The following is a 72,089-nucleotide window of genomic DNA, read 5'->3' as shown; positions in this document are numbered from 1 at the left end:
CATCGGATCCGGCCAATATTTCTATTCGATGGTAATCCATCGGCTCGTCTTCGAACTGCCCGTCGGAGGATGACGGATCTGATAGTATTTCTTCCGGATGCATTAGTTTGTGAAAATACTGCATAAGCTCGACTTTCTCGGGTGTATCTATTATTTCTTCGTGCTCATTCTTAGACTCTTCCGCTGACTCCATGTCTATTGCAGCCCGTAGTTCTTTGTTTAATCTTTTTTAACACAGAGAAAAAAAGTCACAAAACCGTTGCTCTTTTAAACATGTATTACAATAATAATGATAAAAGCTTACCTTTCAGCGAAGTCTACCAAATGCTTTTGACATTCTTCATCCCAAGTTTCTGGTAATTCTGAAAGCTCATCTTTGGAACACTTGTTGACTCGTTTATGTTTTGATATAGAGCCCAGGCTAGGACTGTTTCGAACTGGTGTTCCTTTATTTGGATGTTCTTGTAGACTCCACCGATTAGTGCGTTTTGGTTGTTCTTCTTTAAATTCCTTAGTTTTACTATCTTTTTTAGTGTTAGGATACTCTCTTGTGATAATATCTTCGTTGATTTTAAGATCTTCTTTAGCATTAGGATCTTCTTTTTGGTTAGAGTCTTCTATAGGGTTATGATCTTTATGAATCAGAATTCTTTTACGATCATGGTGTTCATTAGAGTCCGATTCTTCTTTAATTGCACCAGTTTCTGAAGGAAAAGATTGTTCTGAATCAGAACATTCCACAGATATGCCTTCCGTGGGATCTGCTGATGTTTCCATGTCAGTTGGTTCATCAAATTCAGCATCTACAATGATATAAATAATTTATATTATATTATATAAATATTATTATTTAATTTATATTATAGTATTTATATTATATTTATATTATAATTATATCAATGATTTTCAAGATATAATGTAAGAAAAGAAAAAAGTAATGCATTTTAATTGGATCAGTCATATAAAATTAATAAACCTGTCATTTTGCGTTCATCTTCCACGACTACACTAATAACACTACTAACAGAATCGGAAGATGATGATTCAAAATCACTATCTATATCGTCGATTTCTGGATGAAATGTTTCTTCTACTGTTTTAATAAAGTGTCTTCCTCGTAGACCAGAAAAAGTTCGATCTGCTTTTGGTAGTCGATTTCGGCCGGTAACTAGAAACACAACAATTTTAAACTTAAGTCTAATCGCTAAAAATGTATTTCGCTTGTATACCTGGTTTGGTGTTTAATAGAAGGTCTTGAATTTGTTTAAGTTTTTCTGCACTTATTCTTTCTTTAGGTCGTGCATTTTGATCACCTCCTTCGCAAACATGATCTCTTCGTTCTAATTCTTGATCTTTTTCTTGTTCCCTTTTGAGCTTCATTTCTATCGCTGTTTTTACTGGTGATAATTTTATGGGTTTCAAAATATCGTCAACTGGTTGTTCCGTTGATAAATTTAATTGATATGGTTCGTTTCCATTTTGAGAATTAAATCGAGAGGGTAATCTAAAATGCGACGGATGAATAGGTGCCGTTTTCGGTGTATTAGGATGTGAAGACGATCTATATTGACTTTGAGATTTAGCTGTAGGTGTACACGGAGCTGTCCTTGCTTGCTGTTCGACTAAAGGCGGCGAACACGTCTTATCCGATCCTCCGGTTGCGTTTACAAATATAACGGATGCTAAACTACTTAAACTGTCCTCAGAATCAACACTAGCATCACTCTGTAGACTATCTTTTGAGGAATCTTCTGAAGAACCGTCTTCACGGGAACTTCTGCGTCCATCACAACACGTTGTTGTCAGTAATGCGGGAACAGGCATTTCTATTTTTTTCTCATCACTAACCTTTTCTTCGCTATCTTCTTTATACCCTAGCATTCTACTAAGCCCGTTTTTAATGTTATCAGACACCTGACTGGATGGATTCTTAAAGGTTTTTGTGAACCCAGTTTTGAGCAATTGTAATGTATCTTTAATCGATTCCAACGTACGTGTTTTATACATGAGCTCTTCGTTTAATGATGCTTGTCTTTGAATGTTTTTCTGTACTATCTCTTTTTCTTTGAGCCTTTCTACTGACATAAGTTCTTCGTTCATTGATCTTTGTTTTATTTCATTGCTCTTATATCTATGTCTTCTTGAGCCGCTACCATCATCAAATTGTGGTAGTTTATTTACCAAGTCTTTCATATCAGTAGCTTTATCTCTATCTTCTTCCGCATCCTCATCGCATAATGATTGTTTTTGTTTTACTAGTTTAGGTTTAGAAAGAGTTAACGGCATGGACTTTTCTAATTCAGGTATACTTGATCTTGACCGAACCATTGGTTTCTCCGCAGCACTCTTGATATCACTCAAACTTTTAGATTTGAGTGTAGGAGTTCGGTTAAATAATGGTATTAAGTCCGGTGAATCTTCCATTCGTCTAAGTTCTATAGGAACATTTTGTACGTCTTCATTGCAAGTTTCACATCCTTCGGGATCTGAACGTAATGCTGATGGCAATTCGTTACCGTAGAGCGATGTCCATGAACTCACGAACCAGGGTTTTGATGCAACTTTACCACGCTTGGTTGAACCGGCAAGCTTCTGTAACAAAGCCAATAAATGTTAAACGCATACACGGTATTTGAACATAATCATAATAAAAATTAACCTGAATTGCTTTTCGAACAAAACTGTAACAGGTTTCGTTCGCGGGACTCGATAAACTAGAACTACTGGGAGAGCTGGCAATTCCTTTTTTCGAGTTCGATTGTTCCTTACGCCTATTTTTTCTTTCGCAACACACTTTGCTACTCCTACTTATTAGTCATAATTTGATTAAAAAAAACATTTTTTTTTTCTTTTTAAAAATATTATCTTAATATATTGTATTTCTAATCACTACTAACGTCATTGAATCAGAATTTGACTTTTTCCTTGTGCTAATATACTCTTCGTCCGAAGTGGTTGTTGTTGTTGAAAATTCTGTCGATTCACTTTCTATATTCTTACAAGGTTTTTGCGAGGGCATTAAAACGTCTTGAGATTCAAACTTGGAAAAATAAACATTATTTAGAATCAATTTATCAAATTTCTACCTATATATAAATATATAATATAAATTATAATCTATCGCAATACTTTTCTATGGCGTCGTTCCATAGCCCATACTGTGATAATCATACGACCGCCGATTCTAAGTACCCTGGCTAGTTCTTGTAAGGCACTCACTCGTCTCTCTGTCGTTGAAAAATGATGAATAACAGCTACAGATAATATAGCATCTAAACTACAGTCCTTGAATGGTAACGTTAGATTGTCACACACTAGTACCTATTTCAATCATCAGAGTACAGTTATTTATTAATAACAACTAAACACATTACTGATTTATTACACCGGTAAAGCGTATATATTATCAGACTAAAATATTTACTTCACTGTCTTGACTTCTTGCTATTTCAGTTAATCTCAGACAACGATCGACACCTAATTTGAACACATGTGGGTTGGTCGATAAATATTTTCCCGTTCCACAACCTAATTTGATAAAAAAAAAAAATTCAAAATAACAATGCGTACGTTTTAGTATGCTGAATACTTCTTGTAATACAGTTTTTAATCAAAATCATTTTCATAAATCGTTTTAGTTTGATTGTTAAATAATATCAACAGGTACGGTATTAATAACTACGAAGAAAATTTTAATCGGAATAAGAGCAGTGGTTTACTTTATAGGTTTTAATCAAATACAATTATTTGGGTTTGTACTAAAGTGTTCTTGAAAATGCTTCATTCGTTTTGTAAGTCATATCATTCAATTGGAAATGGTTTTATAAAAAATCACACTATAGATTGAATTTTTAGTTTCAACAAAAGCGAAAATTCCGTTGGTTTTAAAGTGATGATTTAGAAAAAAAATTTTTGTTTGGTATGTAATCACTTTTTTTTAACAAAAAAAGAAAAAAACATTTTTTATATAAATATCATAAATGTACATACTAGAAATTCAACGCAGAGAAGATAATCAAGAAAAAGTAAAAAGTAATTGTATAAATATTTTAATTGTTTCCGTTTCCTTGAAAATCAATTATCCTAACTTTTAAGATGGGGTTCCTTCTTTTAAAATGGGTATTTTCCGCCCGGAGATCGACACTACTGGAGGCCAGGTTCGAACCACCAACTGTGCATTTAGTTACAGTCGTTTTATCCTGCTTGGCCATGATACTACCAAATTACTTGATATTTGGATTACAAAAACTATTATATTTTGAGATAAATTATTTTGTGCTTACCAGAATATTAAATAAATATTAAGATCTTTGTTTATAAATTATTTTTATGAACACGAAACTATTTATTTATTTTATAAATATCATGTATTAAATTAAATTCTTAAATAAATTATCAAATATAAGCTTATATTATGTAAAAACTTAATTACAGTTTTTTGATGAAAGGACAGAGTCATATAAACTTTTAATGTTTACATAAAAACTTTACCATTCCTTAGTAGTAATTTTTAAATATTAAAAAAAATATACAATGATTTTACATGTGTCTTCTAACATGTGTAACAACATAAAGTTACAAATACTATGGTGGATAGCGATATTTATGGTTAGAAAAACCATAAGCTGACGAAAAATGAATGACTTAATTTGCAAATAATGTAGGTAAACATCAATTGTATTGTTTATTAAACAGATATATTGGTTACCTAATGACAATGCTAGTATCTATATATATATATATCTTAGATGTAACATATTAACTATCTAATATCAAATATTTAAATATTCATGATCAGTCCTGCACAACATGTGTGTATTTTTCTAATGATTTTTGTTACCAAAACGAATGACTTAAACGGTCAAACATAAATCATGAATTTACCGTAAAACGTAAATTCATTTTTTCATTCTTTAACTTTGAAAGGGATTGGAAATAATAATTAATATAATTATTTTTTACATTATATAAAACCAGAACAAAATTTTCGTACATGATGAGTCACTTTTCAATTTCAAAACTTACAAGTATACGTTTCAGAGTTAATTAAACCTTAGAAGTTAATTAAATTTAACGTTTTAATATACACCGGTCATATATAAACCAATATAAACCCTATACTCGTATAATCTTTACAGTGTTTAGGTTCAATAAAGCGTGGGTACAATATTATGTACTTTTCGGCCGCTATCTCGCATCATAACACTCGCGTACAACAACAACAACAACAACAACAACAATAATAATAATAATAATAATAATAATAATAATTATAAATATATTATTATAATCATATTTATAATATAAATATACGTTAACGAGGAAGGGTTGTTCGAGCCGGTCGTCGATCGAATTCGATAGCGATAGCGTAGTGATTATTTGTTAATCGGTATGGCTCGGAAAGCAGACGGATCGTGACGGACAACTGGAAGAACAGTGTAGGTGTTGTACTCACCGATGTCGCACACAAGGGATCCGGGTTCCAAGTCGTGCAGGAACTGTGTCACTTTCGGCCACGGTTTGGTCTTGTGCGCGGGATGATACATCTCCTGGTAGGTGTCGTGCACGTACGCCTTCTCCAGTTCCAAGCTACGGGCTAGACGGTCGGCCCTGTCCATGGCCCCGGCCCGGCACGCCACCGAACCACGTCTGCAACCGTGGCGAGAATAATATGTTACTACTAGCGTCGGTGCTAAGGCCGGACGACAAACACCTAGCGCGTCCGTACAAGCGCGTGCGTTTGCGCAAACACACACACACACAGGCATACACACACGCAGCTACAGACACACATCATACACACACCCTCACCCACGCACGTACACGTACGCACGCGCGCACTCTCACGTACACATACGCAGGTACACACGGTAAACGACCGATGCCGGCGACGTCTGCGCCGATCATTATTCATCCCTGTGACCCGGTCACGAAGGCGGCGATGTAATGACGTCACTGTAAGCGCGTGACTTGACGTCACCGCCGTTACCGCCGTTACCCCTGGACCATTCGTCGCGCGTATTGATCCCTTTTTCTTCCTTATAAAACACGTACAGACCACGGAAATCCCGTCGCACGCGAATCCTCCGGGTCCTCCTTCCGCCACCGCCGTCCGTTCGTCCCTTCGCCCTTACCGTCTTGCACCGACCGTGACAACCCCGCTTAGTGCGTCCTAATACACTACCGTATAACGCTTACGTAATAACTTGTTACACCGGTGGCGAACATAAAATGTAAATGGTTTTTTAATTCGTAAAACGTCACGTCAAGTGGCCGTCGTGTACGCGCCCGGACACGTCCCCTTCATACGAAATTGCTACGACGGGGTTTCATGACCAAACAGAAAAAAAAATAAACCCTGGCGTTTTCGTACACGTAATACTAGTCGCATTTCCTTGTCGTCACAACTACATCGGTGTGCAATAATTATTATTCGTAAAATCGCGTGTTATTCCGTGTTGAAACATTTGCTTATTTTTTCAGTAAATTGTTTACCACGAGTTGCCGAGATAACTACGATAACAAATATGATATTTTATATTTTATAGTATAATATATAATAATAAACATTATAAATTCGATGTCGACAAGAATTCGTTCGTTCGAAACGAATTCGTACTCGAATCAAGACTTGGCTAATTAGTAGTTAGCAATAACTGTGCAGAAATATCGTTTGTATTCGTGGGGCACGTAGATAATTTTCTCGTTCATGTGATTTCATTATTGTCAGCGGTGTTAGAGAAAAATTGTAGCAAAAAAAATAAAATAAAAAAATCATGTCTTAGTATATCAAAATCCCCTTCCCCGTAATCACGTTGCACGTTCGAATCAAACCCTAACGATAATCGTGTTGTTATTAACAGTGTTGTACTTACTTAAAGTTATATTGGCGTTTTTTGGTTCACTATCACGATACGAACACTGCGGCGACGGTTGCTCACGAATAAGTGTCGGTCATCAACTCTTACTGTTTGAATCGACTAGTTTTTTTTCAGCACGCACGTTTTATCACATATCGTTATTTTCCTGTAGTGACTGTAAACCGAACGATTTTGGTACGAAAACGAAAAACAAATAATTACAGTGATCGAAAAAAAAAAATAGACAAATAAAAAAAAAATAAAAAATAATAAAAAAAAAAATAAAGCTCGGAGGCGACGAACGTCGGACGCCTCGTTGCAGACGGGTTACGGAAGCAAACGCGCAGCCGAGACCTCGCGTCAAACACGAGCATGCGCCGTGTATTCGCGGCGGTGTACGTACGCGCGATCGGGCGCAACCGTAGGGATGTCGATCGAACGCGCGCACGAACGGCAGGCACGACGACGAGGACCAGAGGAACGTCCCGTGCACCCCTGTATTATTATTGCACCGCGAACGATATTATTATTTTTGCAAAAACCGTTATGTAACATATAACGGACACGCGCGAGCCGAGGCACGTCGATAAACGTTTGCGAGTTGCCGGTGAAATTGATAACCCGAAAAGCTCCGGGGCGTTTTTGCCGGCGAACCCTATGATTACGGGGGACACCCTATATTACTTGCGCACAGGACCATCAGAATAATCGTCTAACGCGCCATGATTTATGTTGCGTTCTAACGATCACGTGTTTCGCACCGGTCGTATTATTTCAATAACATTTACGATTTCGATCGACGTCGTTTGACCATCGCGTTAACAGTACAATATTACGTTTCAAATGGCCTACCTACATTGGGGATCGTTGATTTTATTATTAATCAAATATTATAACACATCTTTCTTGCCTGCTTGTAGCTCTTAAAAACGGTATCTTTTAAAAGGTATACAATAAAACTAACCAGAGTGAGGAAACTTATTATTTACATTAATACTGGTGTTCGTGTTTAATAACGACGGGCGTGCAATGAATAGAACGATTTGCCAACAATTACAAATTACAATCTTATTTATCTCATAATCGTAAATTACCATGTTTTTACAATATTTGTTGCATTTTTTGATTTTTCTATTATCGTTAATTTCAATCGGCGTTTTGGAATCGCAAAAATTGTGGATCATGATAGTCCACAACATTTTATCCAAACAAGGTATTAGTGTATTAGTATAATTTTGTATAGCATCATATTTTTTACTCTTCCTTATATTAATAGAATTATGAATCAATTATCACCCAGGCGCATATACAAAAAAATGTTTGAGGTGGGTTATAAGTTGTAGATTTTCATACATAAATAATCTATAAACCACTATAACTCTTTAATAATATATTTAATGATTTTCCAGAATTTCGGAGGTGGGGAGGTTGAACTCCTAAAATCCCCCTTTGTGTTCGTACTTGATCATACCACACCAGTTTTCCTTTTGCCTTATTTTTCATATAATTTTTTATTACCTATTATGACTGTTATTTATTTTTATAGACTTTATTAATTCGATAATTATTACTCGTAACAATTGTAATTACTACTGTTCGCAGTCATAGTACCTGGTTACTATTAATAGATACATTTCTCATAGTAATATTATAAGAGTGATATTCGTGTTGTTTGTGTTAGACATTGTTATTCATTTATGTGAATCATGGTTCCCATGATTCATCGTACAGCAATGGGTTTAGCAATTTCTTCAAGGGTTGAATTAAAGGATAACGACAATTAAGTTTTCAATGAAAATGCTCATTAATACGTGAACTTTTTAAATATCACAGCACCAGTAACATTTTAAAAAATATAAATTTTATATTTACAATTGTAAATAATTGCTATTATTTTCAAAACAGTATGCCATCAAATGCTGGAGTTTTCTACGTAAATTTTGGTAATATTTGCAATTGGATAAATATTTTTCTTTTATTATTTTCCACTTCTTAGGAAACTGCAATACACGCGTTGAATAATAATTATTCATATTATACGTATGGGTACAAGCTTTTGAAATAATTTTCTAGTCGATTATTGATTTTTGTCTCTGCGGTATTTAATGTTGTGCGAGTATGACCAATGACGTCAAACGCACTACAGGATGTTACTAATAAATGTGCTAGTCTTGTGTTTTAATTTTTATACTAGGGTAATAAAAAATATTCACGTAGACAGAGAATATAATGTTATGTTTAATTTTCTATAGTAATAATATATTTGTTTATTATTACATAGATTATTATGGTAAAAATTTCATTGGATGCAACTTAGTTGAAATGGGAAAATTTTATTTAACACATAATTTAAAGTCAAAATATCATTTGACTGATTATTGTAGCGTGCATAATTTCAAGAAGGAAATATAAAAATAAAACAAATCAAGTTAATAGAATGATGGAACTATAAAAAGCGGATCTATATTTATAATTGGTGTACGGGATATTAATTATAAAACAGATCCAATTACCCCCCCCCCCCCCAAAAAAAAAAAAAAAAAAAACATGACAATTTCCTAAAAAGTTTTCTGCACCGAGTTATTAAATTGAACAGAGGGACGAGTTTCTTTTTATTTTAATTAGTGAGGATTATTTTAAATTTTAATGTTTGAAATTAATGCTAAAATTAAGAGATAGATTATATTCAAAGTAATACTATTACATTTTTTGCATCTATGTAATTGTGCTATAATAAAAGATTTCTCGACAAAACAAACGCTTTTTGTCCAATGAAACCCCAGTCTGTCGAGTTTTTGGAAATAAATCGGAATATAATATTACTGCGTAGCTCAAAGAAAAAACGTGAATTAATAACAATATCAATGTATTATCAATGTAAATCGATTTTTATCTATTTTTTATTTGTTATCTAAATTCAGTCATAATTTCATTATTGAATTATAATATAGGTAATATTTATTAATGTAAATTATAATATATACCAAGTTCCGAATACATTTTGAGTTCGTATGTGGGTCCTATACGATGACATCGACAATTGTAGGAATGATAAAAATATTCTGTACAATAAAGGGATAATATATATAATATTCTGTACGATAACTATAAGCCGACTTTGAACTTATACTATGAAATATAATATACATATCTTACATTATACCCACAGTGCAAGTATATTACTTTATGATTGTACCGCAGACTATGGTTATACTGGCAAAGAATAATAAAACCATGTCCATGTCTATTTTATGCTGATACACTATGATTATCAATTGTACGCCACCAATAATTAAATAAATAAAAAATGTATGACTTACTTGTAGATATTAATCATATTTTGACCATACAATATTTGGTATTTGTCCAATGCATTAGAGCAGGTTGGTAACCCGTGGCCAGTGTGCCAGTGTGAAGCAATTTTTTACGGCCCGCACAAAGGCGGTTAATTTTTGTGTTTTGTTTTTTTCATTCAATTTTTCATACAATTTTCAATACTATTTATTTCTTTTTTTTTTATTAATAAAATCTTATCTAATCGTTAATAGTTAATGTTTATTCTATATAGTTAAATAGTCAGTTTAATTTATAAAATTGTTATTATTATCTAATCGGAGTCGAAGATAATGATGGCTGCACTGCTCAGTCATAGGATAAATTAAATATACTTATATATATTTAAAAATTAAAATTTTAAATATATTTAATCTATGTATTTAATATATTTAATCTATGGTCATAGTTACTTTGCGTTTATAGAAATTAGTATTACATCGTGATTACGCCCGTACGTATGACTATTTGCGTTTGTAATAGTTTAATTTTACAAGTAAATCCAAACATTACGGCGACTAAAAAAAGAAAAATTTGTTATGAACATCGTTTTTTTTAATAATTTTTGGGTTGATTTATACTTTTTCATCGAAAACAAAGGTAAGCCATTATTTTTAAATTGTCAAAAAATTAAATTTTTTCTTAAAAGCAATTTTTTCCAGTAAAATTCATATTTTTTACACTCATATTTCTATTAACATAATCAAAAATATAATAGCAATACAATAATTAGTATATATCATAATATTATGTGTAAAATTTTTTTTTTTAATGTGGCTCATGATAAACATTTGAAAAAAAAATATGGCCCGCGTGGTTCAAAAGGTTTCCGACCCCTGCATTAGAGAATAACAATATGAAATGCATATTTATTTAGTAAAAACTAATACCTATAATTCTCAAAATAAATTAAATTCTTTTATTTGTTTTATTTTATTTAAACGTCCTTTTTAAGTCTAATAATGTAACGCTTTGGAGAAATCGATTTTTTTAGTATTTGTAAAATAATTTATGAAAATTATTACCATTAATTACTTTAAAATTAAATCATGGACAAAATTATAATTTTTAAAGCAAAAAGATAATTAGAGTAAAAATGTTTTATGTATAAATAAAATTGGTTCACAAACCAAGGAATATTTAATCCTATTCAAATTAAAAAATAATAAAAATTAAAAAAATATCTATATTATGATATAGATATACTTATTGTATTACAAGGTACATTAATTTAACATACAATATTAGAGCCTTGCAAGTTAAAATTATAACTTATAAATATTTTTTCCTATATTAATTTATATGAAATATAATACAGTCAATTTAAAAGCAAATAATTGTGTATACAATAGTTGTCAATGCCAACAACAAATAATTTAATTATTCTGATTTTAATCATTCATAAAACAAGATATTACATTTCATAAAATTATTCAATTAATTTATAATAATTTATAAAAAATCAAAATTAAAAGAATGTTTAGAAATGCATTTATTATTGAAAAAAAAACTTTACTTCATCTGGTATCAACAAGACGAATAACTGTAAAATTTTTACCTACACCAGAAATGGATAGTCAAACAAGAATTAAGGCTGAAAGGGAAACACAAGAAATGATTAGCGTCAAAATAAAAGAATATGAAGAATTAATATCAATTTAGTCACCTAAAAAGGTAAAAATATGCAATGAAGTATGTTAGAATCTAAATTTAGAAAATCTTTTGGATTTAGCGAGGATGAAGATTTAACTATTTTTCAAAAGTTTAAATTTAATGAACCGGAAATAGAAAATCAGCTTGATTAACATATTAGCATATTTTTATCCTTTCAGGTGATTGAATTGATGTTAATTCTTTATATTCTTTTATTTTAATGCTAATAATTTTTTGTATTTCCCGTTCAAATTTAATTTTTGTTTGATTATCAATTTTTGGTGTAATAACTTTACAGTTATTCGTCTTGTTGATACCAGATGAAATAATGTTTTAGATGAAAAAAATTAGTCATTTTATTACCAACATTAAAAAAGTGTATATTAAACAACTATAATCATTTCTTTTTACATTGTGTTGTTTTTTTCTTTTTCTATTTTTTTACTTTTGCCTTCCTCTTTTCTGCTTTTTCTTCTTTTACTTGTTTCTTTTGTAACTAAAATATATTACGTAATAATTATATTTATATAAATAAAATATGTAACTACAATTGAAGATATAAATATTTTAAAATCTTACTCGTTTCCTTTGGGTATCTTAATTTTTTGGTCATGATTAGCGCTAGATTTAACTCTGCACTATCTTATATTTTTATATTGTAAATTCGTAAACACTTACACGTTTCTTATATCTTATTAATATTTAAATACTATTATTACAGTAGATTTCATTATACGTAACATTTAATTTTGTATGTAATTCAATAATACGAGTAATTTATGATTATTTTGCCATAAGCGTAGATGTATAATTTTTTAAATTAAAAATTATAAAACAATATTAATAAATATATAAATGAACGTAAATAACCAATTATTAAAAGTATTGCTTGAATAAATATAATAAGAGTACATCTATAGGGAGTTACATGTTATACGATCAATATTGAAATATTTAGCAACTGTATAATATACAGTGTATATATCATATGATTCCAGAGGATCCAAAACATTTCAAAAACCTATTTTCCAAATTTTCACAGCCTTACAATAATTTTATTAATTTGTAACTGAGTGAAACGTGTGATATTTTATAGTTATTATAAATAATATGATATGATATTTTACTAATACAGCACGCAATATATCGTAATATCAAAGCGCTTATACGTCACACATGAAACGGAAGTTGTTTTTGAACTTCCACGAACAAAAGTTCGTGAAGCTTGAAAAGTATTGAAAAAAAAAAACCACTCGTTTTGAAACGCTCGTATGAATTTTATTACAAAGTATCAGAATATCAACTGTGCTCTCGACGTGTACACAGTGTACATTTCGAAATATTAAAAACGAGCATCGCCGTGTATCACGTTCGGCGGTTGGGGGTGGGGGGTGGGGGTTACTGATACAATAATATGATGTTTAACGTTTGCAATTGTTTTGCGTGCACACGAAATATTGCAATAATCTCCGAGCACTAGGCGTACCGCTGTTACGTCGCAGTCGTGAAACAATAATAATCGAGAGACGTTCGCGCGGCCGTTGTCGACAAACCATATCGAACTGCCGCTAAGCGTCTACCATGTCCACGACTGCGTCGTACCGGATTTTCTTATTCTAACCCTTTTCTTTTGTACACCCGTGGTTGCCAAACAACTCTGGAAATCGAAACGCACGCGGTCGAGCGGCGAACACGCAAGGCGTTATAAATATTAAAAACTCGCGCGGATACGATACGGATACTCGTACGTACGACGTGACCATTACGATAGTACGAATGGTGCACGGGTTGTATTGCCCGGTAGTGCGGCGCCGACTGCGAACGGATGGCCTCCCGTCACCTCGTCGCACGAGACGACGCGATATCGGGACAGAGAAAATAATTGTTCACGGTCGATTCGTCACGCTGCACCGCGTTGACCGACGCGCGCGGCCCGTAATATCCGTAGTCCGCGGACGCGTTGCGCACCTCAAAAACTACCATTGTTTTCGCGTGTCCTTAAAGAATTACACTTGCACTGTCGCACACGCCGCCGGCCGTTTTGCAGCCGTGCACTTGCCTAATAGGCGACAAACGAAATCGTTTATATGTTAATACGCGGGTTCAAGTCCCTCGCGCTTTACGCCAACGCACCGGTGAAGCAACCGGTCATTTGCATAAGTCATTCGCGAGGGTTTTCCGGTAAATTGTAAATAGTACGTGTTTGTTGACGTTTCGCTGCGCGATGCAATACACGTTACGGGCATAAGTCGAAATCGGAAAAACCTCAGAAACCCGAATCGCCCACAAAGCTTGGGAAAATGTCGTATTTGGGCGTTTGCTCGGACAAACCGGGTCGTCACCAATCTCATTCGGTCAAAAACCGTAAAGTGACTTTAATCGTAAGGGTAAAATCTTAGTAGCGTCTTAAATAACTACGCTAATGTCAAACACAAATAATTATAAAATAAATTTTATTGTACAAATATAATTAAATAGCTATTGTTAAAGACGCACTGATACAAGTTCACAGTAAAATACGAACAACAATATTGTATCATTTAAATAAGGTGTATTTTATGTACTTGTAATATAACGAATTGATAAAATACGATAACAACGATAAATTAACAAGGTAAGTGTGGTCATTAATAACCGTAATAAAATCGTTCGATAAAAGTCATTATTTGTATTTGATATTAAGTGGGTATGCTTACCCTTAAATTTGTATAAAGGCTCGCTTAATTAAGGTACGATTTCTAAGGTACGACATGTCGCGGCGACCTGTCGCTGCGACAAGTCGTCAAAATCTGTTTATGCGAAAATGTTATTCATTGATTTGCAAGACGCGACAAGTCGCAGCGACCTAACTTTGAGTCGTCGCGACCGACAACACTACTGCTCAGAAAGTAGACACATCACAACGACTATTGAAACGTTTGTATATATAGTGGCGTCAACACTGATATTCTTGGCGTCGGAAGACGAAATTCTAATTCGTGAAGTCTAGAATAATACACTTCTTTACAATACTGGAGATCTAAATTATAAAAATATTATTCAAAAAGATGACATTTGATCATCATAAATTATTCTCTATCCTGGTATAAAAATAATTAGTTTATAGGTTTTTTAATGTTTGGTGATAAGGTAACTAAAATTTGTTGTTGTTCTTCTTCTTTTTCTTCTAATAATAATAATAGTGTAAGAAGAATATTATTATTATTTAAATTGTGATATGATATTATATTATATTATACGAAAAATAAGTGTGACTTGAACAAGTTTAAAAACGGACGTTGACCGAATACCAGTTGTGTCGCGTCTTGGAAACCACTCTATCTGAAAAACGTCGCGACGACTGGTTGCGGCCGTCAGGCGTGACGACTTGTTGCCGCGACATGTCGTACCTTAGAAACCGTATGAAAAATAAAAAAGTCATGAAAATATCCCGTACTATCACCTACGTGAGGGCTGTGTATTTTTACTAGCTATGGACGTCAAATTTCCTAAATCTGGTATATACCTTGTGTACGAAATTTAGTGACATAGATACCACATCTAATTAATTACATCTTAGGTAAGTTTATATTGATGTCCTACTCATTTCTTTTATAAGATGTTTTAAAGACATATTTAACATTTTTTTTTGTCGGCGTCTACTTGATGTGTCATAAATGTAACAACACCCCATCACTTTCGAGATTATAATACGATGTCGCGTTGATTTTAATTTCATTTTTTTGTACACTAGGATAATATATATTGTTGTAATATGTTTAAAAAGACATTCGTTTAAAAAAAATGTTCTTTAAAAATTTATCGTTTCAATTAAATGATTCACTTTTCAGTACATACAGATAAAGGGACGTATAAATATAAAAAAGCTGATGAATAATACCGCGATTTAATTAAGTTTTCAGTTTTTTCATTTATTTTATGCGTACGCATTACCAGACTCCGAAAATGAAGTCTTTCATCAATTCCATAAGTTTTTTTATTTGGATTATTTTAAAATAATATTGTGTACTGACATAATAGTATCTTTGTGCCAATTAATGCATAGCTTGCTTATCTTATACTATATAAATAAATTTTAGTTTCGCTTTTTATAACATAACTATATAAAATCATGCAAAACTGTTGAAAATGAATAGAAATTTGAACTATTTACGTAAAATTAATATATTTAATATACTTAGTAAAATTATCAAAAATCAATGAACGCTATGTTTTTGATTGACGGCGATGATCCGTAATAAGTTGACTACGTAAGTGTTAAAAAATGTATTGAAATCGAATATAAGGTTAATGGTTTTCAGTTTAATGAAACTGAGTATTATGCACTTAATTATAAAATAAAATATGAAAGTTATGGAATGAAGGGATTTCCTAACCATTATGACAAAATTGCTACTTCACAAAATTAATATCATTATTTTGTAAATCATTTAATAGACTTCAAGTTATTAAAATTAATAAACGATTTTTCCATATTTTTGAAAATACTAAACAATGCTTTTTTTCATAAATAGGATGAAATTTAGGTATCGCTTTACCCAATACCTGTTTAATAACAATTAAAAGTTATATTCTTGAATACAATACTGTTGAATAATATCAAAATATATGTTAGGTAGACAATAGATACAAATAACGAGGTGAAATAAATTCGGAATAAGTGAGGATATCGCGAAAATGGATTAGAATAGTGAGAATCTTATAGCAGTAATACGAGTATAATAGAAAAAATAAAATATTCCAAAAGTCATAAATTTAATATAGATACTCGTTGTGAGTAGTCTGTCTGCAATAAAAGTCATTTTTTATATTGCTTGAAACATTGCATATTTATCTGCTCCGTATATGTTTTATTTTAATATTTATATATTTCAAAGACATGATAAGAATGTTCAATTTAAATTCTCATAGTAATAAATGTTGAAGTCATAAAAACAGTTTTTTTTTTCTACAGTAACATCACTCTGAGTTTTGAGTGCTTACGACCCGAGGGTACTCAGTACGTGGTTCCATCATTTTATTTTAATTAATAATGACTGTAGACCATTTTGATATATCATTAGATCTTTAAGGGTAATGCTGTTTCAACCCAAATATACCTGTACATGAATTTACACGAAGATTAAGAGCATTATTTATTGAATATAGTGAAATGTTATAATAAAACCACTTTAACTAATGAATTTGTACTCTGCTTAGAATAATCATCATGAAATAATTATAAACAAACAACTGTCCAATAATAACAAAATATAATTTTATAAAATTAACAAAAATATTAAACAAATTATAAACTTTTGATGAGTTTATAAATATCAATCTATACCCCTTAAATTTTAAGTTTAAATCAGTTTAAATCTTAATTCAATTAATCTATTTTATTTTAAGGAACTTTAAAACTAATTTTAATATTTTTTTTTATTAACAAACTGCACAATTTATTTAGTGGTGTTAGTGATTAAGACGCTTCGTATCATTCAATTTTAAAGTCTTATTATAAAAAATTGAAGTGATTTATTATTATTTATTATATTATTATTTTTATTGTGTTACCTGCAAATTATTTAAAGTATACATGGGCCAAGGACTTCAACAAAAATAATCTTTTTCCAGCTCAGTTCAGATTAACCGGTTTTACTTACAGTTTGATACATTTGGATTACAATATCAAGTTATTTAATATATTTTTTTTTGTTTTGTATAATTTTAAATATACAAAATTGTTTTTATTACACTTTATTTTTTGTAAAAATAGACACACTGTATTTATCATTTGTCCTCGATGTTTTCATAATATATTTTATGACTATTTAATATTAATATTTCATTTATAATACTTAATGTAAAATTAATACAAAAAATAACTCACATATTATTATTATTTTTTATTAAGATGAACAAAATTGGTACAGTAAATATTAAAAATACTGTCTATTCTCTTTAAGAAATTTACTGACATACATCGGTATTCATGACCACTAGTAAGCTAATATTATATTTTTAATTTTTGTAGATCATATTGTCACATACAGTGTCATTCGTCAATGTTGAACTTACGGTTTAGAGGTAGGTTTTATAATTTGAAAATTTAATGAATGTAATCAAAACGGTTGAGAATCAGTGAGAAATTATTTAATGAGTTTTAATATATTATTTAATGTATTTTTCCTTTAATCACATGATCTAGGCCAAGTTTGTGGGAGAAATCAATGAGGATCATAATTCGGGCTAGTTTTAAATGCAAATATAATCTATAATATGATCTGTACAGCCGTTCTATACATTTATATTACAAACTATATATTTTAATGTTTCTGAAACTTTTGGTAAAATCGATAAAAATCAATAAATAATATTCTAGTATTTCTATCATGCTGTTACAATTCAATATATAATTTTATTTATGTGTTTTTGAGAATTTTAACTATTTTTGATAAGCCTTAAGATTATAAGTACACAAATTGAAAATTAAAAAAAAAATATAATCTTTAAACTACCTACACGTACTAAACATTTTAGTCTCAATGATAATTAATTTTTAATTTAAAAATATGAAAACAAATTAATTAATATTATAGTGATGAGTGTTATTTGTCACATAAATAATTGTCAGTCGATTCCATTCAATTTAAATTAATTTTTTATTGGTGTAGCTCATAGATGCAACTAGGGTTTCATTTTTGGGGTGCTATATTTTTTTTTTGATATCACAGATAACAGGTTCTTGTTTTTATAATAGATAAATGATTCTCACTTTGACATTTTTAATATTGATTAATAATGTAGGTATATTAATTGCGTAAAATTGGAGCTAAACAAATATTTTGTGGGCTAAGCCCCCCCCCCCCCATCTGATAGTGCCAATATATGTGTTATATAAAAGAGTTAAAAAACCTAAAAATTATGGAGGTTAAGATGACGAAAATGTATACTAAAAACCAACTATTGTATTGTATTGATTTTGAATGTTTAAATTAAAAATATAATAAAAATTTATAATTAATTAAGCTGCTGGTATCAAACTTTTAATAATTTTGTTCCTTCCGTATGAAAGAATCAAATATATTATATTATAACGAGAAACAACTATGTAAATTATAAACATTAGAAACCAAATATTGAGTTTCACTACTGTAAATATTTTGTTATACTTAGTATGCCTAAAAGTGTGTCGAATAGATCTAAAAAGCGATTTGGTTTGTGTAATGCCTGGTTGTTTTAAATAACTGTTTAGTGTTCTATATATTCAGAGTTTTCAGTATTATGCAAAAACTTTAATCCCAAAAATATTTAATGTTTATATTTTAGAATAACTTTATTCGAATAATAGGAAAAATTTTTGTAAATTTTCCAGCATTGCAATTATAGAATAACCGATGGTCCTAAGAATTAATACTTCACTACAAATCATGCAACTATGATATAAAATAATTTTTTTTCAAATAATGTACTGCCATTTAGTTAGTAAATCTGAAGAGAACAATTCATTTTTTACTTTATATATTTTTAACAAATGTTTGCCATAAGAACGTTGAATATGCTAAATTACAAATATTATTATGATATTAATGAAACTAAATTAATAAATTGAGTACATAAATATATTTCAATATTATTGAGGTTTAACGAATAATTTTTAAAAAATTGTTTATCATAATTATAATTTTAATTTGAACAATAGTTTAGCAAATAATTTATACACCATTTACCATTAATGAAATCACGTATACTTATAATTTATACATTATTTGAGATATTAATTTTTTTCTTATTTTAACTATTTTTTGGATTATTCTTTAATTTTATTTATATTTTATTTTTATTATATTTCAATTCGTGCTACTCGTATTGTAATAAAGTTTTGATTTTCGTTATTTTATGAAATAATTAAGAATACATGTGGAAGTTGATTAAGTTATGAAATAAAACATAAAATTATACTTTAACTATCATAGTTATTCTGTATAATTTTAATTAGGTTTCCGTTAAATTATAGAATACATTTAAATTTTAAATTTACTATAATATCTTATTTATTTTAAGCTGAATTAATTATAGTTACATTATTTATTTGTACATGCAAGGCTATTGTAGCATTTAAAATACCACATTATCTTTTTTTTTCTCCAAACATATCACTTTGTATCACATTTTTAGTATAAGTGCACTTAAAAAAACCATAACCAGTTCTCAGTGAATGTGCAGTTGTCGCAGATCTTAATACAATACTTTAATTTGGAACAAGTAAAATATCGAAATCATGTTTTGTATAATTTGACACAAGAACGAAGTGAGCCTCGACAATCTATAAAATAGCTAGTTAAAGTATACATTGTATACATTACCGTTTTAGTTATTTCATAAACTAAATAATTGTATATATATATACATAAATGTGTGTGTGCGTGTTTCAGTATTCATATTGTTATATGCTTTTACAATATTCAATTAACAATAGCGAAAAAATAAATGTTCATATAAATATTATTTCAAAATACTTGCCAAGCAGTTGAATTTGTAGTTTGACTATCTATATACGTTTTATGTAAGTCATATTGTGTACTTTAATTCGTACACAAGAACTTTTATGTTTGCTAAAGAGACCAATGACAGTAAATCTATGCTTACATGAAACATATTATATATATTGTTTTTCCGAAATTACAGTTCGTTTTTTAATCAAAGTATACTTAGTGTACATAATACAAGAATATATATATATATAAAAAAAAAAGAGTCCATAAGGTTTCTCAACAAAAGTAGATTTTTCGTGGAAATTTCACACTAAGTCAAATCACGGTGCAAGTTGTTTTTTATTACTGGCTAAATTGATGATTACTCGACGTGTAGAAAAATAAACAATTCAAGTTTAGAAATAATCATCTAAGACGCGCAGCAAGTGCACATTATTTTATGCTACAGCGCTATCCCGCCGAGTGTAGGACTGTCGTAATAACAATACGGATGGATATGGCAAGCGCGTTTCGAAATTTCTCTGTGCGCGCGCGTTGCGTCGTTTCGACGACGCCCGTTCAATTCAATTAACTGAAAATACTAGTTGGTGCCGATTTCGATCACATTTTGACGCTGCCGCCGCCGTACTAAGATCAAAGATAAAAATATTTAATTTAATATAGAACGCGTCGTGTTCGTTTGGAAAACTCGACCGGATTGAGTAACGAGCAAACAGCTCCACAAAATATCGGTTGTGGTGTATCGACCCCGGCGGCGAAACAGTGGACGTACGGAAATTCATTGAAGCGTTACGCGGCTTACATAATAACGGCGTATTATGCCAGTAAACTCTTGATGATTTGAAATTCCAGGAAGCTGAAAGTTAAATTTACTAAGGTTTTCGATTCAACGATGGATTCGAATGAAAAAATAATTCAAACTTAAGAGAATCTCACATTTTTATTGTGTACATGTTTACTGTTGTTTAGTACGATTTATATTTATTATTTATCGTAGATACGTATTTATGAAATATTTAATTTAAAATCAAAAAATAATTATAAATTATTAATTTAAGTACTGAAGGAGACTATGATAAAATACCATGGCCGATGCTATTTTCGATGCCAAAGTTACATACTTTATATCACTATGCTTTTACTGGATACGAGTATGAACGAATTGAAATACTGTTTTAATTAAATTTTTATTTGAGCTTATAAACTATTAATATATTTTTATTAAATAGATCCTGACCAAAAGTATTAGTATTGTATTGTGTCTCCAGTCGTCTTACACTTATTGATATTAATTACTTTCAATTTATCGAGGAGTTCGAAAAATATATCATGTTTTCTTCCAAATTATAGAGGTTTTTTTCAAGAGATCAATAGATGTATGTGAATTTGGCTTCCTCACTGTATAAACCATTTACAAAATAATTGTAACCTTACGTTCTCAATTCGTAACCATTTGTGACCCAATTTTCAGAATTTTTAGCCTCATAATATTCAAGCATACAATATTCAAGGATAGTTTCTTAACGAGGGGCTAACTAAACGCAGCCCTTCCCTCCCCTCCATTCAACAAAGTCGTGTAAAACAGTTTGTAACTAATAAAACTTACGATTAGTAACTGTTTGTAACCAACTTTTTAGTAATCTGAGGTATAATATTAAATCGGGGAAACAATAACGTGATAACTGATATAAATGATTCCAAGCACGACCGATCGTGCGCGTGTACGCAACCGGAGAAAAACGAAAACGGCTTTACTGCTGCGGTACACACCAGCGAAGCCAGAAGGTAAATACGCTTGTATACATATATATTTAATGAATAATATCGCATTATGCACTTTCACTCGTAATATTATAATATCTAATCGATACACATCTCGACGGACTGGTAATAGGTAATTAATAACGAAAGCAGTGAACAACGACGACAAACAATAGCACGTACATATATTATGGATGGTTGTATGGAGTGTGTGTAATGTTGCACAAGACGTTCATCGTCGTTTCTGTTGTCGCCAGCCGCAGTTGTTGTTCGCATTGTGCGCACGTATATTTATCAATAACAGTTATTATTATTTTACGACCACCAACGATATTATCAGAAGTTCAGAACGTATTTTGATTAAACTGTTATTAATTGAACCTTATATTAATACCAGTTATTATTAATTTCATTGTCTATTACCATAATATTTTTGTTTTATTACTGTTATATACTTATGGCTGACATGAAAACAATTTTTATATTTTAATATGTGAATTACGCGCACCGTTCATCGCATAAAATGCGACACTTACACGTTTTATATTTTTTAATTTTTGGAAAACCCTATGTGCACTCACATAGTGTACAGTATATTAAAGATTGGAATGGTTGGAACGTGTATAGAAAACGGAATGGGGATGTAGCAATGTATGTTCTAACAGGAAAAATAAACAAGAAAAGACCGTTGGATAGACCGAATATTAAATGAATAGACATTGCAGTAGAGAACGATATTATGAAATGGATAACTATAAACGCAACAATATAATATACTGGAGTGCTGGACTTTGGACAGAGAATGATGGAGAAGCTTACTAGTAATTAAAACGCAAGAACTTTAAACTAATGTAGAAAAAGAAGAAATTATATTTTATACATTTAATTATAAATATTTGTCTTGTATAATATTATAATAGTTTAAAATTTAAATTGTGTTAAACCGGAGCGGGCAAACCGATTTGTAGAAACATTGTTGATTTATTATTGGTGTACAGCATACTCATTGTCTCCCCGTACACCGTATTATACCCCGAAGCTCGTTCTTATCGTTATTTAAAAGAAAACTTTTTATCATATTATGAATACTTTCTCATTGTTAGTTGCAGTGATTTGCTATAATCAATTGATCAAGTATCGTATCATGTTTCGTCACTACACACGCGCACAGTGAGCATTTATTTTTCCGCATACACTACATTAAGTTGTATATCTACACAAAAAGTTCCATGAATCAACTTTTCAGACAATTTATTGGACAAGAATTCTGCATTTTGAACGAGTAACTCTTCGATTTTCGTAGAAAAAATTAAATCAATGTTTCGATTCTATAATTATTTACTCTAATTCATATTTTTCTAGTGACAAAACAAGTGGTTTTATGTTTTGATGTCTTGAAAATATTCCATAGGAGAGTTCAAAAGAGTACCAATGTGGCAATGGTAGTTTCAATGAAATTGCAATTTAGTTCGAACCGAATGTATAATTTATATGAGTATCGGAATATGACGTGCGTCTTCAACCAGTTGTGTCCGCACCGCTGAGAAAATAATTGTTGTCCATGGTAAAATCGTCGTCGGAGAAAAACAAACGAGTGTGGTAAATTCTTACACCGCAGTGACTAGTGTCAACTGTGGTCACTGGTGGTCAGTATAGTCAGCTGCATTAACCTATATATACATATATATTATAAGACATGGGCGGCCTTGACCGATTTTCACGGTTCGCAACCATATGCCGAGCACCGAGTCATAATTGCATTTTGTTGCCGTCAGTTACGATTAAATCCACGATTTCACGTGTATTCAGATTAACCGACCATTTAACATGTATACCAATAAAGAATGGAAACGCATAATTATTTTCCATATCTTTTTCCTCATTGTTTTCGCACACGTCGAATTGGCCACGAATGATCCGAAAAAAATAAACGTGCACGTTCAGCTGGTTATGTACTGGCTACTAATACGACGATTGTGGTTGTTGTTACTTAATGTGATTTTACACACACACACACACATGCATTTTCTAGTTAGTTGGCTCGTGTTGTTGTCTGTGGTCGAACTAGGCTACTGCCGAGAATATGTCCCTCGGATAGGTCAGATCGCGAATCTTACGTTTAATCGACATTTGATCACTTTCCGTAGGTATCAAATTATATTTACATATGTATACGATTCGGTAAGAGATAGTATTATATACGTTAATTAATTTACTGAATAGAAAAATCATAAGTTTTTTCATACAAAGATTTTAATAATATGGTAGATCTTTAGCCATTGCTCGAAACAATTGATCGAGACAGCCGTCTGTGATTGTTGATTGCACCGGTGCCTACTGATTTTTAATTAATTTTGTTTGGATCGCCAAAAAAAAAAAAACTTTTTATGCAATTTAAACTTTTCGTTAACATTTTTTATATTCCCAGTAGTTTTTGTAATCAACTTGCCGTTTTAACTTAAAGTAAAAGTAAAATTTCGTCATGGAACAAGTTTAACACCATTTAATCTTTTTAACCAACTAAATGTTAAATCAAATGTACGTATATAAATTGCACAAAATACATGATTAATTATAGTATTATACAGCATATCATCACTGCCTAATAATTATTTCAAATTTAACCTCGAGTTAAATATATATACTTACTAAGTCTAGTACATTTTAGATAATTTAAGATAAGAAATAAATAAAACCATTTACTTTGTATCTATCACATTTTAAATTAAAATACTTTTTAACCTTGAATAGTGTTTCCATATATTTTTATATATTAATCAGTATTTAAGAAAACGCCCACGCTAATATTTACTTGATCTTTATCATTAATTCTGCGGCTTAACTCTTCACTCACTTCAATTTTAAATTATTATTATTACAAGTACATTTAAAAGGTTATGCAAATTTAATTTCCTATATTCGTTTTAATATGTAATTATCAATACTAAATAAAATATAATGCAGGGAAATCAACTTTAGGCATAGACAATTTTTTCGATTTTAAATTTCATAACAGCTCAATATATGTATTCTCTAATATTAAGTTAGAAAGTTTATTGTTTTTCTCGTATGCAGACAGTAATATTTTGTTACGTTACGCGTGTTGAAGATAATGATTTTAAAATATTTGGCCCTTATTAGCAATTCAGGTAGTGTATTTATACTAAAATAATATCGTACTATATAGTCATACCATAAACACAGACAATGATTGTATTGTATAAACCATAAAATACACTATTTTAAACTTTTGTTTACAATAAAACTTATTGTCTTATTTGGCTATTCGATTATTGCATTAAAAAGAAAAAAAAAACCAAAACCGTATTGTACGTTATTTAGGATAAAAAACAAAAATTATGTGTATATGAATTATTAATGGCTTAGAACAAATACTTTTTAAATTCTGAAAAACATTTTGTAGTCATTCATTGTTTTATATTTTTGTTAATTTTAATTGTAACAGAATTCTCACGAGCTTAATTCTAAGTATATTTTACCATGAAATAATGATGAAATATTGCTTGAGAAATGTTTTATTATTTATTTACGTCGGATAAGTTTAACTGTTAATGTATAATATTAACATATATGACTAATAACTTATTATAGCAGGTATACATTTATTTTTAATCTCATTTCCTTATTTTGATTACTAATTACTCAGTACCCCAGTGGTATTAATTATGACAAACTTTCGGATTCTATAATAATTTCGGAATCTCAGTTAAAACTGAGATGTGAGCACTACTATAGTAAGTAGGTAAAAACTACAACATTAACTAATTGGTAATTTGTCTTGTTGTTGAGGGATACTACAATAATTATAATTATTAAATAATTATTATAAAATCACATTTTCAGAGTTCCGTTCTTGAAATTACTATTTATGTTTTGTTAGCTCATTGGTCAAGAAGCATGTTTACCTGATTGCTGTGGACAGTCTTAAATATTGCCTTTTACTTTTTTACAATAATATTCTGTATTTCAACTCTTGTAGCGATGTACGTACAAAAATGGCATAGTGGATTCAAAATAAATTAGTACAATGGAGGGTTTTTATTAATTTTATAGTTACATCATAATTATGTATTCTCAAATTAATATAGTTGTTATAGATGAAATAATGACAGTAACAAAACTAACCATCATAGCTATTTTGAAGTGAGTTTTGAAACCTTGAACAGGTACTTAATGTCTATTAACCTTTGCGCAAATACGTATTTTATTAGTTATGGTGTATTGTATACCCGTATAAGTGTGATATGACAGATACAATTAAGCTGAGAGTATTATTATAATGGTTTTCTAAGAGATCACATAAAAATCCTTGGGTTATTAGCGATATGATGGATACTCATGATGTTGTGCTATAGGTAATTGTTGGATTTAAAAATTAAGAGCAAGGTTGAGGCACACTGATATCACACGCGTTTTGGGTTAAAGCGTAATATACACAAACATACATTTCATAGTTCATATACTAACATAAATCACCGTTCACCTTTGGAATAGAACTTGATTTTTTTTTCTTTTCGAACAATCTAACAACATAACAACCGTAAGCCCAAACCAATATTTTCTTCATAAATCAGAAACGGACAAACGACGATTGTTTTAAACTTCCCACATATCACTTATAAAATGATTATAAAGCGATGGAATTTTTTCACTGAGATTATCTTTTGAAACTCAATCATTTATTTATTTTTTTATTTATATAACCGGTAGGTTGTAGTATTTTTTCTAGTATGAAGCAATATGAAATTGCACCCAATAATTTTTTTTTCATATCAAATGTGTTAGTTGCTTATTATTAGTATTCCTATTAGTTGAATTATTGCTCATGAATTAGTTTTTGTTTTTCATGTCTCAAGGAAAGTAAATGGTTTTGATGTTGATTATAATAAATGCATTTTGTATCCCTTGAAATAATTTTATAAATAATTTTGTTAAATGTTATATCACATAAGACACCTAACCTGATCTGATTGTACTTACAAGTAAATATTATTTTTTTTAAATTCTTATGATTCAACGAATTAAATGTATTTATAATGAACCATAGGAAAAAAGAAATATATCGTTTAAAAAAATATTGATGTTTGATAGTAAATTTAAATTAATTTTGCATAATAAACTACATGGTCTCGAATCAAAATTAATTTCGAATGAAATTCGTATTGTCAAAACTGTATATCTATGTGTATTTAAACATTGTAATAATACAATAATTTATAATGAATTTTATTATTTCAGTAAATATTTCAAAATAAGTACTTTAAATTTAACATAACTATATTTATAACAACATTAAATAACACGAAATGTATTCACTATTCATGTAAAGTGAATATAACGTGAAATTTTTGGACGTTTTTTTATTGTATATTACTTGAACATACCATCAAATTTCATACAAAATCAAGAAATTTTGCATTTTATGCGTGCAATTGTTATTATGTATAATATAATAGATATAATGAATTTAAAAGGAGTAAAATTATCGAAAAAAACAAATAAAAATAACAATTAATTACAAAAATATCTTTGTACTTATTATATAATATTTTACGTTTAGATATTTTATTCGAAACTTTTGACACTGATTGTACATTTGAAGAATATGAAAAAAAAATAATTAGGGTTATTTCGAAGTCTTAATAATAATTATGCGCAATGCTGCTATAGATATAATAATTTGTCTTACAAAACAAAATACAACAAAACGTAATTACTGAAAAGTACCTTTAAACGATTATAGAAGCATTTTAAAATTGCTCTATAGCAGGACCTTTTATTTTCTGATGTGTAATATGCATATATTATATTTGACTCAATAATGCATACGAAACTCGATTTTTATATTGTGCTATAGTTACATAAGTTTTTTAAATGTTTTCTTTGAGGAAGATATGGAAAAAAATATTATTTATTCATTGGTAATTATAATTAATATTGTTACGAAATTCATAAAATTACCAACATATACCTATACTCGTACAGGTTTATTTTATTTAAATGTTATCAGTTATACAATTCATAAGCAAAACCATAACGAATATTGAAAAAAACCTACCACAACAACTGGTGTTGATATAACAAGTATAAAATGTCATGTAAATGGTATATCAGATGATGTATAAAGATGCATAATATATCACAGCCCATGGATAAGGCCGGATTGTAGTCATAATATAACGGAGATTATTATTAAAGTTTACTTTTGGTATCTTTTGGCTCTTTTATCCAAAATAATTAAATTTTTTTTATTCAGATTTATTAATTTGCAATAAATATTAATTAAAATAAGTATACTATAATTGTATACTGTAGTATAGACAATTTATTGATAAAATACGAGTAGTACTTTATATTTGTTAGCCAACGATTATAAAACACATTAAAGTAGCTTAATTTACAGCCCGGGGCTATAGACTTCTTAGTCTCCCCCTCGATCTAGCCCTGCTTATGGTATATAAAACTCGATTTTATATATTTAATTTATACGACTTGAAATGAAATAAATTGTGAATTTGTTAGTTATTAAATTGGTGTTAGATAACCAAAAAAACAAAAAAACAAATTTAATTAATTATTTATTTTTTTTTATACTAAGATATATAAATAAGCCATTATGTAAAATTAACAGTTACATGGTTTTTGTTTACAAAAATGGTTTTGGTTTACATTTTGAAAATAGTCGTTTTCGTAATGTTTTAATAATTTTTAGAATCTATATTAAACTGATACATATAATATGCAAATTATGGATTTGAATTTGATATTTTTAAGGTGATATCAAATTTTTCAAAGTTGTTGGTCTATCAATAAAGAGTGATTATAGTTTTTATCGAGTCGTAAAATCATTTAAATATTGATCTCGGTAAACTTGTCAATTTTTCACATTTTATGTAAGGTAACCCAAAATAGGAAACCGCTAGTCTGCAAGACAACGATAGAGCTTTGTTGTAAAATTCAAGGCTTACAATTATTATGTTTCAAGCAAAATTGTAATCAAGGTTACCAATTATTAATACACGTATTTTTATTAAATTATATACACAAAAAACACGGTTAATTGTAACTACTTCGCTCATTATTCCGCGTGTCTATGTACACAAACTTCCGTACTACCGTTGCATGTCATATTTTCCGTTCGTTTCCAAATGCCCGCTATATGTATGCTACAGGTGTTTTGGTATTGGAATCAAAACGCCATACCGTTCCAGTATGACCACCCTGAGTACTAATCTTTTTTTCTGTAAAATACTCCTAAATAGGTCCATACTCGGCGCTATAACCGGTCAGAAGGAAGGTAGAGTAAAAAAACGACAATTTTATTCAGGTCGCGGCGACTAAAGTGAAAGTAGTCTTAAAACCGTCCCACGAGTATGTTTAATAATAATGACGTAAAATATATAACATAAACACAAACCACACGTAGATGTACATTAATTTTTTCACTTACTATAATTTTTTTTTTTTTTTTTTTATCATTAAAAGACGAAGAAAAATACGCTCACAAATAAATATTTTCGCGAAGGCGGTCGGACGAGGAGTATTTTCTCTATTCAACTATAATACGATTCTCTTTATTTTTTAATTTGAATGCATTATTGTGTAATTTATTATATATTAACTACAATAATTCATTTTCCGAAAATATTTACTGCTTTTTAAATATCATTTTTTTTTGTCTATCCGAACTAAATTATAAGTCATTGGATGATCGCCAAAATTCACAACTTCTTGCCATTAGCCTTTTGCGGTCGAACACTTGATATTCGAGGCTGAAGTGAACGTGCATAATATGATGGCACATATAACAATATATATTAAGATAAACCAGTTATTATGATTTTTCAAACTTGGGTTACGTAGTCCCATCATGTTACACATAATACCACGTATACAAATAACATCTGTATAAAAAAAAAAAAAAAAAAAAACATTAACATTGAGATGTTTTTTATAATAATACCTTTATAATACGCTCAATAAACATACACACACACACACACACACACACACACATATATATATATATATAATTATTACAAATGATCGTTGATCACAAATATTTCACTGACAATTCCAAATTCTCAGCAAAATTCGAATTTCACAATAAAATAACACATTTTTTTAAACTAGAATAAATATTAATTTCATACAAAAACCACTAAAATAAAACCTTGAATATGTTTTTTTTAACGTAATTCACATATTCAGCGCTGTAATCAATACAATAATTATAATGATAATTCGCATGTATTTTTATACTTACAGAATAATGAATTTTGTGGATGGGCTTCTGATGGAATTATAAAAATTAAAAACTCTTTATTTTAAATTATTTCGTAATTTAACCTTCACCGTGGACCAATAAGTATAGCGTTGCATTTACCTAATTAATAAAATAATTTAAAAATGAAATCAACAAATCTTCGTGTCGAAATGATTTGCTGGATCATCTTTAAAGTTGCCGCTATAATATTTATGAGTTTATGACGTGATGATAGTCATTATGGTTTTATTATTATTTTATTATTATTCATTCAAACTTAATAACATATCCTTCTCGATCATCGTTAGTAATTACAAACGGTGCATCAGATCAGTTTTTTGTTTGGTAAAAATAAATTAGAAAAATAAATACGATCGTTTTAACATTTACGAACGTTAAATGCATCTAGGCATCTAGATATTGATATTATAATTTTCATAGATACGTATTTAAAAATAAAGAAAATTGATAAATGTGTACTTTAAATATAGAAAAATGTTTTTGAAATCGATTACAATATAATTGGGCTTGTAACGATTATGTGAAACTATTGGGATGCAAACGAAATGTGTACATAAGTGTGTGTTTGTGTTAAGTAATGTAGTACGATAAATATTAATTAATTATAAAACCAGTTCAAATCGTTGTTTAAAGTGTATATAACACATAGCTCTCATGTTTGCATAAGGATAAACGAAAAGAGTTTTTTGAACATGTGAAATTTAACCAAAATTTTTTTAATTCACTGAGTCGATATGTTGTACAAATCGATTATACTTACGAAATAACATAACAACTAAAACAAATTACTTTTATCTTTATTTCTCGTATGCACGCACTAACAAGCAGTTAAAATCAATATAAGAATTCTCGTTAAAGATATATCAAATTTTATTTTATCCAGTTTTTCCAAAAAAACACTGAAAGACTTTTATAAGCTTTTGCCTTAAATTCGAGCATTAGGCAACACCCAGTATTTACGAACTATTAAAACTGTTTGATAGTAATATTATTTAACCTAATTTTGAAAATATGTCTTAAAGATTTTGTGTTAAGTAATTTATTTTGATTTACATAAAAAAAATAATTAATTTTTTAGCCGTTTTGATTAACTACAGATAGTTCTGAAAGTACATCAAAGCACAAACAAACTTGACGTCGGATACTTTCATAGTCATGGACGTGAAGTATATATTATTCGTAATAATAATTTCGTTCGAGTGAGATTTCTCATTCTATTTATTCTGTTTGTTTCCGCCAACACGTGTACCTACTCGGTGATTTCATAATCATAATTATTGTTCTTGTGAAATTAGACTTAAACGAAATCATACATATTACGGGAACAAAGAAATATTGCGTTTAAGACGGTAGTAATTTCGGGTTCTATTTAACTTTGTGACAAGAACCAAAAATATAAAAATCGTTATACTTCAGAGTCGAACTCCGTATACAAATATAGTGTCGTATAACATGCCGTAGGGCCGTCTCTGGTTTTACTGCAGTGATCAGGTACGGACGGAACAATGAGCGCTCGACTACCCGTGTATAGGTGCAAGTTGCCGACTCGTCCGCAAATCAATTGGCACATTATATATCGTTACTACTACTACTACTGTACTACTATTGTGGTATTGTTTAACCCGAATCTTTTGATTATTTTTACGTTTACGTGTGAAATTCGTCACACAGACGTAACAACAACCTGCAATAATATTATAATGTGTAACGTGCGTTATTGAAACACGCGCACGCGCACCAATATCAATCTAGTTTAAAAGCGAATCGAAAAGAGAACGTGCGTTCACCAACGGTGATTAAACGACGATGACGAAGACGATCGACGAATTTTTTTTCTTCGGACGTTCTTCGCGGCGCGTTTATGGTAATTTTATGCGTGTTTTCGATTCGAATGCGAGGGATTCCAAGGTCGCAGCGAAGTCCGGCGGATCGATACTGCTGCGGACGTAGTTTAAATTTAACTTAACAATATAATAATATATGTAGTATTTATAAATAATCGACTTGTTTTGCACATAAAATATTATGTATGCGATGAGACACAATTATGAGCGCGCGTACTCCAGTCTTGAACGTGTACACGATTTAGCTCTGCAAACCCATACATGTCACATATATTATACATATATGTATATTTACAGTCTTCTGTCACTGTCCAAGTCGCATCATGGTCGACCCACACCTTATATTACGTAATAATAATTACTTGCGATGCATTCGGAACGACCGCTTTGGGGTTTTTTTCCTCTTATTTTTCTTGTGTTTTTTTTTATGGGAAATTATACACTATCCGTCGTTCGACGTATAACCGATGTATGCACCGGAAAAGGGTTTCGCCGCGTTTTAATAATTTAATAATTGGTTACGTGATTTAAAAATCACGCGCACCCACTGAGTTCCTTTATATATTATTGGTGTGAACATAATTATAACCACGGAATAATACGATGTTACGAGTATATTAAATACATTATGTATACAGCGTGTCCCACGAGAATTCACTAATTGTGATATATTCTATGATAAGAGTGCTCGGACATCCCATTATATTATGCTTAATTTTCCACTTTTCAATTGGGTATCCTAGATCCCTGAAGGAAGACGGAAATTTCATGCGTTTTGTCAAATAACTCAGTATACCTGTATAGTTTCTTATGGTTTTTTAAATTGTTTCTAACTCCTATTCAGAGCACATTATTAATCATAATATTAATATTAATATAATTAGTAGTTAAATTGTTACATATATTTTTGTTTTATTGTGTTTTTTAGAAATTTTGATTTTGAGAACACATTTTTTATTTTGAAAAGTCAGTACGTAAACACTTCAAGTATACTAATACCCATTCTGTGTTATTATTTTGATATTATGTTATTATGTTATCATAATTTTCTTCGATAACCATACTCATATATTTTAAATTTATTAAAAGACTTCTGCGTGTTTTCTGTAATTTTTTTAACAACTTAATCAAAATTATAATTCTTAGTCCAATAAAATACACATAAAATATATTTATTATCATATAGTTGATAAATCATTGTGGGATATCCTGTATAAATTTGCATAAATGTGTGTATGAATACACCTACGCATACTCACATCACCACGTATGAGAGGGGAACAGCTTAGTATGAGCTTTTTGGGAATTGCAAAACTTTCCTTGTTCGTTGGCGTGCTTTTTTCGACTTTATTTCTCCACAAAATAACGTGTACACTGTACAGTCATGAACTCATGATGTTTATTTCAAAAATGAAGCACGATTTTACAGCGGGTCACGGGCTTACACGATTTCAGTGTATACGTGATACAATTTACTTGGTAAAATAATAACACAAAGATAAAAAACGTATATCATTCAACGGCGTTATCGGTGTTATTCATTTTTTATATTATACTATAATTATTACTAAATTTGCTAAATTACTTATAAATCATAGTATCCAAATGCACGCACCGCTTGTACAAGTCTGTTACACGAAGTTTTCAACCTGAAGTCGGTATTAAATAATATGCGATTTCAAATTTAATTCGAATCGCGTGCATTGGATGAAATTAAATGTATTCTGTATGTATTTTATTAATAGCTATACATACGAGTATATATACCATGTATTAACCAATTTTAGGAAAACAGAACGTCTCGGTCGGATTAAATTTAAATAATTAAATTTGTTTTCTTTAACAAGCTAGTAGTATACGAATAAATATTTACCAACACATTTCAAAATCTTTATAATTTCAGCATACATATGCGCCGTACAATATATATTTTTTTAAATAGCAATATTTATTACCAAAACTTATTCGGATAGGCCTATTTTTTTAAAATCATTTTTGTGTATTTATGGTTCTAAATTCAAAATTTTCTGAATAAAATCCATTTAAATTTACAAAAATAATACATTTTTACGATTCATTAAAATGTATACAACCATTTATAATTAATTATTAATTATTTACTATTGATTCCTTTTTTAATATTTTTAATTTTTTTTATACATGATATTAAAAAAATTAACAGAATATGGATACAAAATTATTTATTAAAAATCAATTAGAGCAGTTATTTATAAAATATAAATTTATCGAGATTTTAAATAAGATAATCTTAATTGGCATAGTTATTCAGATAATTTAATTTTGAATATACGTTATACTTTAAAATTTGGATGAAGTGAATTATTTTAGTTTTGATTGTTATTGTATGAGTGGTTTTATTAAGTTGAAATGAACAACCAAGAAAAAGGAAAAATTATTTTATTTTATCGTAAACGCAATAGAAATGCTCGTCAGTTAGTAGAAATGTATGCTGATCAATACCCAAGTCGGTATTATCCATCGAACACACTTTTTATTAAAATAGAAAAATTATTGATTAACTATGAAGCATTTTTGTAAAAGTAGTTCGTAACCAATATTCTAGAGTAAATAATATTAATAAACTTAGAGAACTTCAAGTTATAACTTAAATTCAATTGAATCCATGATATTTGGTTAAGCTATCAATTTTTAATACATTTTTTCGTACCTATATTATGTTAATCCTGTTTATAATATGTTTAAAAAAAAAAAAAAATAGCTAAAACATATTTAAAAATAAATCAATAACAAATAATTATAAATGATTTTATACATTTTAAATCGTAAACGTTTATTATATTTTATATTTTATATTTTATTATATTTTTAAACCAAAATAACTCTTATTCAGTCAATTTTAAATTTAGAATCATAGTTTATTGATCAATATTACTTTAAAAATTAGGCCTACCAGTAAATGGTATTGAAATTTAAAAATAAACACATAATGTATTATGCATGCGTATACCGAAGTAATAAAAATGTTGAAATATATCTAGTCATATGTATTTATAAATTACTATAGTGGAAGCTATTTCTATAACTTGTAAAAAAAAATCGTAATATTATTGTTTCTCCTATACGTACTAATTTTTAAAATAAAATTCATACGATTCATACAAATGGTTTGACATTACAACGAACGAATTTGCATTTAGATATTAAATTGACAAAAGAATTTAACATTGACATTTTAAAACATTGAACAAATATTGAAATATTACATTGCATAAGCTTGTATAGTAATATGAAAAAATTATAATCTTTCACATTCAACTTAAATGTTCATATTGATAGTTTAGATTGCATATCATATGAATACAACAATGCAAATTTCTTACTGTACTCGAGCTTTCGCACTCATTTTGGTTTTTTTTTTTTTGCAAAACCTCGGCAAAGACAATTAGTGCAAATTCCAATTAGACTCTAATAAATAATTAACTGTTGGGCCGATAATATATCGATTGTAAGATAATAGAAGTTATAGAACAAATAGCGTTTCATAAAAGTGTTATGAATTGTATCAAATAATCAGGTTATAACCAATTATCTGGTACTCAGCATGTTTTGGTAAATTATTTGTTAAACTGTTATTTTTTGTATTGTTTGTCAATTGTCATCATAGTCCTGGAAAGGATTTGACCTATCCTTAAACCACCTAAGTCTTGATAGATTAATTAACATTTGAAGAATGTCTTCACTGGAATCATCGGATGAGGATGCCAAAAACATTGAAATAAATTTTTCAAATTTAAAATGTTTTGAAACAATAATATACAATAAAATAAAATTAATAATTGTTAAACAAATGAAAAAATAACAACAATTTTAAGTAATAACATATTTGAAGTTATATGATAAAGAATCTTAAACAACTCTCCAAATTGTACAAAACATAAATCTAATCTACAAGGTATCAAATAAATAATTCTGCTGTGGAGTCCCTCTTACAATCAAATATATTATCACCGAATGTAACGGACACAATATGGAGAGAGTAAAGCAGCAGATATCTTATCACCTGGCAGAATCACTAAGCCCCAAACCTGAAAATATCGTCAGGCTCTGCCAATTCCTCACGGATACGCACCTCATCGGTCTCCTGTGACCAACCTGCACCAACCTATTTGTTTATTTTATGTATTAAGTTAAAAAAAAATTGTAACGTTCAATGGCCATAGAAGCCATATATTATATAATAAAAAAAAAAAATAAATAAATTAATAAATAATTCAAATCTATTCAAATCTAATTTACAGTACAGTTTTTAGATTTATCGAATTGATAATTAGTTATCGGTTCCGTAGACTTTCATGAAACCGGGCGTAAGAATAGAGGCATAACAAATATAGAAGTATTGCGTATTAACATGTAAAAAAAAGTTTTCGCAATATCGTTAAATATGAAATATATTTCATGTTCCAAACAGAAATGCTGCCTATAAAAATTAAAGTAATAATAACATTTTTTTATTTTAATTGTAAATTATATACAATGTCAAAGCGTAGTACAACGATGGGGCTTTCTAACTTTTAGTTATATTTAATTTATAATTTTAATTGGAGGTATTGCGATTGAAAAAATTATTTTAATTCTTAGGTGACCTACAATATTTTTTTTTATAAAAGTGAATAAATGTAAAGATTGGTTTGTAAAATATTGCCGTTTATTTATTATCTAGTTTATTGTCATTACGAACAATTAAATATTTAACGACTAAATCTGCATATTTTTCGTAACGTAACGGTAAGTAGATCTATTTACTAATTTTCAAGGTGTTTTGTGGTGAACAGAAAGAAAAAAGTCGTGCCGTTTGTCATGTTTTTTACATTATTCATACAATCATAGTGCTAATATAGTACGCGTGTAATTAGGGAGACAGTTCAGGTGAAAACTCATCGGCGGTTGTCAATTTGAAATGTACTCGAGCGGTCGGCTTGTCTGCGTTGATGTAGGTTATTAGTTAAAATAATATTGCGCGTACACGACGCGTGTGAGATGTACCTATACAAGATCAAGAGTCCGCGGTGTTCGAGTAAACAGGTGCACGCACTTGCGGCTCCGAGGCAGAACGCAATAATATTGTTCCCCGGACCATAAAATGACGACCAATAAACGTATATTGTACACACGCAATATGTACAACGAAGACCGTACGAGAGCAATAAGTCATTTGGTGCGTTAAAAAATGAAAAATTAAAATAAATCGACGTACGTATGTTACAAGCGTAGCGATTTAAAATTTAAAATCCAAGGATACGACGTATGCGCGTTTGCGAGAAAGGCGCGCGGATCCGTACACACACACACACACACACACACACACACACACGTAAATACCCTTGCACAAATTCTACGCACACCACGTTGTTAAACGAGAGGTTGCAGCACACGAAAGATGTGTTAATTGATTCCTAGTCGAAAAATCGAATCCGGTCGGGATGGGTATGGATATTTTTTTTAATATTAATTTTTTCCCCCTCCCGCACACCTCGGGACATCGGGATTCTTCTCTTGTCGCGGTAACCTACCTATGTTTTGGATCCGAAAACCGGTCGTGGTACCGAACGAGCGGCACGAAAAAAAAAAAAAAGAAACGAAAAAAACGAACCCCGCGCGCACGTTTGTCGGACCGAACGTGAAATTCGTGGGACGGTCCAAGGACTTTTCGGGTTTTCGGGAATTTTCGCCAGAAAACTTATCCGGGCGCGAAGGCGTCGGCGGCGGGGGGGGACGATCGTCGTCGAGGGGGACTTCGAACCAGTCCGCGAATGCGCGCGCGCTCCGCCGCGACCGGTCGACGCGCACATCCAAGACGGCACAGTCCGCCGGTCACCGTCGTCGCGAGCGCACCACGTCACATTCGCTGTCCGCCGCCATTCCAAGCACGCGCGACCGCAAACAGCACACCCAGCGACCATCGTCTCTCGTATCGCGTTGGTCATATCGTATCGGGTCGGGCAGCGCACCGGAACACCGGACGACGATGTGCGTGAATGTAACGTAGCACCGGAATCCTAGTCGAAAGCGCAACACGAGCAGGACCTTTGTCGAGGTGCTCAGAATTCCATCGTCGTCTTACGCGCGTACACACACACACACACGTCTATCGGCGACTATGACCGATTGACCGGACCAGCAACCCGAAGATTGTGCGACCAGGATCCCACGTCACGACGAGGATAACTGAACATCCGAATCCGTTGAACGCAACACGCGACGCGCGCGCAGGTAAAGACGACTATACGTTATACCTATTTAAGTTAATTCGACGTGATGAAAACGCGGGAAAATACCCAGGCTTCATTTTCGTCCGAAGTAAGCTCGACATACGTTCAGATGGTCATCGTACGTTTACGTCGTGGATCACTTTCCTCGTATCTCGGAAAAAATGTCCGTTAAAAGATCATCTTTTGTACCGTATAACCTGTCCCGCGGCTCAACAATCACTTGCCATTCTCACGCATCACTCCCCCGGGGATGTATACGACAGTGTGCCGAGATAAAATTTTTTTTGATGCCAATTGCAAAGTCTAGTTTACCACCCACCCATTCATATTTAAATTCATCTCATTCAGAACTCATATATCAATATTTCTCTACCTAAATATATACGATAATTATGTGATTTACATATTATTATCCAACAACCACCCACCTCTTTTTAACTTAATGCCCGGGCTTCATTTAGACCTATATTCGGCACTCCACTGATATACGAAGATAATTATTCTTGTTATTAGTGACATCGTACGTTACTGTTGATTTATGATTTTATTTCTGATCGGTCTTTTTATTTTTTTGTTTATTTTTCCTATAACACGACCGAGGGAACATAGGTGCGGACCTAGATGTTTTCGTTCTTACGCGTGAACCTTCAGCATCGACGTATTATCTGATGCAATATACATAGGAATATTTTTTCTATTATCTTGTCGTTCGTTTTCACTGATCTTACGCACGTGAAACGACTTAAATAATAATAACAAAGAAAGAAAACTCACGCATCATCCTGTGTTATATTCGTAAATGAGTTAATTTTATAAAATGACTGACGCGTTCGAGTCAGTTGCTTTCTAAACAACCATACACACACACACACACACACACACACACACACACACATCTATATATATGCTTATAGGTATGTACGCTTTGATATGTATGAAAATGACCGGATTTCGATGGAAATTCTATGTAAAATGTTCTACATCGGTCTCGCTCGCTAATCTATACGTGAACGCGTTATAAGAGTGTTTGTGTAAATAAACCATAGCAGAAGAATATGATTTTTATGCAAGTTTTCGGGTAAAAAGTTTTATACTTTTCGGACGTGATGTTTAAACGTGTAGAAATATTTAAAATATTTCCTCACTTCACCGGCGTATGTAATTTACTCATTTTCGAAATACGTGCGTAGTACATTTTTTTATTTATGATTTTCACGAAAATCTTCAAAAGTTATAAAAAACCATTGCTTTTCAATTTATAACAAATATCTAATCTCCTAAAGAGTTTTTACAACAAATAAAGCTTGAAAAATATACTTCGACCATTTTTATCAGCTAATGTCTTAAATTTCGGTTAAAATATGTCAAAGTTACTTGTCATTTTGAAAAAAATCTTTTCCATTATTTAAACTTTTTGTTAACTACATCTAATCGATTAGTGTTATTATTGAATAGAAGACAATATTCTTACCGGATTCTTGGTCTATTAGGTTTCAAAACAATGAGAAACAATTCACCCATCTGTGGTTTACTGAATTACATATAAAAAACTGTGTGTTGTAGATTTACCAATAATTTCTCATTGAAATGTTGACCTTTAATCTTTTTATTATAAAATAATTTTTTTGGTTTGTGAAAACCTATCAAAATATTATTTATTTACAATCATAGTTTAACCGTGTTTATTGACATATAATACATTTTATTCACTCATTATCGAACATCGTACTTATATTTTTCAAATTTATTTATTTTCTACTTTCGATTTTATTATATCATTACTACAAAACAAATGCACAATTCGTGTAACCTTCATATATGAAAACCGGTTAAATTTTGTTAATTTATTTAATGTATATAGGTTAGGTACCAATTCGATTACTTAATTCGTTTTTTTTTTAATAATTTTTTATTTTATTATAAAAACAACAATAATAAATAAAATATTTAATTCTTACATGTATGTCAAAATATGTGAGTATTTTTGATAACATTCCTTCGACCTTATACTACTTTATTTCAAATTCCTGGTAGAAATTGAATACCACATCGTATTAAAAATGTTCAAGTTCTTATAATGTAAAATTATTATTAATTAAAAACTATTGTATCGATATTTAAACAATATTAAAACTAATGGAATACAACTTAAGACATTTACATTTATTTTTATTTTGAACAAAAATGAAATAACTATTCTAAAAATAGGTATATATAAAATTTCTAAATAATTGGAGATTTGGAGGCAAATTTTCTTTCTTCAAATTTCATAATCAACAATATTCATAACAAAAATATCAGAATATGTGTACTATATTGGTAGATGTACTTGAATATCTATAGAAACACGCAGATGAAAAATAATTGAGTAACATTAAAGAAATTTATTAAAATAAATATTTTCTAATCATCAAAATTGATTTTCATAATCTGATGAATATGAATATAATGGTAGTATACAGAAAATGCATTAGGTATGTGTGTACCATATGAAAGCTATAAAATAAGATTATAACTAAAATACCATTACAGAAAGTTAAGACACATATTTAATAAATCAACTTGTCCTTCTGAGTATTTCATCTAAAAATTGCGTGTATTATTGATACGCGATGATAGATGATTGTCGTATTGTTAACAAAAAAAAAATAAAGAAAAATTTTCTAACCTCAGTTTACGTAAATGCATGTGCCTACAGTACTGTTTTTTTTACTAATATATCAAGTGTTTAAGACAATAGACGTTATGGTGTAATTAATTTCCGGCCGGTTTTTGCTGTGTTTGCAGGTATACAATATGGCAGCTTTTCAATGGATAACAGCCTTAACGGTGTTTCAACTGCTGACAAGTTGTTTTTGTCTGGAAAATGGATTGGCCAGGACACCTCCTATGGGATGGTTGTCATGGGAGAGATTCAGATGCAATACCGATTGCAAAAACGACCCTGATAACTGTATTAGGTAATTATAAACAAATCCACCAAGATTTTTTAGAATCTAAATAAGTATGTGTAATTTAGTTTTAAATAAATTATCCATGTTAGGTAGATTATTTTATTGTTTGATTAGTATTGAAAGGGAACGCGTACTTAATATCAGTATAATATTATATACCACAATTATATAACTATGATAAAAATGATGTAAATAAACTAAATATATTTTGTTAAAATTTGGATTTCTTAAAAATTTCTGTTTTTCGCCACATTTTGTTAGTTTTTCTTATGCATTTATTAACTAGTTTAAATAAATAATAATCAAAATCTGAAGTTACTTTTCCCACAGATATTATATTAAGAGTTGATAACTTTTTCGTTTAAAAAATATAATTGATATATTTAGGTTTCTTTCCGGAAATTAATTTGCACTCCGTAAAAAAAAAGTTAACAATTCGAAGAACTATTTAAAATTAGTTTTCAATTACTTAATGAATATTTTATGCAAAAATAAATATATTTTATTTACCTTATAAGCGAGACAATCTAATTGTCAACTTGGTTCAGTTATCAATGATAATGATATTATGAGCTTTTTACTAATTTCTTTCTTCTGTTTTCCGTTTTACGATAGTAAAAATACGATAATTTTATGTACTTTTCAAGTGGAAATTTCTCATTAAAAACCTACACAGTTACTTGTGGTAATCTCCAGTTGGGTTGAAACAAACTACGAAATCAAAATGAGTAGATATTGGTTTTTATGCAAAGTATTACATCTAGACACTGTATGTATTATTTCTGACCTGAATAACATTACTATGTACACGCAGTTTTTTGTAAATTAATTATCTACTATTAGTCAAAAACCTAGCATAACGATTATTCGATGCCACCACGTTAATTTATAAAATAGCTGAAAATCAAACAATATAAATGTCAAGGGCAGATTTACATAGACATAATATATGCGTGTATATTATACAGCCTGTAGTTGAGCTCTAAGGAAGTGCAAAATACAAAATAATGTATCAAGTACAAGAGCACACATTATAACGATAACAATGTGTTCATGAATCATGACATTCGTCCTCGGGAACTCGGTATAAATTGTTTATTTTGTAATTATGGGTTGAAAATAATTTGAATTAATGAGTTATTATGGTGTCAAAATTACATTTTTTTTTCTTTTTGGTCCTATTAGAGACATTCTTGAGTGTTAAAATGCAATGCACTTATTAAATATCAATGCTTCGTAACTAGACATTTGTCCAGCTGATTTTGATCTACGTTTTATATAACAACAACTATTTAAAGATGTCATTATTGTTGATTTTTTTACCAGCTGTAATTATTATTGACCTAGATTTTGTCATCAGTTGTTTTTTCCTGCTAAATTTGTCAAGGTATACAAATCATCGTATAATGATTAAAAACAGTGGAAACGATCGGAATCGGCTAAATATTCTTCGGTTATGCAACGTGCGAAATCAATAAACGATACACGACAGCACAGCAGAATGGATTGTTCTGCTATACGATCTGGCCCAGAAAAATTGTCTTATGGCAGTGTAATCGTTCTATAGTTCACCGATATTTAAAAAATAAAATAAACTCTTTATTACTACAATATTATATTATATCTGTTCAAACGTAATAAATAATAACATATCGATAGGTTTGACGTCACGATTTTTAGTGTATAAAAAAAAAAGATCACGACAAAAACGCGCGTAGGCAATGTTTATAATGTGTACAAGTAAATGTATTGAGTGTGTGTGTACGTGTATCACGTTCTTAAATGCGCCCCCTTAAAATCACTTCGCTTATGGACGTTCTGCACGTTCTGCGATTCGATTTGATAGCAATGAACATAAACAGAAAGCGAACATTTTAGCCATCGCTCACTATATAATTTGGTTTAAATTTGACGGCCATTCGACTAAACTGGTATTTTTCGTATCATATTTGTTAGACGTATACTTATGCTTGCATATAAATACACGGGTAGATCCAGACGTTTTAAGACTAGCGACTATAATTTATATATAATACATATACACACACTAAACTGAACTCTGCAAGTAGACGATACACCGATCACAGTTGATTACGTTTTGACAATGGCGACGAATATGTATGTATATTCAAAACCCATTGTTAGGCGTCAGTGGAATCTTTAGACTAGGAACAAACCGAATTTTATAATGTAATAACACAAGTTTTACGTTCAGGTTTTACGTGTTCCGCCGTCGTGATCATTTCGGACGAGGACCTCTCTACCTCTCTGATTGGAATTATTTGACAAAAAGCGAAAAACAAAAAAAAAAAATAAAACATTACAGTCACGATTCGATACCGCACATCGGTTGAATGCCATTCTGGTAGACGAAAACAAAGTTTTTTGTGACGTAAAGGGCAACGGAATAATACCATAGCGATATTATGTAGCTCTTAATTGTCGCGTTGTGCCGAACTTAGTCCTTGAACCGGACTGTATAGGTACACTATATGGAGTGTTTTCATTCTCCTTATATGATTAATTATAATAATAATGCTCGTGTCCTCCTTATTGATTGTTACAGTGACAGGAAAATGGTATGGATATTATTGAAATTATTTTGGATATAATGTTTTTGTGGTTCTAGGTCGCTACACTAGATTAATTTTGTGTATCGTACGGAAACGTTTACATGGCAACAACACTGGCATTCGAAAATAAACTCACAATCGCTTCAACGTATTTCGAGAAAACAAAAACTTGCTAACCGACAAACAATTATATAATAATTAATAATAATATTTAGTTATTACCACGATTAAAAGTTATCACTAGGTCTACCTTTTAGTATATAACAAAAACCATTTTTCTTTATTTATCTGATAGGCAAATATAAATAGTTTTGTTAGATACCTACAAATACGTATAATTCAACAGTTTTTATTTTCATCAAAAGTATTCATCGCTATTTTCACAAGGATACACATGTCTAACGAAAAATACGTTTATTTTATTAATTTATACTGACATTTTATTCCCTTGATATTATAATAATCGCCCATCATTTTTTATATGGCAGTAAAATAAATTTGCATTTTTCTATCATCCTATTACCAGCTGCAAATATTTAAATTTAAATTTTTCACGTTTTAAATGTATTCAATATTTCACAAATTTTAACTTGGAAACAAATAAAACTGTCATACGGATGAAAATCAAAATAAATGAGCGGTCACCAATCTTAACTGTCTTTTATTTTATACATCAGAATTGTAGAGAAACCTTATAACCGTCTCGATACAAAAGCTGACCACGTATTATTTATTACGAATACGAATTTATTAGTCTAATATCGTGCGACGAATGTGGCGTGCAAAATGTCAATAAACACATTCAATTTATTTAGTGCTTCATATAAATCGTTCTGCGTCTTACTATCCGTATTATATAGTATATAAGTATAGACTGAGCTGATTAGTTGTTAAAAATAAACATTGTATAACTGGATTTCATCATAAGTCTTTAAACGGTGTTACAAAATTGGAAAATTATCTTAAGTTAAATTCAATCAAGAAATTTTATAATTAAAGGTTATTACGCTCTAATGATATATAAATGTATGTTTTAATATCTGTGTATAAGGTTAACCGTAATTAAACCAAAAAATCTACTATTAGCTCTATTGTCTATATAATATTATGACGTGTGCGCATCTGCGTAATTAATACCCACCGGAAAACCAAAAAACAATCACTTTTGAAGTATCTTTAATTTAACATAATTGAAAGTAAACATAAATATTAATTTGATAAATTATACATCGAGATAGTAGGCGATTATGTGCAGATTTCCGAAAATAATGAATAGTACCTTGACTATACAGAAATTATGGTGGGATATTAGGTATTAAATGGAGTTTCCGTGAATTTCGAAGGCGCACAGCGCGTGATCGCATCTACGTTTACGAAAAAACAGTAGTTAAGTTTCACGACAAAAACGCATGTATAGTGTAATGCTATAATTATGAAATACGCTTTTCAATCCGGGAAGACCGTTCGCAGTAAAACCATACACCGTGTGTTTGTTAATCATTATTTTATTGTCATAATATTATTGTTATCACACGATGCCCGTTCATTTGTGTTACAGCGAGAAACTCTTCAGGACCATGACCGACCTTGTGATATCTGAAGGGTACGCCGCTGTAGGTTATGAGTATATAAACGTGGATGACTGTTGGTTGGACTTCTCAAGGTCGTACAATGGCAGACTGCAACCCGACGCCAAACGGTTCCCCAGGGGAATGGCTGACCTATCCGAATACGTGAGTGCCTGTCTAATGTAAATAATATTCTGTTCTAAAGTACGTTCGCGAACGACAACGATGTAGCATAATGACACGAGCTAAAGTTCAACGGCTCGATTTAATTGCAAACTATCAATTCGAATCCTCTTCGTTGATGTCAACTATACGTCTGACGTGACTCTGTACGTAATTAGCGAATCGATGCGCAAAAGTATTAAACATTTAATTCCACTTACGGAGGATCTACAGCTGCAATGCTTTAAGAGTTATACAATTTTAATTCAATAGAACTCTGAAACATTTACTGAAACACAGACATTTTATAAAGTTTTTTAAATATGTAATTTTTTCGATTCGCTGTTCTGGTCCATCAAGGCAAGACGAAATACGTAGTTTTTTATAAACATAAATATAACATAAAATAACTAAATTTTGAAATGACATTTTTATACCAAAATAGATGTAATCAAATATTATCATATGTATGTGGTAATATTTTATCGTTTCCGTTCATAAAAGAAAAGCTATTCTTAATCCAACAATCAAATTGAAAATGGGTAAACTAGAATTTTATATTTTTTATGTGAGATTTCATTAAATAATGTGTTTTTGAAAACGTTATTTTTTTCTATAATTTTATTTTTAGTTAGAACGGCAATAATTTTCATTGAATTTATACATATTTCTTCATGTTAATTTCATTAAAAAAATAATTTTCAGCCTAAACGAAACTCAAATTTTAACTATAAAAAACTGTTTTATGTTTATATTTCATTTCCTATACACGCATTATGTTTGTATAGTAAGTACATAAAAGTACATTTTTATACAGGAAAGAAAAAATTCAAAAGTAAATTTGTGTTTATTTTTTTTTATGATTTGCATTACACAAAAATTATTAATGTTATACAGTAAAGATTTGCACAACCAGAAAGTTTTGAAATGTCTAAAGTTTTTAATAATAATGGTACATGTAGATAGAAACAAGCTTTTATTATAAATTTAATTTAAGTAGGAGTTTGTAAAGTAATTAATGTGTTAATCTTTTAAGAATAAATTCAATTTCTCAGTCACTGGTAAGCAATTAATGGTCTTTTGAATAAATCCGCATGCAAATCAATGTTTAATAGAATAAGAGAAACGATATTTTTTAATTTCTTTTTAATATTTGGCATCTTAAAATAATAATAATTGTAGTTCGCAAAACTTGATTAACTATCTACTATTAGGAGCAAGTGTATTGTTACATTGTAGTTATTATTATTTTCACGTTTCGTCTGTTGGACTAATTATACTTTTAATATCTCGATTGCTTTTTTTTTAATTTTACCGCTTTTAAAAAGTGTTTAATGGTTTTACTTTTACGTGCAAGAACATAAAAATAACCTTTCTGCGGGTGATTAAATGAGTTTAATATAACAGTTGTGTGTATTTAGTATATTACTGTCATCTATAAATTCATTTGCTAACATATGAATAGAATTATTAACTAAAGCGGGTACAAATTGAATACGTTTATTATTGATTTCTCAATTTTCACGTCGAATTACTAACATCAATTAAACTCACGTTCGCCCCCTTTATTTTTAACAATTATAATTTGTCTTTGTTGCCCAAGATACGCAAATAAATGATATTAAACTATAGTAGGTGCAACCGTTTTGAAAATAAACTACAAAACTCGTCTGTATTGTATTATTTTTATGTGTATATAAAACATTGGAAAAGTCAATTCATAGTTGAAATAAAAGAAAAAAGAAAGGAATTTTTTTATAATTTAAAAAAAAAAAATTATTTGAACCAGGGCGTGACAATAATTCGACTAATTTTAAAGAAAAACCTGATTGCGACGACAGTACGTGTGATATGACTGTGCACATCTTAATAAATATCAACCTTATGCAACACTTTACCAAAAACAATTAAAGCAAACGGTTATCATTGTTATGTTTTTTTGCTATGTGCGGACTTATTAACACAAAATAACTTCTCAGATGTATCATGTCGAATATGATTCTGGAAAACGGAAAAAGGTAATCGACGAACTTCAATGTAATAAGTAATGGTATGCTGCAAAATATAAACAAAAAAAATTAAAAAAAAACGAAAACGAAAATATATTGTACCCACACACAAAATATAGTAGTAAAGCATTTCTCGTAACAGCTGTTTGTTATCTGTTTTATGCCGCGCGCGTTGCTCAACGTCTACAATAAGAACATACAACAGTGGGGCGAACGATGTATTCACGACACGTGCACGACGCTTACACGCGTGTGTGGCAAAGTTCAGCGAATGAAACAAATGCAGCCGAATCGAATGTATGTACTACAAGTATACCGTATGGGATAGATTTACAAGCGCAGCAATAGGCGGCACTACGTCAGTGTTTTTTTTTTAAATAATTTTAACTCGATTCGACAGATCTACACATTCCCTCGTGATGAAATTCCGATTGGTACGTCAGATGTTTTTACGATAATCGAACATTTAATATTTATATTATCTATTTACTTGAACGTGCTATTATTCGAGCTTATTACGTAATTGAATCAATGAAAATTTCTTAACAGGCATCTCACTGTTTGAATACTAAAAAAACGCGTTTCGTATCTCGGTGACACGCTTAGAACTTGCCTGTGTTCCATACGTTATTATAGTCATTATACCTCGCACCATTGTTCTGATCTGATCGTACGTACCTACCACGCATTATGTACCAGTATAAGTTCGGTGTGTTCACGTCAAGTCCGATGTACATATACCCGAGGAAGTTACAACCAAGTCCAAAAAGAGTTATATGTCCACATCTACAATTATACAGCGCCACTTTTAGTATTTGCACTCGCACATTTGAATTGTTTTCATTTCAACGTGTCTACTTTCAAAAGTAAAGCGCGTGCCGCAATACAATACTTTAGTAAAACCGTTACACTAGCTGTATTAATAATTCAACGCCCATAAGAGCCATAACGTTTTGGTAGACGCATACGGTATTGTTCGCAAACACGCAATAATATTATACTACAATATTATGATGTTTTGAAAATAACTCGTTCGAATCGGAATACTTTCTCATATTATTATTATTAAGATAAGGAAAAATGAATACCTATAATGGCATCGACACTGGGTCAATAGGTATCTGAGTAATACGCTTATTTCTGCACGTATTATAAAAAACAATGAACGATTATTTCACTGCGCGTTAACTATTGAAAATTATTTAACTATCGTTATTTTAGCTATTTTAGAATGCACCTAGCGCGGAACGTTGCTGAACTGATGGTGTTAATTACATGTTTTCAACCGTTTCTAGGTGAAACCGATTTACGCGCAATTATTGATATCGATAATTATTTTAATTTCTATATAAACGCATTATAACTTCAACCTATTATTGTTGTACTTAAATTTGTATTTACACACTACTTAAACTTGCAAAGTCAATTATGGTTCTAAAATACTACTTAACTGTTGTTTAAGTAATTATGTTCTCCTAAAGACAAATTAGGTAAGATGAAAATAAAAGTGTTAGCTATATCGAATATAAGTGAATCGTATTGCTGCAATGTTTGAAACCGTGTGGTCTAAAAATTATTATAACAATAACAAATATTTACGCAGACCACAGACTAAATTATTGTGTTATCTTTTATTTGTATATCTAAATTATTTAAGGAATCTAAAGAACCATCACGGTTTTAAATATTTATTACGAGTTATGTTAATTAAAAAAAAAAAACAACAACTGTAGTCGTACATGAATGCTCTATGGTTCGCGATTCAATACTACAGCGTAGTACATACGTATATAATAATTATGATTATTTCGGCAGTGAATTATACTTAAACAGTTCATTCAAATCGTGCTTTCTATTATGCATAGTTTTTTAATAGTCTAATTATGATTCTATTGCATAAGGCTGTTTATGATTTGTAACACTGCTTTGTGTATTGTGTACATTATAGCTAATATAATTACTAGTTTATAGTCCTATTGCGCTTTAGGAAATGGTAAAAAAAAATACTATTTTTCTTTTATCTTCGTTACTCATTAAAATAATGTAGTATTAGTAGTCTCTGTTTATCCATGCTTTCTTTGGGTCAACAAAACCGCCATTACACGGTATACGCTGTATTATATTTTATTGTATTAAAAGCCAGTATTACTGAAGACGTTGTTAATACACTATGTAATGATATTTTAAGAGAAAGTTTTGCAACTAATGATATTTTAATGTTTGTACTCACATATAATGTGATATCTTAATATTTTTAATTTTTAATTTGTAGATTGTTTTGTAACGCATGTAATACATTTATATATATAAATTTGTTACTGTTGTAACATCATATTTGTCGAATACGTCTAATTATACTGCTTTTGTTGTGGTCGGTAATCATACGGTAGATATATCATGTTACTTATAAAAAAAGCCTATTTTATATTGTTTTAAGATATACGAGTACATAAAGTGTTTAATTCAAAAATAATTTAAAAAAAAACCATTTAGCAACCGAAATAGTATTTTTTTAATATAAAGACACACACTATATGGATTTAATATATAGATGTATAATTCCACTTTCGAAAACGAATAAAATACTAGAGTATAAACAAAAACTAAACGAAAGATGTTAAGTTCTTATAATTTTAACGGTGTTACGTTTTAACTTCTTTTAAGTTTAACCACTTTAACCAATTTTAACACGAGCGTAACGATAACAATATAATACAATAGTATAGTGTGTTTAAATATGTGTTCGGATCGTGACTAATCATAAAAACCGATTACTGTTGGTGAACGTATTAGAAAAAGCTCCGTATCGTGGTAGCGCGAACAATTCTGAGCTAAATTTCTGAGCAACTATAACAAATATTTGTTTTATTATGCTTACAGATCCACTCGAGAGGTCTGAAATTCGGTATCTACGAGGACTACGGTAACTTCACATGTGCTGGATATCCGGGAATCTTGGGATCGCTCGAGCTGGACGCGTTCACGTTCGCCGAATGGAACGTGGATTTCGTCAAAGTGGACGGCTGTTACTCGCTGCCCAAAGACATGGATCAAGGTAATGACGATGCCGTTGTATTCCATGGTTTTATTATAATATATTTAGTCGATTGTTAATCCATAGTTGTGTGACGATAACGTACGGAATAATATATTTTCATCGGTCGTATTTTTATTTTGAAAAGCCTTTATTGATAAGTATTAACGGTTCCAAAAATTGTAATATAATTTTATCAAGATTACTAACAATAACATAACAAATCTCAGTGCCGTGTTTAGACAATTGGCGCCCCTCTAAGGGACCTACCCATGAAAAATATATGAGATAGATTCTCATGAACCTTTTAGATATTTTAAAATCAATGCTATTTTTGTATAGTACGCACGCCGCACGCGATAACAAAAAATTTGAGAACTAATATTAGGTATATTAATAATATTCTCGATCGCTGATGGCTTTATTGCTAAAAGTACATTAATAATATATATTAATATATTAAATACATTAACATTCATTTATGATACTGTTATTAAAAACAAAAAATAATAATTTCAAAATAATTTTAAAAGTTCAATAATTCATAAGTGAGCAAATTTCCGACCAGAAAATTTTGGCGCCCCCAAAAAACTGGCGCTTGGAGCAGTTTTAGTCAGTGCCCCCCCCCTAAATACGGCCCTGATAATACTTTTTAGTCAACAGATAATTGTTAAAAGTGTCAAGTTATATTATTAGTGTTAATATATGGTAAATCAAATTATAAATTAAATTATTTACGTATTTCTCGTTTACAGGATACAGTGAGTTCGGTTATTATCTGAACAAGACCGGCAGGCCCATGGTGTACTCTTGCAGTTGGCCGGTTTATCAGACGTACGCAGGACTACAAGTAATGATCGTAATCTGTACAACGTACCCTATACTTTCGTCATGTGTATATTATAGCTACCGCTGGATGCGTAATAATTATATAACCGCGATTCGTCTGCGTGACGTAAACCTAATACGATTTATATTATATCGTTAATTGGTTACAACGCGTCCATGTGTTATTATATCCCATTACACATTAACACCTTCATAAATATATTTTTATATAGAGTAATGTATGATAGAAACCCGTGGTGTTGTTAATTTGGAATCATTTTCTAGATCCATACTATCATACTATCGGGGTCTAATCGAAACGTAGGGTTTCTATCCTCTATTGTCCTGTACCCGAGTTGTTCGATTCCGAAAATCAGACAAAACAAAATATACTGACAATTCGAAAAAATACACAAATTTACATTTTTTATTGTTTTTATCGTACACAATATTGATTTATGTTTAAACCGAATGTGGTTAGTTATAATTATTTTTTTGGTTCCCAAAAAATAGATGAAATACATCATAACGTCTCACTGTTCGGAGCTATAGTAATAAAAAGAAGCGTGTTTTTGGAAATAATAACTTTAAAAATATTATAATATATACTGTTGAGCATATTTTAAACATTTTTTCGCTTATACATAATTTCGAGACGGAAAGACCAAATAAATGTTGGAACACTATCTTTCAACAATATCATTCTCATTGGCTTTTCCATAACGCAAATCGTCGATCGCTTTGTATGCGCATGCGTGTATGTGTGCATGTATATTATTATTTCGGTTATTAAGTCCGTAACGTATATAGCTAATATAACGTGGTACATAACAATAATAATGTTTGACTATAGTATCGGAACATTTGACGGCCAAAGGATAATACGGTGTTTCAAACCGTGTGACCGACTAGCAGCGGTTCGTATTACGATATACAGAGTGGTCGTCTCGATATCATAATAAACGGCAATCACACGCATACACACACTCAAACATACTTGCGTTTAGTTTTTTTCTTTTTTTTTTTTCTAACAACACGCGCGTGTGAATATTATAATAATATCCCTACGGGTGAACAGGAAACACTTAACGCGCGAACGGACGCCGCCCGGCCTCCAAGCATTAAATACTCTTGTGTTACGTTTATGACGTATAGAAAGTGCATTGGGAACGTTCAGTGGTCATTGCAGTGTTCGTATACCTACCGACTTACCTATCTCCGGAGCATTATATTATTATCACTATTGTACCGTAATACGCGCATGTGTTTGCGGTGCAATTGGATAACCGTGAAAAATTTTTAAAATCTTAGAAAGGTTTCAGACGACGAGAATAACAACAGCAGCAGTTGTATTAGCAACTAAGTTACTAGTTGTTTTTTGTTACGAGCTTGTTCGCAAAACGTACGCTTTATGTTATAATACGTTGTAGCCCGTACGAGTTGTAGTAAAGGCGTGGTGCCTGTTCGTTATAATTTACGTACATGTTGTATTCATGTAATTTCAATGAGTTCTGTCCGTTATCATTATTATTAGGGTTCGGATTTCAATGCGAAATGCATTTATTTTTTTTATTCTTTTTTTTACATTTTTTCAAAGTTTTTTCATTTTACGAGCATTTTTTAGTATTTTTCGGTCATTTTATTTATTTGAATGTATATTTCTTGAGTATATTATACAGTAATTTTATATATTAAAAATTTCATATGTAAATAAAATTTTTTTATAACTACATCCGAGAATTTTGAAGTTTAAATTCATGGGAACAACTTTTCCTTAAAATACAAGCTTCATACTCTCAGACATACACTTTAGGACCCCGTTTACATTTCGGAAGGAAAATGTACTAGTTATTTCGTAATTTACTATACATTTTAATATTATAATATCAGACATTTTTAACTATCATTGATTTAGCCCAACATTTGACTAAAAAACAATACGATCTTGAACTATTAAGGGTGTCTAATTATAATACTTCAATTCAAATATTGTCCAATGTAAAATAAATTGCTTTGTGTCCTTTTATAGATTGTGTGTTTAATGACCAAAATTATATATACATTTATACATAAAACAAATTGTACGTTGAAAATAAATTACAAGCAAATTAAAGCAATGTAGAGAATACCTGCTCACGTAAATTTGCAATAAAATAATTATATCAATTATATGTAATAAACTCGTAACTAAAAAATCAATTTCACAAACTCTATAAAAGTAAAGAACAATTTTTTTTTTTTTTTTTTGTTAAAAATTATTTCTTTAGACAGTATCTTGTGTTTGTAGAGGTATTTGTTTGCAATTCAAGTATTTTCGTCTCGAATTCTGATCATCTTATACAAGCTATTATTATAATATTTTATCATGGTCATTGACGATTTAGATTGAATATTTTCTTGCTTTGTTACTTTTATCGCCCTCTACATTGTCAGTAGGACATGGCACGAATTGAAATTAATATAACCCGTATACGATACGCTCAAAAGTCTACCGTAGATGGCGCTACGGATTTCGATTACATTATACAATGAGCGCAAAGGCAGCCGGGCATTTTCAAATGTAAACATTAATGTTTATTTTTCTGTTTTTACATATGCAGCCCAACTATTCGGCTATTACTCAAAGGTGCAACTTGTGGAGAAATTTTGACGACATCCAAGACTCCTGGGCCAGTGTGGAGAGCATAATCGACTACTACGGCGATAACCAAGAAATTATCGCAGCCAATGCAGCCCCCGGACATTGGAACGACCCGGACATGGTAATATAATATTATTTATGATATGAACATATCATGTTAAAGATAGAAATCCAATCTATTTGTTCAAGATTTAATGAAAAAAATACGAATGCGGTAATGATGAGCGATGGTATCGCGGTCTGCTCAAATTGATCTTTTATTCGATGCTCATATTTTTTTCTTTATAAACTATCCTTGATTATCATATTTTTAATACTTTTATGTACTCGTATATATATATATATATATATTAAATAGAGACACAATTACTCATATGTATTTGATCGAAAATAATATATTCGATCAAATACATTTACCTTTTTTTAAGTATGTAATATATACTTAAAAAAAAGTAAATGTAGTTAAATATTTGACGGAGCAAAAATAATAACGCATTTTCATATGTCTTATATGTAGTTGATTATTGGTAACTTTGGATTAAGTTACGAACAGTGTAAGGTACAGATGGCCATATGGGCTATACTTGCCGCCCCGCTGCTCATGTCGACCGATTTGAGGACCATTAGACCCGAATACAAGGCTATTTTACAGAACAAAAAAATCATTGCCATCGATCAAGACAAGTTGGGAATCCAAGGTCGAAGGATTTACAAGGTCAATTGTTACAATTATGTGTACCAGTAAATTATTTTGATTTACATAATCCTTCGAGACATTTTGTTAGGAATATACATTACATAAAATCTACCGAAAATAAGTAAAAATGGATACTATACACTTCTCGAGATGAATACTTAACCAAATGTATAATTAAATCAGCACTATAATTATTTTGACTTACAATGTCCGCATTTACATGACGTATACGATTAGCGCAATATTTTTACAATGTACATCATGAATGTTGGTTTTTAATTTTATTACACATTGTAAAAAATTTTTCTCGCGGAATTATATTTTGACTGCGGTGAAAACCTATCAAATATACTCAGATTTTATTTCCCTAAAAATAAATAATCAAGTGACTAATTTTTAAGATGTATAACGGATTTAATATACATTTTAAGTTTTCAAAAGATCAAACAAATTCATAGTGAAGACATTGTATTTCCATCAAAGCTTTTGAGTATAAAATAAATTAATTTCGTTCTATATTATGAAAGATATACACAAAACATTGACGACAAAATTTTAATGAGACGATTCAGTAGTCTCATAAAAAAAGCTTAAAAAAATAATACTTTTTCTCAAAACCAAATAAAAAGAGGTTTATGAAGTATTATAATACTTAATATTATGTTGTATTTATTTCAAATTATTTTTAACTATAAAACGATTAAATATCACGATAAAAAAAATAACAAATTTGTATTCAATAATATTAAATTGTATTCAAAAATATCAGTATATATATAAATTTCAATTTTTTGTTCTATATAATTTATTGTTCAATAATATTCGTTAGATATTTCTCTGTATCGTATGACGCATGCGTGAAAAATATAATATTAAAATTCGATTACGTTTACAATGTATATTAAATGAAGAATTTCGGTTGAAGTTATTTTATTTTTATTTAAAAAAATTAGTTAAACTACCAACGTAAACCACATTTGAAAGCAAAACAAGCATTTCCGACTTGCTGATTATATGAATTGGTAATTGTGGCTGGTTGTGATTCAATCGAATCAGTTTTGCTAGATATCACCGAGACGATATTATAATTATATCCGCACTAACAGCCACATCTTAAATAGCCGTTTTCAGTGATTATTTATATAGTAAAATCAATGAGTTATTCAATATTACATTCTACAACACAGCGAGTGATAGCCGAGAAAGATCAAATGTATATTATAAATTATCCGAACCGGAATCTATACTCACCATTAATCGGGAATAGACGATAACGACGCTTAATCGAAAAATCGGTGGAAAATCGTAATATTTTCAACTTTTACTAATTACGTGCAAACGTATACTCGAATCGTTTCCGACCAATTATGATAATTGGATGCAATATTATTCATAAATGTAACTTTTTATACGGAAATAATTTTACTGTATAAATATTGCTTTTCAGTATAAATCAACGTAAACATATTTAAATTATACAAGAAATAATGGGATTTTTCATGAAGTTGAGTAAATATAATTTTGAAGCTCTACGGCAGTTTGAATTTAATTTGCTAGGTACCGTTTTATTATTATCATTATAGCATCATTACATCATTATGGCACTGATAATGTGGTTAGCATGGACATTATTAGGGATAGGATTTTAATAACTTTTTAAAATGTTTTACTTTATATATTCTATGTACACAAAAACCGATGTAGAAATAATTGAATATAATGGTTTAGCGACAACTACAGATTGAATTAAAACCAAATGTAAAATATAACAAGTTTAATAGGGCCATACAGAATTGGTTTCCGAATAAATAAAAAAATCCTGAATAAATTAGTTTCCATAAAAATCATGTGTACAAAACACTTGTTGGACTATTGGTTTCTACGTGTAAAAATAGTGTGGTCTCACGGAAATCATGAAATAATGAATGGTAATAAAATATTTAATCAGTTTCTTCGTAACCGTGGGATTTGGTTTTTTGGTGTTAACAATACAATCACAACGGTTAGATTTGATAGATGACTAACTTCTACGTAACACGTTTAAATCTCCGTTTACTCGTCGCAATCTTAAGCGCAACGTTTTTTTTTTTCACAGCGTACGAATAATATGATTAAAATACATTCTATGAGCCTTTTCTCAAATCCAAAAATAGACGAAACCGATTTACTGCCGCTGTTTTACTATAACAATTCAACTAACGGGCATATCATATTTTCGACGTATACTTCAGTTTTATTTAAAAATAAACAAGAACCTCTTGATACTTTCGTTTGTGTACCTACACTGCTACCGGTCCACAACTATTTTTTATGATTAGCAATCAAAAAATAAAAATAAAACATTTAAATTGTAAAATAATGACTCTTTTACCAATGTAATAACGATAATAATTACAGCACAAAGGCATTGAAATTTGGGCCCGGCCGGTGACACCTATTTTCGAGAACTACTTCTCGTACGCACTCGCCTTCGTCAACCGCAGAACAGACGGCACGCCATCTGACGTGGCTGTCGCTTTACACGAAATGGGTCTGCTGTCACCCACAGGATACAGAATACAAGTAATATATAATGCTTTTGAACGTACCCTCCGTTATAGCGTCATATAGAGTTCGAATATATTTATTTTTATAATTTTTTGTCTTACGCAGGATCTGTACGAAGACGTCGACTATGGAGTACTGTCCCCACAAACAAAAATCAAGGTCAAAGTGAATCCCACCGGTAAGTCCATTTAAATCAGTAGTAATTTAAGGAAGAAAATTGTATTTTATTTCAATGCGGTCAAACGGGTATTTTTCTATGAACAAATATAATGTTAAAATGGCAATTATTGCTAAAGAAAAAAAAACCTAAAAACATGTATGCCATTAAGAATAAATATTTTCAAATTGTTATTCACGGTTTCCAAAAATAATTCAATATTCGGGATGAAAATATATCATCGGGTATCTTATCAGAAATAATTGATATCATTCTGGGGACAAAATATGTATTTTCTTAGGTTCAATATTATGAAAGATATTCGAGCAGCAAATAACTAATATTGGCGTTTAGAAGACTTTTTCTACAAATGTAAGGAATCATTATGCGATGAGTACCTGCAATGATTTAAAGGAAAAGTAAAACCAGTATCGCCGATTAACTTCAGACAGATTTAAAGTCAAGCCGGAACGGAAGCCGATATTTTGCGCAAAAATCGATTTCTGAATCATTCATCGAATTGCTCAACCGTCAAAAAACGCGGTGCAACTATTATATTATAATAAACTTGTAATCAGTGTCGTTATCTTCTACTCATAGTCGCATGGAGTGCGGTTAAAAAGTGATTTTTTCCTATCCCGAAATACAGTTCTAGTATATTCGTATTTTTATTTTCAATACTTTCTATCCTAGGAATAATCATTACATAGTATTTTATTCTCGCGATGGAATAATATTAATTTTATTTCCACATAGAAACGGAAATAATACTATGTTTAATACGAATGTCATTTTAATTTCTAGATAATAGTTATCTTTCGAAACTGAATTTTCAATTTTTAATCTATAACGATACGTTTTTCGAATATTTCCGTTCGCTATAAAAATAAAAAAATCATCCTTATTCTGGATACTCAGTATTCCGTACTAACACTCTACACCTTGGTAGACAATTGTGATGTAAATGTAATATGAGATGGTGTCGATAAACACGGTTACATGTATATAGATCAGGTGTGGCAGATTATTTTGACGTTATGTACCTAAAATTACCTTTTTTCCTTTGAGCATGCCATTAAATATTATGAAAAAATACCATATGTGTGTATACATTATAAATATAATAAGAAACATTTATTATTAAAGTATTAATATAAAAAATGTTATACTTAAATAAATATTTACTTGCATTACTTTGATAACTATTCATCATCTTAATGCGATTTATTTTTTTGAGTAGTCAATTCGTTGATATTTGATTTATAATAAGTAACTTTTAATAAAGTACATATGGTAACATCATAGAAGTAACTTGGAAACATCTCTGGGGGTGGGGGGGGGGGGCAAAAATATAATTACATACCTAACGAAAAGGGTGTCCGAGGCCAAACGCCGCTTTACTACCTACATATTATTATATAAAATTATTCATTTTCTAACATTATGTTAGATAAACGAAAATTTAAAATTAAGATTTTAAAAATAAAATGTTATAGTAATAGCTATAACCAGCTGTTTTGTATTTATTTAAAACAAGGTATGTTAAATATCAGAGAGAGCACTGCCCCTCCTAATTTATTCTAGAGGGGGAATTGCTCCCCGTTGTCCTCCCAATTTATGCCTATGGGTACTATATTTATCAAAAAGTCTGTCTATTAAAACAGATTTTATAAAATTAATTTTTGATAATAGTGACTTACATGAAAAAGTTGAAGAAAAAATATATACCTAATAGTAAAATAGAAAATTTGCTAATGCTACTATATACGTATTGCATCATGTTACGTTTAGTACATTGTTTACATTCTATACGAATTTACAATTTAATTTTTGTGAGATGCCAATAATAGTAAACCGTTATTAACAATGTGATGTTATAATTTATTATTAAAAATAAAAATATAATATAAATATTTAAATTTTTTTGGGCCATCTCATGCATGCGTGCCCGAGATTAATCCATTCATCAATCCATGGATTTGCCATCCCTGATGTATCGTAGGTACTGCGGAACTATTGTACTTGTATACATAAATTATATAATGTATAGACATACGCAGATAATTATAATAAATATTACCTAAATAGTATCTATTCAACATTAATCAAACATTTGGTTTAATTTCTGGATGGGGTGTAAGGAGCTACATTTATCGTTTTGATAGTACCTATAAACCGAATAAAAAAATAGGCCAAGGAAACCCAAGAACATTTCAAATATCATAATTGATAACGCCAACAAAAGTCAAAACCTTTTGGAAATTATACTGCATCTTTAGAGAACGGTAATTGTATTAACAATCGATGAACAATTGATTCTTTTTTAAATCATTTGAGTTCCGACAAAAAAAAAGAATTCGATTTCATTTTAAATGTAAACAATTAAATATTCAAGTTTATGATATCATTATAATGTATAAGGGTACGTTAAGTGTACATTTATATTCTTATTGTTTTTTTTTTTTAAAAATATGAAAAAAGAAAATTTTATTAGATACAGACTTAAGATTACGGAATATATATATACATATAGTGAAGACATGTTTTAAATGTTATCCTTAATTTTGCTTTAATAATATTACTTCACATATTTTCGCGTCGATAGGTTTAAATCTTTAACGCCTATGGACTTAGACCGCTGCAGTCGCCGAAGTCGCGTAATCACTCAGAATTATTACAGAATTATTACAATAATAATAATAATGTATTTACTATATATATACACAATGTACAACGGTGTTTTATCGACCATCTCGGACCAATGCGCGGTTTCTCCGATACAGATCACACGTGCGCGCTATTATTGCGCGTGTCCTCCTCCTCCGTCTCCTCGTTCTCCGTTGGTTCCGTAAGCGTGCCTTCGCCTAGGTGTATACAATATAATATACGCAGGATATCGCGCGTTATCTCTGTCGATGACATTGTTTTCCCATTCTAGAATGGTTTCGACTAGTCATCATCGTTTAGAAGTAAAAAAAAACCCCTTTGTTATTGTTTCCATCGATCGCGAACGAGCGAGCGGTATATATTATTATTGCTCCACTGTGTCATGTCCACGTTGAAACGAGCAACAAATAACATATACTTACGAGCGTATACGATAGATACTCTCGCAGTTATACGTATATAGCAGTAAAGGTCTTAAGATTTCGTACGTACAATTTCCGGTAAGAAATTCGATGCAGTCATCATCGAGTTTAAAATGATTATTTTTTATTCGCATATTTAGGTCGTTATTATTTACTTCGAAATCATTCTTACGCTTTTATAATACCGGTGATATAGTTTTGTTTTTAAATATGCGTACAAAACACACTTTTTCACATTTTCAAACATCACTCCTCGGTAGTCGGCGGATCCTATTATATCCTTACATTGCACCGGAATTAGAAGAACACGATGTTCAATTTTCAGTAGTTGGGTAGGAAATCAAATACCATTCAGCTGTAAACGTACCCATCAAACTGTAGTAAAGTGATCTTTAACGATGTCGGTATTTATTTTTTCCTACTCTTATAACACAATAACGATGTAATAAAAAAATATTTAATGTGTATCAAATAATTGTACATGTAAACTGCTTTTAATGTTTCGATTTAAAACGAATTTGAAATTTATTTTATTTTTGAATATTAACCGTGAACTTTTCTAGGGAAGTTTATTTTCGGTTATTCGAGGCAATACATTTTTCATTTGAAATCACGTGTAATCGGGTTATTTTTTTTTTTTTGTGCGTTTTGCAAACACGCATGTCCGTAAATGTCCAATATTGCAATTTCTTGCTTACTTTTTCCGCGTGAAAAATTGAACAAATGTGAACCACGATAGTAATCAAGCTCAAATTTTCGTGCAGTCCGACATGTTGGATAGAAATACGATATGATCCGATACGTTTTACGCGCATTTTTCCCTTCCGGGTATTACTACCGTTACGTACGCCGGTGTACATATGCGAATTTAATAACAATAGTATTACATACTGCCGTACTATTCTTAGTCCCTATATCATAGTATTATTTACTACACTATTGGATGTATCACACCGTTTTGGACGTCACAACTCGTAACGTGAACACTTATCATGTTACGATTATTTTTGCGTAACATCGAAAATCGACTTCACGACTAATTTGCATTATTTTTAAAAGTAAAACGCGGATACTCGCATGTATAATATCAACGCGGATGTATATTATATATTTACGTTGACATGATTTATACTACGTAAATAATACGATCAACCGAAATATTTTGCATGATTGCACGTCATTCTCCTACTACTCGTACAACAGCTCTACATCATCTGTATGATGTCTTGCATAAAAAAAATAAAACAAAATAAAAAAAATGTCAAACAGTTGCCCTACTATTACACCACGATTTACTCGAGTAGCCGGAAAATGTGATCTACATTTTATTTTTATATAGAACGAGTTTTACATAATAATGAGATGGCGGTCTTTGACGGTATATTTTAATTTAAACGTAGTAGTGGATACGCAGTATATGTATAGCTTTGACGGCGATGATAGTCTAAAATATGATTTTAAAATAATAATACTACGGAAAAATAATAAAAGTGTAGCATAAAATACGTCCGGTAAAATATTACATTGTGTGAACAATAGAATACGGCATAGAAAACATACACTATATATTTCCGTTGAGAACGTGTTGTAGCCAATGTATTAATATTATTATCGTAATTGTCAACAGGCGTTGTGATATTGAAAGCGGAGGTCCAACAAAATTTGATCAAACAAAACTTTTACAAACCATACAACCCGTTCACGCAAGTCTACCCGTTGAGAACAGTGAACGATTTCGTGAAAAAATGAAACTACCAAACTGCAACTATTTTTCATCATCGAGACGCGATCGCGCGCCGACTCATCAAGCAACAATATCAAAAAAGGATCGTCGGACAAAAAAAAATTAAATAGTAAAATAAAAAAAATTAAAAAAAAATTAAAAAAAAATTAAAAAAAATTAAAAAAAACAATTAACAAGTAAGGTAAAAAGAGTGGAATACACTAATACAACATCATATATTGTTTTAAACACGCGTGTTATTGTACCTACTTGTTGATGAATAATTTTACTATGGAAAAAAAATATATAATTAATATTTTTTTATCGAAAATTTAAATTTTGTTGAACTCAGTATTTTTTAAATTTGTTTTTTTTTTTTTTGATAGTAACAACCATACCAATTTATTTACTTCAAATGTACGTTTATATATATATATATATATATATGTAATTAGGTAACCTTCGATTACCCGGTGTATACCTAGTGTTTTTAATTTACAGTAGCTATTGTACTTTTATTTATTTATTTTTTTTTTTACTGCCATCTAAGTACGGGATATTAATTATGTAAAAAACCTACTTCGTACTTCCGTTGCATTAAAACGATAAAAATCAATCGGTTTTAATTCGTATTTTTGGTTATATACCGCTTTTGCGATTGATGTACGTAACAAAATTATTATAAAACAATTTTCATAGATTTGTCGGATTTGATTATCTCAAGGACGGAGAGGTTTTTGTTCTAACTTTAGGTTCCCATATAATATGTATATTAAAATAACATTGTGTTTACTCAACCGTCAAGTATAGTATTGATATTTCGTCTTGTGAATAAATATTACATAAATTCACAGCCATAGGTAGACAATTCACATTGAAAACAATTATCTTGTGTCAAGTTAAGACAACAATAGAAACAATTAATAAACTATGTATTTAACTGTTAAGTTTAAAATTTAATTCTATAAAAATATAAATTTGACTCATGTAAAAAAAAAAAAAAAAAATGAACAAGTTGCGTTCCTTTTTAATAATTAAATAATTTAATATTCAAGTACGAAATAATAATGTCCACAGTTTTACCGTTTTTTCCGCTTTAAATTGTAATAATTAAAAAATAATTTTAAACTCGACCAAGTTCTAATAACTTTATACTAAGTTAATTAAGATCATGGGTTTTCAAACAGCTTCAGTTAACTGGGAAATGAACCAACAAGTCAACGCCTACTTTCGATTTTATAACAATTTAGTGTAGCCATATCGAGTTATATGTTATCATCAACACACGTAAAACGTTTGATGTTTTTATTAAATATTATGTCGATGATACATGTCAAATACACTTCGTGGAAAGAAAAAAATCAAAGTCTTGTTCTTATAGTTAAACAGTACATGATAAATTTGTGAACAGGTTCTCTCACAAGTACTCCAGTACCCAGATCGATAAACGCTGATGAAATATGTGCTTTTAAATATTGGAAACGCGATTTTGTCCGTCATAACAACATTCGACCAATAATTCGACTTGGACTCCAGTTAATAAACGATAATAATATAGAAAACAAATATTATGAAAACAAGTCCAATTTGTTTCTACATATATTTTGCATACCTTCTACGTGTAACAGACCTATATTATTAGATAAATGTTAACATTATTCGTACCTTTATATTTGATTGCCCGCCGGGGGCGTATCCGAGTTAGGTCCCAGATAATATTTATGATAAAGATTAACAACTAATTGGGTTCGATTATAAATACAATAACATACGGGTTGGGTTCGATCACTACGACAATAAAACTTGTAACTTACAAGTATTTATTTACTTGATAATGTTAAAAAATTGTTACGTGCCAACCGTTTGATCCGTTAATTCAGTTACAACGTCTCAGTCAACGCTTGTGTGGAAGTGTAGTCAGGAATAATTAAGACTTCTTTTTAAAATAATTAAATTTATTTAACTTATAAAAATTATTTTAACTACAAATTTTGTAAATATTCTAGTGATAGAAATTATTTAAGTCCTAACAATTAAACTTATAAAATAATTGGAAATATTTCTAAGTCCAGACCATAACATACACTGACGTGAAGGTGCTCAGTGCAGCATAGACAAGACTCGTCTGATTTGCCCTTGTTTTCGGGTCCCTTTTATATGTGATATTGTATGTGTGTGTGTAAAATCCCAAATGTGTGTGTGTAAATGAATAAGATAATAAAATAAGATAATTTCCTATAAATTGTGAGTGTGTGTGCGTTATCTCCAGACCATGACATAATTATTGACGCAAATGCCCAGGATGTGGTCACTACATCATTCCGATAAACTATTTTATTTCAATTTCCCAGAAAAACGTTTATGTGAACCCTTTCACTTGTCCACGCTTGTGATTTCGATATTCTAATTCCTTATTGTAATCTCTAGTGTAATAACCACGTGAACACAATAATCTAACTTATCCATAGTTGTGGTTTTTGATGTACATGGGAACCTCCTTGTGATGTTGTGATGTGTTTTACCGTGTGACTACGCGGGACGCGACAAAATTAATAGATTTGAGTTTGTAAAAGCTCTATCATTTAAATGTTTACCAATTGTGTACATTTTTTAATTATTTGATTTATTTATTTACTACATACCAGTATTAATTTTCAATTATATACCATATATAAGAAACTTAAAAAAAAAAATCATACCTGTGTTCTAATATATAGGTAATTGACAGCAATGGGCCCAACTAGAGTAGTACTTGTAAAATCGTGGGACCCAACTAGTGCACTATCTGAAAAACACTGGGACCTAACTAGACTAAATAAAGGTCTTCGGGACCCAACTAGTAAACGCCGCCCGCCAGAAGATAATTGTTTACCGACGTGGTCCGCCGAGAAACAAAAGTTGAGCATCACTGGAGTAAAATTATTATGAATTCGAGAAGCTTTTCACGCATATGCCAAATTTCAGACGACACCATTATACACCGCACGTGGAGAATAAAAACTTGACTCAGAAGTACTTAATTTTTAGTTCCTCTCTATTCACGTGTCAAGAATCGTATACGACACTAAAATGTTTGAAAAAAAAAACATATTATTGAATACAAATAAAAAAAAAAAACTGATGTTCAATTAACGTAAATAAAAATAATTTTTTTGAAATCGCAGCCATCACGCTCGCCTCGTTATCTGCCTAACCTAACCGATCGTTTATAATATGAAATATGTACGAGTATATCCTAGGTGTTCATCGACAAATATGTTTAAAACCGTTATTGTTGTAAATCGTGTACGGTACCTCAGCACCTATCCGTTGATGTGCACATCTTCGAAGGAAAAACAATTTGAGTACAACAATGCGTTGGTGTATTGGTGTTCTACAAAGTATGTTCTATTTAATGTGCGTGACACGGTGTACTTAATAGAAAATTATTTTTTTACCTCATCACAGGCGGGAAACGGTCGTAGTATACGGGGGAAAAAAAATGATAAACAATTTTACGTACGACGAGTGTTTTGAAGGAAAGACGGACGTATTAAACGAGATCGTATTTCTCCGATGGTTAAAATCACGTTTAAGTGGTTAGAGCACTGGCGGAGTACACGATTACGCGATCTGAACATCGTTCTTACCCGTCCCCGCCCGCGCTCGTTTATAACCACTCCGACGACTACGCTGCGTACGAGACCGGCGCAGCGAATCGCGGGTCCCGAGGAGAATCACAGCGAACGCGCTGTGAACTTTTTCCGGTACGCGGACCACTTCTCGCGCGTCGATTCAAACCCTGGGCGTTGTTTGCGGTTAATAATTTACCCTGCGCATCGTGTAAACGCACTCGGTGGTGAACATGCCGCGCGATCAACACCTGAAACAATAATTCGCTTTTCCTACGAACGCGCGGACGAGTTGACGGTCCGTTTTCCGTTACCGCAACAGTCGGACCTGCACGACGGTTGCCTGGGCCGAAAACGTGTTCGAATAACACCCGCGCGCAAACCGTGCCGCTTTAGTCGTTGACGCGTCGTATGTTTATTGTTCCGGCCAAAAGCTCTGCCGCCGCCCATCGCGCGCCAATCTCGGCCGCGGTGTTCCGATGGTCGCGAGTGCGGGCGGCGTCGGCAGAGGGCGGCGCGTCGGGCGCCACCCGCCGGCCGCGGCCACGTGCGACGGGGGTGGAGGGGGGGGGGGGGAGGGTGAGGTGGACGCGGCCGCGCACGCGCGCGCCCGTCGACGTGCACGCGTGTGCACACCGAACGCGTACACGTACGCGCGACACACATGTGCGCACATACGCCGTATCCGTACATCGCATACGTACACGCGTGTACCACGTACGTGTTGTACCCGCAGCTCACGCTCGCGCGCGCGTCCCCGAGGCGGTCAGTAGTCGGCGGCACGTCACCACGTGCTATCCACACACGACGCCGCGCGTTAGCCGGTGCACACGTACGCGCGTCGAACGTGGGTACCGCGTATTACGGCCAGGACGTAACGGCAACGGCCGCGCGAACTACGCACTCCAGCACCGCACGTGCCACGTGCTTCTGCACTTCCACTCGCGCAGCAACGAACGCGCGCCGAACGCAGCCGTCACACGCTGACCGCAACGGTAAGCTTACAAACAAGTTACGTAGTTTTTCGCCCACTCCGAGCCCAATGGCGAATCCACGGGGTTATGATGGGTCAGGAGCTCAGTTCACCCACGGTTAATATTTGTTGACGAAATCGGCCTTCTTTAAGTGCGTCGAAATTAATACTCGACCAAGATAAATGTCCCGGTTCCCGTCCCCCAAATCGCGCCACCGGTTTGATTATACGGTACTGTAAAACATCTCCAAACCATGTAGGACTCCTACATAAATAATAAATATGAATATTTCACTGACAATTATGAATTTACTTAAATAAACACATTATATGATATTGTAGCGCTTTTTTTCTTTTTGCCACAAGGTTACATTTATAATCCAGTTTCAGCCCTAATAAATGGCCTCTTGAAAATAGCTTGTCCCGCAGTTCTCTTACTGTGGATCCTTCTTTGTCCGAACCCGTCCGAGTGCAGCCAACAGTCTTTCGCGTATTCACCTGTCGTCGTCTTATCATCCCGAGTCGCACAGAGCGATCCGGCAGACCGCCTTTACACGTGCGTTAGCGGTTCAGTCGAGTTGAACGAACGGTTCAGTTACTAAACGGACCGATCGTTTTCAATCGAACAATCGATCGACTATCCCGACGTCGTTCGAATCCGTTTCATTCGATTTTTTTATTAATTCAATAGCCTGTCCGCCGTTTCATTACGTTTCTAATGCTGTGCGCTCGCTAATACGTTACGGTTCGGAAATTCGGAGCTACTCGTATTAGGGTACGTTTCAATCTTACCACTCGACTAGCTAAAACTAACGTGTTGCGAACTAAGCTTTTACTATTAGCAATCGGTTTCCGTGCTCCGAGCCTTGCCCGTGCTCAACAACGAACCATAACACGAAACGGTATTCAAGCGTAGCTCGGGATAAATCACGACACTAGTAAACAGTAATAACTACAATACGTTTGTAGTGATAACAGTATATTTTAGTATACGTACAATACTTACTATTTTTGAACTAATAAACATACATAAAGGTGCGTTTACATCGCAATCCGAACGAGAGCGAACACGAATTCGTTGTTGATTCGGCACCATCGTTTACATTACTGTGTTTGTGTGAAAATTTGCGGCTGTTCGAGCTTGCTCTCCAACATTCGCTTTAAATTTATTGATTTGATATATTCAGTTATGGTCACGCTACTTTCCAGTAAACGCGTGTACTCTTTGTTTAAATTTGTTGATTTTTATGTATTTAGTCTACATTTATTATAAAAATGTCATCAAGTGAAGATGCTGATGATATATTACTAGCTTGTGCGTGTGCTGTTATTACAAAGTTATTGGTAAAAAAAAACAAAGAAAAAAACATCGTTGGTAGATGCGATCACTGTATTGGAACAGAGAACTATATAGTAGTAGTATGCCTACTTATTGATTTAAAAAATGAACACGCAGAGCATTTCAAAAACTGCTGTAGAATGACTCTTGAAACATTCAGAAATTTACTTAATCTTATTGAACCCAAAATCAGAATAGATACGATTTGTACTTCCTTCATGCGTTGTTTTCTCCTGTAAGATGCTTGTAAGCTCTCCATTTTCCTCTTAATTTCATTCACGGGGTTTTTCATATCCTTTACTATATCAGACTAATAATCTATTTTTTTTCGTCATATTGTACTGACTATTGGTTGGATCCCAAAAAATAGGTCTGGCTTTGTACATTTCAATTAGAAGTTTACATCCTTCATCCGTTCAATCCATATTATTACAATTAACAAATTATAAATTATTATTTAAAACTCAATTATTAATACTTTACTAAACAAAAATTAAAAATCAATTGAAAAATAGCCGTGCACGTGGTATTTAATGGTTTTGAACACGACCGAATTAGAGGTCCATATCACCAGCACGGCCACTTTTGAATAATAGTAACAAACCTTGACAGTATTTTATACTTTTTTTTATATAATTTTGTACAACCAAAACAAAATTTTGTACACCCGCCCAAATCCGAGAAAATCCGATTTTTCTATGATCATAATATTTTATACTGTGCCTACTACCTATAATAGCCACAATGCTGTACAGTAATACCGTATTACTAAAATAATATGACAATAAGTTAATAATAACTTAATAATAAGTATCAATAACCCGAGTTTTACTTTCCACCGCATTATACCTCTCTATAGTATATGGTGGACTAAATATAAATGAAAATAATTAAAAATAGAAAAACCCTAATTTCTGATTTGTGCATGTAGCTTGAATTATTTGACTAGATGTTTATTTTACATACGGTTATTTCCGAAAATGGAAAATGAATATTGTGTTTGACAGTCGAATAGTGTGATCCAAACTGTGGATACTGCTTATGACATACGTCTACTTATACGTATACTTCCTTACTTTGCTACCTACTTCAATTTTTTTTTATCCTTACTTTCAGGAGCGCAATTTCAATGAAAAAACTGGGGGTACTGAAGACCTTTTATCTTTTTCATGTTCCTTAATTGTTATAGACACCCACAAAACGTACAATTCAAAAGTTAATAAAATATTTGGTAAATATATGAATATTTCTAAATTTAAATTGTTCACTTTGATTTTATATTTTTATTGCGCGTATAACTAATTACCTGTCTGTAAACACAAATATTTTATCACACGATCATTTTTAGATTCTGACTGAAGCGAAGGATATATTGGTTTTATAATGATGTTTGTATTTTATTTGTTTAACTCTTTTTCGGATAGAAATACTGATCCAAAAGTTTTTTCTAGGACCTTTTTTAGATTTTAAATTGGCATGCAGTGGTACTTTAGATAGGTAATTTTTTTAAATCTTAATAGTTTTTCTAGACGCGAGAAAAAAAAAACTGTCCTGAAATGGTAAAAATACGCTGTAAATAAGACTTTCACATTTTAAATTTTAGTTATTTAGTCATAATTCCAAAAGTAATGTGGCTAAAAACTTGAAACTTTTACCCTATAGCTAAGATTTTTTTTTTCGTATTGTATAAAAGTTTATACATTTATACAAAAAAACTCAAAAACTATTGTTTTTCTATACATAATGAGTAATGAGTATTTAAATGTAAATTTACATAAACACATTTGGGGGTGCTAATTTCGAAAATGAGGGTGCTAAGCACACCCAACCCCCCCAAATTGCTCCTATACTTACTTTAATACAAAATAAATACTTTAAATTTAAATACATTTATATACTCTTATATCTTTTCCCATATCCTTGAAAACTTCACTTTAGGCGTATCTGCCATTTTTTTTAAAAAAAAATCATAAATAATTAAATTATTTTATCACCTACTTATTATTATATGAATAAATTTCAACATGGATTCATTAAAAAAAAAAAATTTAAATTAATATTTCAATTCTTCATTAATATAATTAGGTACATCATCAATGACGTACATGACATGTCAGTAAAATATCATGCAAAATACTAAGACATGACTATGTCCGTTGTAAGTATGTACCTATACAAGGTAGGTACCTGTACCACTGCTATCTTATAGATAACAAAAGTTAACAATTATAAATTGTATAATGGTACTCACTACTTAATAGATTAGAATGGTAAAAGGTACTCCGTAGTGCGTAACACTGACCTTATGAGAAAAATGTAATAAACTAAATACAGTATTTTATAGGTGATTGTATCATTATCGGGCTTGGGTGGGAGTACAACATTTTATTTTGGTTGTACAAAATCGTACAAAAAAAAAGTACAAAATATTGTTAAGATTTGGTACTATTATTCAAAAGTGGCCGTGCTGTTGATACGGATTAAAAATGACGGCCAAATATCGTTCGAACCGAACGAGTGTTTTCTTTGATCGTACCGCCATTCGAACGAACGTCTCCGAACGCGAGCGAATGAGCGGCGAACGATTCGCTCGCATCCGGAAAACTGTTTACATTACTGTGTTTGGTAAAATTCGCTCGCGTTCAGACTGCAATGTAAACGAACCTTTACATATAAAATTGATTAGTATTTTATCGGTTCCAACATATAAAATGGTCCATAATAACGATTACGCTGTGCATTGTAACACTGTACAGCACTATTTTATACAAATTAGTTGATTTTGTTTAAAGTAATAGAATTAAGTGTGAAAAATTGATTATACATTTATATTTAATAAGCCAATATCGATAAAAATTTCAATGCTAATATAATAATATAATATATTCAATGTTTCGCGCGCCGAGAGAGCGCAAATCGCAGATCAAAATATTTGTACCGTACTATTACGATCCACAACTAGCAACTAGTATCATTCGTAGTTTTATTTTCAAAATGTTAGTCCGCAGATAAATGGCTATTGGAAAATATATTTGGAAGAAAATTATATTTATTTGTGGAGCAAAAAGAATTTTTAATTTTTTTTTCTTTTGGAGGAAAATGAACAGTGGATTAAAATGTTATTTAATTTTTGGAGGGAAATGGTCCCACCCATGTTGATTTCTGAAATTTTCGTTGTCGCTATGTACGCGCAGTCATGTGTAGAGGATGTTTCACAAGAAGACTCGCACCGATGACGTTCATATCTACAAACAGTATACTACGACCCATAATCCCTTGTGCAGCTTGACAGCCGTATAACATACACTCGTATGTTGTTCTAATCGTGTCCCAATTAATTTTCGTTTGTAGTTTTCGTCTCTATTAGTCGTCGAGCTATACTATACTTGATTTGCTACGTTTTCTTCCGTTCGTGTATTTTCTCGTCGGCGATTCGATGAATTGAAATTTCTTTTAATATACTTTTACGTTAACGTAACGTAATGCACCTAGTGGGCAGGTTTAGATGAGCATCATCACGGTCTTATAGTGTTGCTGTACGGGTATTTTTGTTATTATTGTTCATTCAACTCTGAGAAATTACTTACGTCAATGTGGAGTTTGAATACGATATTTTTAGTAGTAGAAAACCTTCCGTTCAATGCGTGTACCCGAATAATAATGTAATAATAATGTAATATATTTCTCATTTATTTTCGTA

The 72,089-nt window shown here is 31.0% G+C and overlaps 2 protein-coding genes across 7 annotated transcripts in view; one reads left to right on the top strand and one right to left on the bottom strand.

Moving 5' to 3' along the window:
- LOC112692895 overlaps window positions 1–7,203 on the bottom strand; it is a 9,172-nt gene extending 1,969 nt beyond the window's left edge. Inside the window, exons 1-11 of one of the 5 annotated variants that reach the window (XM_025567714.1) lie at window positions 6,876–7,203; window positions 5,852–6,180; window positions 5,456–5,649; window positions 3,425–3,528; window positions 3,130–3,321; window positions 2,898–3,040; window positions 2,660–2,807; window positions 1,230–2,592; window positions 977–1,168; window positions 305–803; window positions 1–224 (exon numbers count right to left, since the gene is read on the bottom strand). The exon at window positions 1–224 is cut by the window's left edge and continues 1,969 nt beyond it. In XM_025567714.1, the coding sequence (XP_025423499.1) occupies window positions 1–224; window positions 305–803; window positions 977–1,168; window positions 1,230–2,592; window positions 2,660–2,807; window positions 2,898–3,040; window positions 3,130–3,321; window positions 3,425–3,528; window positions 5,456–5,649; window positions 5,852–5,907 (3,115 nt within the window). In that variant the 5' untranslated portion in view covers window positions 5,908–6,180; window positions 6,876–7,203. The remainder of the gene's footprint in view (window positions 225–304; window positions 804–976; window positions 1,169–1,229; window positions 2,593–2,659; window positions 2,808–2,897; window positions 3,041–3,129; window positions 3,322–3,424; window positions 3,529–5,455; window positions 5,650–5,851; window positions 6,181–6,875) is intronic. The other 4 variants (XM_025567716.1, XM_025567715.1, XM_025567718.1 and 1 more) reach the window with 4 other exon arrangements.
- Window positions 7,204–38,060: 30,857 nt separating this feature from the next.
- LOC112692888 (alpha-N-acetylgalactosaminidase) lies at window positions 38,061–62,785 on the top strand. Of its 2 annotated transcripts, XM_025567702.1 has the most exons (10): window positions 38,061–38,485; window positions 41,272–41,444; window positions 45,570–45,744; window positions 50,631–50,805; window positions 51,540–51,634; window positions 54,213–54,374; window positions 54,771–54,968; window positions 57,348–57,512; window positions 57,603–57,675; window positions 62,371–62,715. In XM_025567702.1, the coding sequence occupies exons 2-10, from the start codon at window positions 41,281–41,283 to the stop codon at window positions 62,490–62,492; spliced, it is 1,329 nt and encodes a 442-aa protein (XP_025423487.1). In that variant the 5' UTR covers window positions 38,061–38,485; window positions 41,272–41,280; the 3' UTR covers window positions 62,493–62,715. The 2 variants fall into 2 exon arrangements, with proteins under 2 accessions (XP_025423487.1, XP_025423488.1); XM_025567703.1 differs by lacking the exon at window positions 54,771–54,968 and having other exon boundaries at window positions 62,371–62,785.
- Window positions 62,786–72,089: the final 9,304 nt, after the last annotated feature.

The sequence above is a fragment of the Sipha flava genome, unplaced genomic scaffold, assembly GCF_003268045.1.
Source record: "Sipha flava isolate LNK unplaced genomic scaffold, YSA_version1 78_pilon_pilon, whole genome shotgun sequence".
Classification (NCBI taxonomy): Eukaryota; Metazoa; Arthropoda; class Insecta; order Hemiptera; family Aphididae; genus Sipha; species Sipha flava.
Note: the sequence above shows the minus strand (reverse complement) of the source record. Positions and strands in the feature narration are given on the sequence as shown.

Excerpts from the sequence above, each read along its gene's own strand:
- LOC112692888 (XM_025567702.1), top strand. The coding sequence starts at position 41,281 with ATGGCAGCTTTTCAATGGATAACAGCCTTAACGGTGTTTCAACTGCTG. Across the intron at positions 41,445-45,569 it reads GACCCTGATAACTGTATTAG|CGAGAAACTCTTCAGGACCA; the intron begins GTAATTATAAAC and ends TTTGTGTTACAG. Across the intron at positions 57,676-62,370 it reads GGTCAAAGTGAATCCCACCG|GCGTTGTGATATTGAAAGCG; the intron begins GTAAGTCCATTT and ends AATTGTCAACAG.